Source organism: Microtus oregoni, unplaced genomic scaffold (assembly GCF_018167655.1).
Source record: "Microtus oregoni isolate MIOR12 unplaced genomic scaffold, Mior012 000050F_006, whole genome shotgun sequence".
Classification (NCBI taxonomy): domain Eukaryota; kingdom Metazoa; phylum Chordata; class Mammalia; order Rodentia; family Cricetidae; genus Microtus; species Microtus oregoni.
The window spans coordinates 382,033-454,121 of NW_024543230.1; the positions used below are offsets into that span (position 1 = coordinate 382,033).

General features: G+C 42.2%; 1 protein-coding gene, 1 long non-coding RNA gene and 1 other non-coding gene across 4 annotated transcripts; 2 read left to right on the forward strand and 1 right to left on the reverse strand.

Annotated features, from left to right (window-relative positions):
• The first annotated feature begins 21,074 nt into the window (after positions 1-21,074).
• LOC121436892 lies at positions 21,075-40,862 on the forward strand. The gene is made up of 3 exons (XR_005972853.1): positions 21,075-21,250; positions 30,519-30,600; positions 40,722-40,862. It is a non-coding gene; the product is annotated as an uncharacterized LOC121436892 (long non-coding RNA).
• Positions 40,863-42,942: 2,080 nt separating this feature from the next.
• Plp1 (proteolipid protein 1) lies at positions 42,943-58,229 on the forward strand. Of its 2 annotated transcripts, none has more exons than XM_041636797.1 (7): positions 42,943-43,099; positions 51,452-51,638; positions 52,359-52,620; positions 53,672-53,840; positions 54,300-54,373; positions 55,188-55,253; positions 56,153-58,229. In XM_041636797.1, the coding sequence occupies exons 1-7, from the start codon at positions 43,096-43,098 to the stop codon at positions 56,222-56,224; spliced, it is 834 nt and encodes a 277-aa protein (XP_041492731.1). In that variant the 5' UTR covers positions 42,943-43,095; the 3' UTR covers positions 56,225-58,229. The 2 variants fall into 2 exon arrangements, with proteins under 2 accessions (XP_041492731.1, XP_041492732.1); XM_041636798.1 differs by having other exon boundaries at positions 52,359-52,515.
• A 6,175-nt stretch (positions 58,230-64,404) lies between these two features.
• Positions 64,405-64,511, reverse strand: LOC121436915. The gene has a single exon (XR_005972879.1). It is a non-coding gene; the product is annotated as a U6 spliceosomal RNA (small nuclear RNA).
• Positions 64,512-72,089: the final 7,578 nt, after the last annotated feature.

Sequence of the window (72,089 nt, forward strand, 5' to 3'; positions counted from 1 at the left end):
CTAGGAACATGAATTATAAGCTCACTGTCCTTTATTTATGGCTAGAAACCAAATATGAGTGAGTACATCCCATGTTCCTCTTTTTGGGTCTGGCTTACCTCACTCAGGATAGTGTTTTCTATTTCCATCCATTTGTATGCAAAATTCAAGAAGTCCTTGTTTTTTACTGCTGAGTAATACTCTAATATGTATATATTCCATACTTTCTTCATCCATTCTTCCGTTGAAGGGCATCTAGGTTGTTTCCAGGTTCTGGCTATTACAAACAATGCTGCCATGAACATAGTTGAGCATATACTTTTGTTGTATGATAGGGCCTCTCTTGGGTATATTCCCAAGAGTGGTATTGCTGGATCCAGGGGTAGGTTGATCCCGAATTTCCTGAGAAACCGAAACACTGCTTTCCAGAGTGGTTGCACAAGTTTGCATTCCCACCAGCAATGGGTGAGTGTACCCCTTTCTCCACAACCTCTCCAGCAAAGGCTATCATTGGTGTTTTTTATTTTCGCCATTCTGACAGGTGTAAGGTGGTATCTTAAAGTTGTCTTGATTTGCATTTCCCTGATTGCTAAGGAAGTTGAGCATGACCTTAAGTGTCTTTTGGCCATTTGAAGTTCTTCTGTTGAGAATTCTCTGTTCAGATCAGTGCCCCACTTTATAAGTGGGTTGATTAGCCTTTTACGGTCTAGTTTCTTGAGTTCTTTATATATTTTGGAGATCAAACCTTTGTCAGTAGCAGGGTTGGTGAAGATCTTCTCCCAGTCAGTGGGTTGTCTTTTTGTCTTAGTGACAGTGTCCTTTGCTTTACAGAAGCTTCTCAGCCTCAGGGAGTCCCATTTATTCAATGATGCCCTTAGTGTCTGTGCTGCTGGGGTTATACATAGGAAGTGGTCTCCTGTGCCCATGTGCTGTAGAGTACTTCCCACTTTCTCTTCTATCAGGTTCAGTGTGTTCGGACTGATATTGAGGTCTTTAATCCATTTGGATTTGAGTTTTGTGCATGGTGATAGATATGGATCTATTTTCATTCTTCTACAGATTGACATCCAGTTTTGCCAGCACCATTTGTTGAAGATGCTCTCTTTTTTCCATTGTATACTTTTAGCTCCTTTATCGAAGATCAGGTGTTCATAGGTTTGTGGGTTAATGTCAGGGTCTTCTATTCGATTCCATTGGTCGACTTCTCTGTTTTTATGCCAATACCAAGCTGTTTTCAATACTGTAGCTCTGTAATAGAGTTTGAAGTCAGGGATGGTAATGCCTCCAGACAATCCTTTATTGTATAAGATTGTTTTGGCTATCCTGGGTTTTTTGTTTTTCCATATAAAGTTGATTATTGTCTTCTCCAGATCTGTGAAGAATTTTGATGGGATTTTGATGGGGATTGCATTGAATCTATAGATTGCTTTTGGTAGAATTGCCATTTTTACTATGTTGATCCTCCCAATCCAAGAGCAAGGGAGGTCTTTCCATTTTCTGGTGTCTTCTTCAATTTCTTTCTTCAAAGACTTATAGTTCTTGTCAAGTAGATCTTTCACTTCCTTGGTCAGGGTTACCCCAAGGTATTTTATGCTATTTGTGGCTATCGTGAAAGGTGATGCTTCTCTGATTTCCCTCTCTGCTTCCTTATCCTTAGTGTATAGGAAGGCAACTGATTTTTTGGAGTTGATCTTGTATCCTGCCACATTACTAAAGCTGTTTATCAGCTGTAGGAGTTCTTTGGTAGAATTTTTGGGGTCGCTTATGTACACTATCATATCATCTGCAAATAACGAAAGCTTAACTTCTTCCTTTCCAATACGAATCCCCTTGATCTCCTTATGTTGTCTTATTGCTATTGCTAGAATTTCAAGCACTATATTGAAGAGGTATGGAGAGAGTGGACATCCTTGTCGTGTTCCTGATTTAAGTGGGATGGCTTTGAGTTTTTCTCCGTTTAATTTAATGTTAGCTGTTGGCTTGCTGTAAATAGCTTTTATTATATTTAGGTAGGACCCTTGTATCCCTATTCTCTCCAAGACCTTTATCATAAAGGGGTGTTGAATTTTGTCGAATGCTTTTTCAGCATCTAGTGAAATGATCATATGGTTTTTTTCTTTCAGTTTATTTATATGGTGGATTACATTGATAGATTTGCGTATGTTGAACCAGCCCTGCATCTCTGGGATGAAGCCTACTTGATCATAATGGATAATTTTTCTTATGTGTTCTTGGATTCGGTTTGCCAGTATTTTATTGAAAATTTTTGCGTCGATGTTCATGAGTGAGATCGGTCTGTAATTCTCTTTCTTGGTTGGGTCTTTTTGTGGTTTTGGTATCAGGGTAACTGTAGCTTCATAAAAGGAATTTGGCAATGACTCTTCTGATTCTATATTGTGAAATACATTAAGGAGTATAGGTATTAGTTCTTCTTGGAAGTTCTGGTAGAATTCTGCATTGAAACCATCTGGTCCTGGGCTTTTTTTCGAAGGGAGATTTTTGATAACCATTTCTAATTCTTCGCGAGAAACCGGTCTATTTAGATCATTCACCTGGTCTTGGTTTAGCTTTGGTATGTGGTACTTATTTAAAAAAATGTCCATTTCTTTTGTATTTTCCAGTTTTGTGGCATACAGGCTTTTGTAGTAAGATCTAATGATTCTCTGAATTTCCTCTGTGTCTGTGGTTATGTCCCCCTTTTCATTTCTGATCTTATTTATTTGCGTGTTCTCTCTCTGTCGTTTAATTAGTTTGGATAGGGGTTTGTCGATCTTGTTGATTTTCTCCAAGAACCAGCTTTTTGTTTCATTGATTCTTTGGACTGTTTTCTGTGTTTCTATTTTGTTGATTTCAGCCCTCAGTTTTATTATTTCCAGTCTTCTACTTCTCCTGGGCGCGTCTGCTTCTTTTTTTTCTAGAGCTTTCAGGTGTGTTGTTAAGTCCCCAATGTATGCATTCTCCGTTTTCTTTAAGTGGGCACTTAGTGCTATGAACTTTCCTCTTAGCACTGCTTTCATTGTGTCCCATAGGTTTGAGTATGTTGTCCCTTTATTTTCATTAAATTCAAGGAAGACTTTAATTTCTTTCTTGATTTCTTCCTTGACCCAGGTGTGGTTCAGTAGTTGACTGTTCAGTTTCCATGAGTTTGTCGGTTTTTTGGGGGCAGCGTGGTTGTTGCCTTCTAATTTTAATCCGTGATGATCTGATAAGACACAGGTGGACACTGATATTTTTTTGTATCTGTGGAGGTTTCCTTTGTTTCCGAGTATGTGGTCAATTTTTGAGAAGGTTCCATGAGCTGCAGAGAAGAAGGTATATTCTTTCCTATTTGGGTGGAATGTTCTATAGATGTCTGTTAAGTCCATTTGCTTCATTACCTCCAATAATTCTCTTAATTCTCTATTAGGTTTCTGTCTGATTGACCTGTCCCTTGGAGAGAGAGGTGTGTTGAAGTCTCCTACTACTAGTGTGTGTGGTTTGATGTCTGCCTTGAGTTCTAGTAATATTTCTTTTACATAAGTAGGTGCTTTTATATTGGGGGCGTATATATTCAGGATTGAGACCTCCTCCTGATGAATTGTTCCTGTTATGAGTATAAAGTGACCGTCTCGGTCTCTTCTGATTGATTTTAGTTTGAAGTCAGTTTTGTTAGAAATTAGTATGGCCACACCTGCTTTTTTCTTAGGACCATTTGCTTGAAACACCTTTTCCCAACCCTTTACTCTGAGTAGGTGCCTGTCTTTGCGGTTGAGATGTGTTTCTTGCAAACAGCAGAATGTTGGATCCTGTTTTCGTATCCAATCTTTTAGCCTGTGCCTTTTTATAGGTGAATTGAGCCCATTAATATTAAGTGATATTAATGACCAGTGGTTGTTTACTCCGGTTATTCTTATTGCTTTTGGTAGTAGAGATTGTCTCCCTTCTTTGAGATGTGCTCGTGAAGGGTCATTAGATGCCTGGGTTATTGTAGGCAGTGTTGGCAGTGTTGGATTCCTTGGGTTGCGATTTTCCTTCTATTACTTTCTGTAGGGCTGGATTTGTGGCTACGTATTGTTTAAATTTGTTCTTATCCTGGAATGTTTTGTTTTCTCCATTGATAATGAATGATAGCTTGGCTGGGTATAGTAGTTTGGGTTTGCATCCATGGTCTCTTAGCTTCTGCAGAACCTCTATCCAGGACCTTCTGGCTTTCATAGTTTCCATCGAGAAGTCAGGTGTAAGTCTGATCGGTTTACCTTTATAAGTTACTTGCCCTTTTTCTTTTGCAGCTCTTAATATTTTTTCTTTAACCTGTATATTTTGTGTTTTGATTATTATATGGCGAGGAGATGTTTTTCTTTGATCCAGTCTGTTTGGTGTTCTGTATGCTTCTTGAATATTTAAGTGAATATCTTTCTTTAAGTTGGGAAAGTTTTCTTCCATAATTTTGTTGAAAATATTTTCTGGGCCTTTGAGCTGTGACTCTTCTCCTTCTTCTATTCCTATTATTCTTAGGTTTGGTTTTTTTATTGTGTCCCATAGTTCCTGAATGTTTTGTGTTGAGAATTTGTTGGCTTTGCTGTTTTCTTTGATCTGTTCGTTTATTTTCTCTATGGTGTCCTCAGCATCTGAGAGTCTTTCTTCTAGCTCTTGTATTCTATTGATTATGCTTGTTTCTGTAGACTCTGCTCGTTGGCCTAGATTTTCCATATCCAGCTGGTCCTCAGTTTGTATTTTCTTCTTTGCCTTCATTTCAGTTTTCAATTCTTGAACTGTTTCCATTACCTGATTGATGGTTTTTTCTTGGTTTCCCAGGGTATCATGTACGTATTTACTCATTTCTTCAAACTTTTTGTTATACTTCTCATCCATTTCTATAAGGGCATTTTTTACATGTTGTTTAAGGGACTCTATTATCTTCATAAAGTCGATTTTTTTCCATTTCTTCTGTGTTAGGTTGTTCAAAAACTTCTGTTGTAAGATCATTGGGTTCTGATGTTTTCATGTTGTTTTTCGGATTATTGGGAGAATTCTTGCCTTGACGCCTGCCCATCTCCTCCTATTGATCCTATCCAATGGGTCCTTTAAAAACCGGATCAGGTTTCCCTGCTGGCCAAGGGCTCCGCTTACAAAATGCCCTCACTCTCTTTCGTGGTTCCTGCTGCAGGCCAAGAACCCTCTCACCCCTCTGAAGGATCTTCAGGACAGGACCAGGCTCCCCTTGTGCCAGTGACCTGGCCAACCAAAGGCCTACCTCTTTGATTCGATTGTAGTAGGGCGATCTGCTCTCCTTATTGCACGCCTGTTCCCGCCGCTTGGGTCTGTCTCTGTGCTGGTCCCCGAAAGCCTCTTCCTGTATGCGGCATTGCTCCGCGCCGCCGCCGCTCCGCCTCTGTGCGTCTGGCCGCCGCCGCTCCGCCTCTGTGCGTCTGGCCGCCGCCGCTCCGCCTCTGTGCGTCTGGCCGCCGCCGCTCCGCCTCTCTGTCTGATGATTTGTACGTAAAAGCCTAGGTCATAGTGTTGGTCGCTGATTCTGCCTCTTACCCCATTTCTAGCTTCAGTCTCAATCTCTTGGGGTAAATAGTTAGGTAAGCAGTGAGAATAATACAGCCTATGACATCTCCTTAAAGCAGTGGTTCTCAATCTGTGGATTGTGACTACCATGGAGATCACATATCAGATATTCTGTGTGTCAGGTATTTCCATTACAATTTATAACAGTAGCAAAATTACAGTTATGAAGTAGCAATGAAATAATTTTATGTTTGGGGTCAACACAACGTGAGGAACTGAATTGAAGGGTCACAGCATTAGGAGAGTTGAGATCACTGCCTTAAAAACTGCCTACCATGGCACATGCCTGTCCATCCATGAGGCTCAGGGCCCTGTAATGGTAAGACAGAAGCATTAAGGGTTGTGGCAATGGTGCCTTTGGGAAAGTTGGTGAGGAGAGTTGGGGGTCAGAGAAATGAATTTCCTAAGGACTGTGCTGCTACTTCATTTCTTAGTTTCTTTTACTCTATTTCCTCTGCTTGATCTTGGAGAAAGAAAGAGCAATTGAACATGTGCTGATTGGTCCTCCCACACACTCTGTTTTATCTTAGGCTGTAGAAGCATTTTTGGTGGCTTAGGGAAGAAAATGGTCAGGGTTGGCCTTTACCAAGAGTACTGAATTTTTACACAAGTTGGCATTGGAGACCCTCACCATCCTCCGAAGAGAATTCCTTGGGGGTGCTGTCTAGTAAAAACCTGCAGTTCCTAACCCCACTCTTCCCTTTGTTCTCTGGGGTTTCCCCTTTCAGTTTTCTTTTTTTTTTTTTTTAATTTATTTATTTATTAAGGATTTCTGCCTCGTCCCCACAACCGCTTCCCATTTCCCTCCCCCTCCCCCGATCAAGTCCCCCCCCTCATCTGCTAGAAGAGCAATCAGGGTTCCCTGACCTGTGGGAAGCCCAAGGACTGCCCACCTCTATCCAGGTCTCGTAAGGTGAGCATTCAAACTGCCTAGGCTCCCACAAAGCCAGTACGTGCAGTAGGATCAAAAACCCACTGCAATTGTTCTTGAATTCTCAGTATTCCTCATTGTCCGCTATGTTCAGCTAGTCCGGATTTATCCCATGCTTTTTCAGACCTAGGCCATCTGGCCTTGGTGAGATCCCAATAGAACATCCCCATTGTCTTAGTGTGTGGGTGCACCCCTCGTGGTCCTGAGTTCCTTGCTCGTGCTCCGTCTCCTTCTGCTCCTGATTTGGACCTTGAGATTTCTGTCCGGTGCTCCCGTGTGGGTCTCTGTCTCTGTCTCCTTTCATCGCCTGATGAAGGTTAATATTCCTGAGGATGCCTATGTGTTTGTCTTTGGATTCACCTTATTTAGCTTCTCTAGGAACATGAATTATAGGCTCAATGTCCTTTATTTATGGCTAGAAACCAAATATGAGTGAGTACATCCCATGTTCCTCTTTTTGGGTCTGGCTTACCTCACTCAGGATAGTGTTTTCTATTTCCATCCATTTGTATGCAAAATTCAAGAAGTCCTTGTTTTTTACTGCTGAGTAATACTCTAATATGTATATATTCCATACTTTCTTCATCCATTCTTCCGTTGAAGGGCATCTAGGTTGTTTCCAGGTTCTGGCTATTACAAACAATGCTGCCATGAACATAGTTGAGCATATACTTTTGTTGTATGATAGGGCCTCTCTTGGGTATATTCCCAAGAGTGGTATTGCTGGATCCAGGGGTAGGTTGATCCCGAATTTCCTGAGAAACCGAAACACTGCTTTCCAGAGTGGTTGCACAAGTTTGCATTCCCACCAGCAATGGGTGAGTGTACCCCTTTCTCCACAACCTCTCCAGCAAAGGCTATCATTGGTGTTTTTTATTTTAGCCATTCTGACAGGTGTAAGGTGGTATCTTAAAGTTGTCTTGATTTGCATTTCCCCGCCGCTGCGCCTCTGTGCCCCCTTTCAGTTTTCATATAGCCCCAGAACTGGCTTAATTTACCAGCTATTGAAATCATCCCAGGCAAGGCAAAGCAGTCAGCCTCTGTTCTTCACTATTGGCTGGGTTGAAGTCAACATACTGGTTGCCATGGCGAAGAGTAGACCCTGAGAGTGTTAAGAAGCTGGAAGCTTGAGCTTTCCTGTTTGTTGATTTTGATGAGTTCTGCTTGCTTTGTCTCCCCCCCACACACACACATCTCCTTCTCTTCTGCTCCCCTTCTGCCTACTCCTCCAGAGCCTCAAATCACTAAAGCAGTAGGTGCTTACTAGGAGTAAAAGCAGGTCCCAATGCAAGTTATACTAAATACAGGCTGCCCTGCTGAGGATAATTGGGGTGTATTTGACAATGCAGACTCCCGGGAGGGCCAGGTTTGGAATACAAGTTGTTATACCTTTGTGGCATGGTGCAGCATCCTGAGATAAGTAAAGACACCTATGGAGAAAGGGAGACAGCTTAGTCCTGGAACTTTTGGCCCGCGTCTTCATACCCTGAGGGATTTGGGGTTTGGTTTGGTTTTGACAGGTTCAGGCATCCAGTCCTCACAATTTTCCCCAATTAGTTATATTCTCTCCCACTGCTGACCTGGGTAGAACATATCTGTAGAGAAGGTGTGGGTTCTGCAAGGACCATGTGCATATTATGTAATAATTATTGTTATCCCTATTATTATTATTTTATAAATAATTCCCTTCAGTTCCATCCATGCATCTGAAAAAAAAAGGGAGACAGCTGACTCAGGAAGATTTTGTGAACTGGACTGCAGTGAAAACTGACCTCGCTTCCTATTTAATTGGTACCCTGGGGCTGAAGGAGGAGCAATCTGAAGGGAAGGAAACCCTGAGCACACCAGCAAAGGCAGATCATGGCATATATAGGAGTTTCAGTGTTTGCTCTCTCTTGCACTTTCTGCTAATTGCATAATGCTACCTGAAATGGATGTGTGTAGCAGAGTAAAAGTTTCAAGCATTAGCCTCATACCCTTAGTCCAGCCCTTTTAACCATCCCAGCCTAGGAATAATGGTGTTTCTTTTTGTCTCTCCAAATATGTATTCTCAGTTTCCAAGCTCTTTTTTTATCCTTACATAGTTGTGAATTGATAACTATATATTCTTGAATCCTTTTCTCGCATCCGTGATTATTTTTCCCAATAGATGGCCTGTTTCCTGGAGGCAGGTTCTGTACCGTAAAATCCACCAGAAATGCTCTTGAGAGATGTACATGCCGTAGGAGCTCATGGAATGGATGTTAACTTTCTGCTTATGATCTGAGAGTCACAGGGAAGGTTTGTGCTACATGTAATGTATGGTACTGGGAAAATTGATTTGTTGCATACATAAAATGAGATTAAATTCTTGTTACTTGCTCGATATAAAATCATCTCAAAATATTGAAGACTTTAGCATGAAAGGCAGAATTGTGCAATTATTAGTAGAAAATGGAAGGGGATTTCTTTATTTTGTTAAAGTTCAGAGGTTTTCTTAAAGTGTAGAAAGCACAACCCATAAAGGAAAAGTAGATGGCTTTTGACTGTAGCCCATTAAAAGTGAAGATCTTTGTTCCACCGAGGAAATAAATGGGCAAGATAAAGGAAACCAGATAGAGAAAACAACATATGTACAGACAGACAACAGAAAAGGGAAGTTCAGGTAAGAAGTCCCTCAGTTTCATAATCAGGGAGAGACAAATCAGTATAGCTATAAGGTGTTATTTTGTACACATCAGACTGGTGAAATAGTTAAAAAGAATAATGTAGTAAAGGTTGGCAACAAAATAGGGGGATCGGGATACTCATATTCCCTTAAGGATTATGCAAAGAAGCACAACCATTTTGGAGTGGAACTTGGAAACTTGGGAGGAAGGATTTGAATTTTTTTTAAATATTTATTTATTTATTATGCATACAATATTCTGTCTCTGTGTATGTCTGCTGGCCAGAAGAGGGCACCAGACCTCATTACAGATGATTGTGAGCCACCATGTGGTTGCCGGGAATTGAACTCAGGACCTCTGGAAGAGCAGGCAATGCTCTTAACCACTGAGCCATCTCTCCAGCCCAAGGATTTGAATTTTTATCTAACCTGTGACAAACCAAATCTATTTCTAGCTGTACACACCAAGAACTACACTCAGATTACACTAAGTGATTTGCATGAAAATATTTCTTAAAGTGTTGTAATGAGGTAGTTTGGAATCTACCTAAATGTAGGAGGAGGCTGCTTGTTTGTTCCCGGCCGCTTAGCCCTGAAATAATCACACGGAAACTGTATTATTGAAATCACTGCTTGTCCCATTAGCTCTAGCTCTTTTTGGCTAACTCTTACATCTTAATTTAACCCATTTCTATTAATCTGTGTATTGCCATGCAGCTGTGGCTTACTGGCTAAAGTTCCATCTGTCTCCAGCAGGGCTACATGGCTTCTCTCTGACTCTGCCTTCCTTCTCCCAGCATTCAGTTTACTTTCCCCCACCTAGCTCTGTTCCCCTATAGCTCTGCTATAGACCCAAAGCAGTTTCTTTACTCATTAACCAATAAAAGCAACACATAGACAGAAGGACCTCCCACATCACCTAAATATCCACACATGAGAATGGATGAGAATAAAATGTATAAAACATGTACAAAGCATGGTATCCTGTGCAGCAATTCAAACAAACACATTAAATCCTTAGCAAACAGTACAATTAGTTCAGTAGTGATTGTATTACATGAAATGAACAGCAAAAGATATACAGAATACTATGTATGTAATCCAGATAGATAAGAGTACTTACCATAAAGTCAATGTGGCTAGGACTGATGATAAAGAGAGAAATAAATGAAATAAACTTAATTGAAAACTAACCAGAAATCAAATTCAGTGAAATGGACCATCAGTGAGCTAATAGTAATAGTGACTCTACCAGAATTTCAGTAACATTGCAACCCTTTGCCCCTGAGCAACAACCCCAGTCCTGAAAAAAGGCAGGAGAGAAAGGAGGAAGGAAGGAAAAGATAAGCTTTAGTCTGGAAAAGTATTCAAAAACAGTATCTGCCTCCAGGCATTTGCTCAACAAGTGTTTCCTTTCTTCTCCTGCATTTCTTTCTTCTTACAGCAGGAAGTGTTAGTGAACAGGGAACCCAAAGGGCCATGATGCCAAACACCTGGTGGCTTAGTATATTTTCTGCTGCTCTAACAGGATACCACAAACTGGAAAAGTAAAACAAAACAAAAACCCAGAAATTTCTCACTGTTTTCAAGACTAGGAAATTCAAGTTACGGTGGTGCAGATGGTTCAGTCTTCAGCTCCCCAGGTGTCTCCTTGCTGTTGCTTCCTCCATAAAAGATAACTTTTACTTCCTTCCTCATATAGAAGAAAGAAGAAGGGCAAGAAATGATGAATTCGCCCCAACAATATATATATATATATATATATATATATATATATATATATATATATATATATATAAATACCACTATATATATATATATATATATATAGTGGTATTTATCCACACATGAACACCATCTCCAAACATTGTTTCTTAGGCACCTAAGTTTCTAACACATGTGTTTGAGGAGGGCACAGTCAGGCTAAAGAACCTGGGTATATGGACATGTCCTTGGATCCATTTGGTCTTCCTGGTGGAAGTGTCTCTGCTCAAGGGTCCCTAAGTGAAATAAGGAAGATGCCTCAGCTAGAGACCTTTCAGGATGCTCCAAATCCTCTCTGTGTCCCATTAGAAAGTGAGTTTTGGCTTTTCAGGTTCCAGTCTCCATTTTCAGTCTGAGAACTTGAGTCAAGGAGCCTAGCCTATAGTGCTGTCTGTCCGACAGAACTAAGCCAGTCTTGTACAAACTAGGAAAACAGTGTTGACAGAAAAGGAGCAGGTAAGTGTACATAGCGACATAAAAAGGGAAGCTTCTGGAAAGAGCAATTGCTGTTCTTTTCATTTCTTCTGAGTCAAGTCGTCTGGTTAGGATTCCCACTAAACCAATGCATGGACTGAACGTTGACCTTGATTTTAGTGGTACTAAGAGAAATGGGAGTCCTGGCCCGCAAAGCTAGTCATATGTCTTTCTGCAGGAAAGCAGACGCCATCATGTGATAAGCCCCCACATTTGTGTGCGCCTAGCTCCTTGCCGTCACTTTTCTCTCCAGCTCCTCCCCCACTCCCAAGCTGGGGGCCCTCAGTCCTCCTGGCTCTACATCTGTTGTCTTTCTGTCTCTCTTTGCCTCCAAGGTCAAACAATTGGGATTTGCTGATTTTTAAAAATTTGTAAATATTTTGTAGGCTGCCTGCCCAGGAACACAAATGGCACAGGGAGTACCTGTCCACTTTGTAAACTCTTGCCCAGTGTCCTTGGCAGATTAAGGGAGGAGGGAAGGGGGCTAGCACCAGATGATAAGGGAAACCTACCAGTTGTGAGTTGCAAAGTTCCTCTTCCTCAGCTTTTGTTATCAACTTCTCCTCGTCCTCCTCCTCACATTGGATTCCTCCTGGAGGGAAGCACCAAGGATAGGAGAGTGCAGAGAGAAAAATGCCTATTGTGTAGAGTAACTACAATGTTTCTATAACTATGATAGGAACTTTATATCTGTTTTGCTTGATGCTCACCATGGCTCTAAGACGCCAATGGTATTATCTTTCCTTGGGTTCAGTAAAGAAAGCTAAGCCTCATAGAGAATAAGTTACCTCCTCCGGGTTTCATGTGGAGCTGCGATTCAAACCTAGCTGACTTTAGCTACATTGCTTTTAATCACAGAGTTGCCACATTAGGAGCATTAACTTATGCTTGTGGCCATGTCACAATGGCTAGTAATGGAACAGTTTTCCTGGGCCTCAGTTTCTTCTGCATAAAGTAGGAAAAACAACCTTTGCCTTCCCAAACTTGGGGTCAGTTTTAGCTAGTGAATATGGAATAATAGTAATTCCTTAGGGTGGGAATGAGGGAGGAAAGTGAACACTGGTCCTAGATCTGATCTAGCTGCCTGAATTTTAGTGATGGCATTGCCCTTCACTATTTCTGTGTTGTTTGATGAGTCACCACAGTTTTCTGGGCCTCAGCATAAAGTCAAGAAAGGGACATTGAATGTACCGTCCAGTTCTGTGGCTTTCTGATCATTTCCCTTATTTTTTGTTTTTTTTTTTTTTTTGGATTTTTCGAGACAGGGTTTCTCTATAGCTTTTGGTTCCTGTCCTGGAACTAGCTCTTGTAGACCAGGCTGGGCTCGAACTCACAGAGATCCGCCTGCCTCTGCCTCCTGAGTGCTGGGATTAGAGGCGTGCGCCACCACCGCCCAGCCATTTCCCTTATTTTGATCAGCCTCTTTCTTTGGTATGCTTGTAATGACCGAGCCTCAAATGGTTTAGAATGAACAGGAAAGACTAAACATGCCCTGTATTTGCTATTGTCCCTCTTATTACCCTCGCCTATCAGTCTTGATCTTAAGAATTACTCATCCTCTCACCTCCTTGTTATTAACCAGGGAGAAAAACTGTGCCTTCGCTCAATTTTATAATTTAGTACCATTCCATTTGTCTCTACTCCCTATATTAGAATGAGTGTCATTGTCTTCATTCTGTGTCATCCGATAGTGATCTTAGGGAGATGGGAAAGACCTAGTCCAAGGCTTGGGTTGTAAAATAGAGGCTCGACAGTCCTGTACAGTCCCAGTAAAATCTTTATGTCATGCATCATGGTTCTGTGGCAGATCTACTCTGTACAGAGTACTCAGTATTTGGCAGTAAGAAGGGAATCACCAGACAGGTGAGAATGTATCGGCGTAAATAAATGCAAGGCAGATATTAAAGAATATATACAACTTTAATGTTTAAATAAACTTACAAAACCGAGGTTCCCACGTAGCCATTTCACAGGAGGCAGGAAAAAGGGACGAGCCGCCTCCCATGCGCCCGATTTATCAGTACGCATTCGCCCAAGGCAAACCCGCCCCCTAAAGGGGCTGGCTTAACCCTACATCTCCCCCTTTTGTCTAAATAAGACAGAACTAAACCAAATATAACTATAAACAATAATAACAAATGATAAATATAACAAACAATATTGAGAACAAAAGTTTTGCTAGACATTCTATCTCAAGGAGTCTAAATAATGTAGAGAGTAACTACAATTAAATAATCTTCAATTCCATCAAAGATCTGAGAAGGGAATAAATATTACTTAACAAATGAGAGATATCCAAAATGTGCAACAAATGACAGAGACAACTGACTACCTGGGCAATCACCCAAAGTCTCGTTTGAATGGATAGGTAGTTATAGTTTTCCATTGTTATGATAAAAGATAAAATAGATATAAATATTGTAACTGTAATTCTTGCTTGATAACTGTTTTGTTATATGTAATTTTGCTATGTTAAAGTTAAAGCCTTCCTTTTTTTGTTTAAACAGAAAAAGGGGAAGTGATGTGGGAGTGTCATATATCAATCTGTTGATTTCATTGGTTAAGCAATAAAGAAACTGCTTGGCCCTCATAGGTTAAAACATAGGTGGGCAGAGAAAACAGAACAGAAGGCTGGGAGAAAGAAGCTGAGTCAGTGAGTCGCCATGATTCTCCCACTCCAGACAGACACAGGTTAAAATCTTCTCTGGTAAGCCAGCTCGTGGTCTACACAGATTATAAGAAATGGGCTAGTCCAGGTGTGAGAGTTAGCCGAGAAAAAGCTAGATGTAATGGGCCAAGCGGTGTTTAAAAGAATACAGTTTCCGTGTAATTATTTCGGGTAAAGCTAGCCGGGTGGCGGGACGCAGCCCCGCTGCTCCTATTACAACAAGAGAAGCTTGGTAGCTGGGGTGAAACAAGTGAGTCTCTTAGCACAGTGTAGCACCCTGCGACCAGGCCCTTCAGAATTCCTCCTCATCTCCTTCTCAAAACCTTTTTTGGAAATAGAAGAGTGTCATCTTCGTTTCTCAGATGAGGAAACCAAACTTTAAGTATAATCCACGTGGAACTGTTTGCCTATGAAAGTAAGAGGGGAGCTTCAAAAAGTGTCAGTTGCAAAGAGGTTTAATAGTACATGATCCACAGATTCCAGACCCAAAATGGTGCTCTGCTGAAAGAGAAACATGGTGACAGTTTACTGTTAAGCTATCTTATTCTTCTGGAACTGGGGGATCGCTCACACACTGTGTGTGAGCACACACACAAGGAATGAAAGCTTGGAGAACTGATGGGGAGTGAGCAGGATGAGCAGAGTGAAGAAGGACTGGCACTTCTGGAACTATCCATTGAGCCTGACTTAGGGGACAATAGAAATGCACCAGGCTTTCTACAAACTTCTGCTCCCAGTGTCTTAAATGAACCAGTCATGCTGAGCAGCTGATGGTTTCCTCAGCATCTCTTCACAGGAGGTGTCCTCTCAGCCTCAGGAGTTCTGCAGGTCACCCAGCCCCCAACACCCAGGCCTCTTTCAAAAACATGGATGGAGGGCGCATGTGCCAAGTTCCCTGGCTAACACGCAGTCTCTTCTCTGGTAGGTCTTATGCTGGAGGAGAGCAGCTTGTGCATGCATTGTGCATGTCCTTGTGTGTGGGCAAAGTGGGCTCAGCAGCTGCCTGCCTGCGGTGACGTGAGGCTTCTTCCTACTTTCCAGTTACCTCGCAAGCTGCTTCCTTCTCTAGATACTTGATTTTGCTCCTTTCCATTCTTTCATTTCCTGGTCCTCCTCATGTTCTTGATAGGGGTTCCCTGAACCCCTAAGGGCACACTGTCTCAGAACCTTACCAGGGTAAACTCTAGGACTTTCTCTGAAATGGATGATGCTTCCAGGAAATGGGAAAAGATCCTAAGTAAAGAAGACTAAGACTAACTCAGGAGGTACAGGGCACCGAAAGGACATTCTAGTCCGGTGATGTGCCTAGTAGGGATGTAGGATTTAGAGGTAAATTGTTTAAGAAAAAATGTTTTATGTCCTTCTGGCTGTGTAACCTTATACAGCCTCAATTATCTCTGCCTTTAAACTGTATCTTCCTTATACAGCTTTCAGTGAATTTAAATAGGTTGGGTCTGCTTTCTAGGGGCAAGATTCAGGAGAATATATTCCCAACTTGCAAGCTCCAGGAGCTCTCATTAGACACATTCCTGCCTAGGTGAAGAGCCATGACAACTTCTAAAGGTTTCTGTCTAAGGATCAGATGCTAGCTGCAACCCAGTGTAAGCAGCATTGAAGCTCTGGGGATCTCTAGGAAGTACTTCCTGGGCCGATTCCACTGCTGTCATTGTCTGAGGGACACACAGAACAGAATAGTCTCAATTATGGAAGGGTCTGTAAGCCTTATAGTCGGCAGCAGCAGGGGGCAGGGTGGGGAGGTGGCCCTTGACTGTAGGAGCTGAGGAGAGGTTGTCTCTTTCCCCAGTAAGAGCAAGCTCTGCAGCACCACCTACCAATGGAGTTCACATGAAGTGGTTACCTCGGGCCTGGGGCCTAAGGGAATGCCAGAGCCTCTAATCAAGGCTAACTCCAGTATAGAGGGAAGAAGAAAAGATGAGAGATCCAGGCCAACTTCGAGAAACAGAATTTAAAATAGCTGAGCTCTGTGTGTGTGTGTGTGTGAGAGAGAGAGGGGGGGGGGGGGGGAGGGAGGGAAGGAGAGAGAGAGAGAGAGAGAGAGAGAGAGAGAGAGAGAGAGAGAGAGAGAGAGAGAGAGAGAGATTAGGAAAAGGAAAGCATTGGGGACTAAAGCTAGACAGTCACAGAACTTTTTCAGGTTGTAGCCTAATATGTAAGTAAGGCACCTTAGAGTTGATCTCTGTCACCATAACAAATGTCATGCTCCCGTAGATGGCCAGTTATCCACATACTGGCAACACTAAGTGAACGGAGTGGGGTTTTTAAAAAGAGAGAGAAGAATGGTAGGGGGATCAGGAGGATTTGGAGGGGGAGAGAATGGGGGGATAGGAATAAATTTAATAGCTTGTCTTTTAAAACATAAAACTTTAAAAATTCTTACAAGACAAGAAAATAAACATTCATCGTGCTTTCTCTAGGAAAAGGTAGATGAGTATGAATTCAACCTTTTTTTCTTAACCACTGCACACAGCTGTCATGCTGCACCCTTGACGAGTGCTCCCCTTGTTACCAGAATTGTTTTGCAGTAACCAGTCTCCTTCGGGCTCTCTGACTGCAGTAGTCATATAAGTTGTGTCTTTCTGCTCCACTCAGTGGCATTGTGTTGGCTGACACTCCGTCCACAGCTGATCCCCGAGCAGTGATGCGAGCGTGAGACTGAACAACACTCTCAGTGTTCAGAGCCCGAAGAAAAAAAGGGGAGCAACAGAGCCTATTCCAGCCGTAGGGGTCAGCTCAGAGCATGCCAGGGAAGCCAACAGCCTGTGTCTAGAAGAGACACAATTAACCCTGCCAGGCCTTCTAAGGAGGCAGGTACTCAGTAGAGTGTAGCTTCACTTGGGTTTTTGTATTGGTCTGGAACAAGAAGAGGATGGAACATTGAGCATCAACTAGTTTCTAAGGATGAGGTAAAGGAAGATGCTGCTTTAAAGACACTACCCAGGAGGGATCTGGAAAGGCGGTAATTGAGGCAAGTGCATGCCAAGTCTAATCACTTTGTTATCAGGATTTTGGAAGGAACTACAGAACTATTATTTTTATTAGGCATCACTTAGCATGTCAGGGCTTCCTAGAAATGATAATCGTTACTCTTCCAATGAGCAGCTGCTGTGTGCCAGGCACTTTCTGCACACAGTCTCATTCAGTCTTTCCACCAGCTCACTCAGCTGGTCATTAACACCTTCACTTTTAAATCAAACAACACAAACACAGTCGATTGCCTTCACAGCTGGGTGCATTGGGATTTGAATACAATTCTGTCTAACTTATATTTGGTACTCATTGTACTACACTGCCATTCCTCAGGGAGGATAAACACTTCAAAAAGCTTTTTCCTAGGGGAAGCCACAGGAAAAAAAATATAGTGTCCTGATTGCATTGGTCATAGGTGAATAAGATATCGGTAGTGACTTTATAGTCTAGTCGCAATCCAGTGCTGCCTAGAAAGGGAAGAGATGGGTGACATGGTAGGCCTTAATCTTTACATAATTCTGGGACCAAGGTCTTTCCATAGTATTGCTTGGCTACATTTTATATCTTTGGGGTTCTTTGCTGTGTACTCTAAATTCTCACAGCTGATGAGAAAGAATTCAGAGGAGGCATACTGTTCTACTTTCAACTCTGTGGCTGTGACAAACACCACTACTAAAAAGCAACTTAGGAGTGGAAAGGATTTTTTTTTTTGGCTTAGTTTTCAGTCACAGTCTTGTCATTGAGGGAAATCAAAACAGGAGTCCAGCATTAACCTGAAGGCAGGCCTTCTTGCTATTCCATACATCACTACCTACCTCTAATGGGGAATGCAGAGTCAAGGAAGCACAGCACAGATCATGGAGGACTGCCACTTGATGGCTCGTTCACATACCCACCTTAGCTGGCTTTCTCTTGCAGCCCTTGCTCCATTGTCCCACAGTGGGCTGGGTCCTCCTAGAGCAATTACCGATCAAGACAGTCCCCCACACCAGGCCCACAAGTCAGATGATCTGGGAAATACGTCAGTTGAGAGTATCTTCTAGGGTGTGACTCAAGGCTGTGTCAAGTTAACAGTTAAAGGTAACCAAGATAGGCATGCACTCTTTATTTCCTTGGGCTGGACAGGACTGAAAGAAGTCTACTCAGATTCTGAAGATAAGCCAGCCATCTCCTTAACAAGGGGGTCTCACCTTTTCCCCATTCTATGGAAATGTCTGTTCTCTGAAACAGACTTTGGGAATTCTTCTCCCTCCAGTGAGGAGCTCTGATAAAACTTATCAATGCTTTGGGAATATTCTCACTGGGTTTTTATTGACAATTTTTTTTTCATTTTTTTAAAACAGGGTCTCATTGTGTAACTCTGGTCATACTGGGCCAGGCTGGCCTTGAACTTACAGAGATCCACCTTTCTTTGCCTCCCCAGTATTGGGATTAAAGGCCTGTCCCAATATGCCCTACCTAGGTTCCTTTTAAAATGCAAACTATCTTCATAAGAGCAAGCCAGCCAAATCCAGTATGGATGGGGGAGGGTCTCATGAGTCCCCAGGCCTAGCTGAGAAGCTATTGATAAATGAATGGTTGCTGAAGGGGAAAGTCACCTTTCTTTGGCAATGTGAACCTTGAAGTTACTGTTCTCCAGTAGATGACCCCAGACTCATATACATATAGGCAGCACTACATGAATTCAATGGGTATTAAGTTTTATTTTTAAAAAAAAAAAGCATCTGAGGTCGGAAGGGAAAAGTGGTAGAAGGGATAGGATAGGAATTAAAGGGAATGGAATTGGAGATGGATGGATCAAAACACATTATATACATATGTGAATATCAAATAGAACATTGAAAAATAAATGCAAACTGCATAGGCTGGGCTGCTGGAGAAAGACAATGAAGAATTGTGTCTTTGTTGAGGTTGGAGCTTTCCACCGGTAGGAGCAGAATCCACATTGGTAGCTGCATGTGGTGGCTCAGAGATAAACAATAGACTACTAGTCCAGATGGACAAAGTCAGCCCTCCACTCCAAACTTTGTGACTGAAGTCCGGAGGGTGAAATCTCTGGAACACATGGGTCATCCTAGCTATCCCATGCCTCTCATTATCTGTGGTGCTCTCCGATTCTTTAATAAAAGAGCCATGCCAAGGAACGTACTAGTCTATGACCTTAAGAGGAGAGGATCTCCTATTAGAGCCTCTGCATGTGCGATTGGCCTAGCCCAGCCCCTGGCCTTACGACCACAGTGCCTTTATGGGAAGGTCTTGAGTATGGTCTTAGGGAGTCCACAACAACCACTCTCCCACCTGAGTCTCAAGACTGTATCTGAAATAATTCGGTCCCCAATGGCTCCCTCGTAACACCTGAAAGCATGGGTGGCTGGGGGCATCAGTTCTACCCTAGTGTAAGTGACCACCTGCTTACCAAGCCAAACCAAACCAAAGAATCCAAATAAGGGAGATGGAGATAAAAGCAGCCTCTAGGCAGCCTGCCCTCCCTCTCCTAATGCACATTTCAGATTACTGTCCCTGAGGCTTGCTGAATAGACTGTTCCTCTCCCCGTATTCCTCCCTGACTGTGGAAACTTTTGTGCACGGCAGTTACCCTAGGTCACTGAATCCTGACACCTAAGTAGGAACCCCATGCCTGGGCTTCATGCCTAGTCAGCCCGTACACCTTCCCTCCCTCTTACCAGGAGAGCTTCTTTCAGCATTTCAATACTCTTCCCAGTTGGGGAGGAGAGACGAGAAAGTCTTTTCCCTGGGGCAGGCAGGAGTCTAAGGTAAGCTGCACAGAGCAGAAGTCATGTCTTACACTTCTTCCTAACCCCCCCCCCCGCCCCCTGTCCCCGTGTCTATCACAAAGTGACCAGCAGCCTGCCAGCAGAGGATTCACTCAGTCCTTGTTGCAAGCCTAGCTGTAATTCTCCTCCATCAGCACCAAATAGACCTTCTGCAGTGGTAGCTCTGGCCCCTCCCTTCCTTCTCCCTGGAAAGTCCTGTGCTGAGCTAGCAGCAGCCTTACCACGGCCTGCAGAGCTCCTAACCTCTCTCAGCACCAGCCCCGAAGAGACCTGAAGAAAAGAGCTTTTCCTGTTTATGTACTGTGCAGACATGCTCACAGTAACTCTGTTAGCCAGATGAAATTCCCAAAGAAATCAGGCAACACATCAGTATGAATCTCAGACCATAACACACAGAACATGAATGCGTGTATGTACACACACATGCATATATGTATACACACAAGCCACTTTCCAGTTTTTTGATTAGAAAAAAACACCAGGTTTATTGTAACATTTTCCTGATAAATGTTACTGTGGTTTTTTTTTTTCTTTTTCTTTTTGGTTTTCTGAGATAGGGTTTCTCTGTAGCTTTGGAGCCTGTCCTGGAACTAGTTCTGTAGACCAGGCTGGCCTCGAACTCAGAGAGATCCGCCTGCCTCTGCCCCCCCCCATCCCCCAGTGCTGGGATTAAAGGCATGCGCCACCACCACCCGGCCTGTGTTTTTTCTTACTTGCCCCCTTTGCCCTTCCCACCTGTCTACCCCTTTGCTGGTCCCTTCCTCTCACAAGGTCCTCCCCTTGCGCTTTAATGTTCCATTCATTCCATTGCCTCCTCTTGTCTTCCTCTTCCTCATTTAGTTTTCTTTCTCCCCTCTCATAGTTCCCTTTCAGTTTCCATGTCCTAAACACACATGTTTGGAGGGGCTGGAAGGAGGTGCCTTTTTAAAAAATACAGACTGTGTCCGTAATATAGATTTAACCCTTAATTCTACATATGGAGAACTCGTGCAGCATTTGTCTTTTTACATCCTGTTTGTTTCATTTCCTATGTTCTCCAGTTCCCTACATTTTCCTTCCTATGTCATAACTTCATTTTTATTCACTGCTGAATAAAATTTCATTGTGTTTATGTACCACATTTTCTGCATATGGCTATATAAATATATCTCACTACTATGACCCACTACTATGATCAAGGCTAATTTGAGCTTTTAAATTGCTGAGGACAATCTTTTTTAAAGATTTTTTTTTTCTTATTTAATTAAAAAAATAGGTGGCGGTGCATATGGGAACAGAGCAGGTACCCACAGACGACAAAAGAATGTGGCAGATTCTCTACAGTAGAGTTACAGGAAGTTGGGAGCCATCTGATATAAGTGCTGAGGATTGAGCTTGAGTCCTCTGGAAGAGCAGTATGCACTCAATCACAAAGACATCTTTCCAGCCCCTGGCAAGGCCATTCATTGAAGGTATAGTAGAAGCTTGCGATGTAACTTGTCAGAAGGTGAAACTGTCTTTTGAGGAGCTGCCAGGAACATAATAGAACTTCTATTTATACAGTCTTCTAAAGGCTATGTAACCTAGTGCAAAGAGCAAATCCTGAGTTTTTGCATGGGTTTCTTTATTTATTTGCTTAATAATTTGAAGAAGAGATTTAAATTTAGGGTCTTGTGTTAATTATCTGTAAAATGAGAAGCAGTAAAAGTGAAGTAATAGATGTGTTACTCATTGCAGCAAGGGAGAATTAGGTTATACCCTAGTGAGATAGCATTAGGGATGTCATATAGGATTTGGGTTTGTCTTAATATAATGGTGAGGAGGGCCTCTGGGCAGGAACAGGACTTTTCTCTAGGTTGATTGCTTTCAGGAAGCAGAGTCTCAAAGCATGTCTATTCTCTTTCACCTCCCTCCCTTCTTCTCCCATCCCCCTGTGAATGTGTGCACTTTATGTTTGTCTATGTATGCATGGATGCATATGTGTATGCATGGGTATACAGATCGCAACCCACTTTATCTGTGCATTTGTGTATGCCTCTGTATGTGTGTCTTATGTTTCCACAATGCATGCATGTGCATATATGTTGTATATGCATGTGCATTGGGTGTGCTCACTCATGTGTATGGAGGCCAGCAGCTGATGTCAGGATATCTTCTTCAATTGCTTTCACACCTTAATCTTTGGGACAGGTTCTCTCACTGAACCTGCAGCTGACCATTTTGTCTAGGGTGGCTGGTTAGTAAGCCTGTCTGTTCCCTAGTTCTGGGGTTGCATGCATGTCTTACCATGCCCAACTTTTCCTTGGGTGCTGAGGATCCAAACAGTGTTCTTTGCATTTGCACAGAAGCACTTTACCTACTGAGCCAACTCCCCAGACTTTAGTTTTTGAGACAGGGTTTCTGTAGGGATAAGTCCCGCCCCTTAGGGGGCGTGTTCGCCTCGGGCTAATGTCTGCCTATAAATTTGGCGAGCAAGCTCCGAGCGCTTGCTTCTGCTTTCCTGGTCTCCGCGGGAACGGTGGTTCTGTAAGTCTATTTCTACATTAAAGCTATATATATATTTTTACACTCTGTCTGCATTCATTTACGCCGTTACATTTTGGCGTCCAACTTCGGGCTATTTTGCCCCCGACTCAAGCGGGTAGCCCGCTAGCTAACACAGCACCCTCCCCGGTGCTGTTTTTCAGTTCGTGACTCCGGCCCCAGTGCCCAGTCCGAGACACACTCGCGACACAGGCCCATTCTGCCTGCCTTGGCTAAGTTTTGCAGCGGAACCCCACTGCCTGAATTAGCAGAAGCTCAAGTACTTGCGGTTTTGCAACAAAAGCTGCCACAGCGTCAGATTTGGTCTGTTACAAAGTGACTTGGCCGGTTGTGGTGGCGCACGCCGGTAGGATTTGCTGAAGGAGGCAGAGGCAGGAGGATCACGAGTTCGAGGCCAGCCTGGTCTACAAGAGCTAGTTCTAGGACAGGCTCCAAAAACACAGAGACCACCACTGGCAGGAACCGATCTTTGCAGGTAAAAAAATTTTCTTTTATAAATAAAATGTCTGAACACATTACTATTCAAGAATTTAATGATTTTTTTAATTGTACCATGTGGGAGATTTTACAAGAGGTGTCTATCACCCCACATATATGGATCCTTCTGGGATTCGTAGTTTTCATTGGCACCAAATGGTTTGATAATAGAAATATGATAAAGTCTTTACGAGACGAATCCAGGATTCTTAAGGTAGAGATTGAACGCTTAAAAACAATTGAGAATGATAACAATCTTCTCAAGAATCAGGTTGAAGTTCTCCAGACTGATAACAATCTTTTCGAGAATCGGTTTGAAGTTCTCCAGGCTGATAACAATCTTCTCAAGAATCAGGTTGAAGTTCTTCAGGCTGATGTTAAGGAGAAATTCATTACTATGGAAGAGGGAACAGCTGATCTGGACCATAAGATTCAGTCCCTTTCTGTAGGAAATGAAACATTAACTGAGAGAATCAAAACTGCTGAATGTGACAATCGGATTTTGTCTAAAGCTTATGACAGATTGACGGAAAGATTGTCAATACAAGAAGGCACGGTTTATGCCATAAAAATTATGTCCAAAGATGAGATGTTATCTCTAACGGACAAACTTCATATTTTAGAATCCTCAATGAAGGCTTTGGAACATAATTCTGGACAGGAGATTCAGACATTGCAGAAAGCAATGGTGAATAGAATTGAAAAGATTGAGGAATTTCTAAATTCTGATGAGGAAGAGCAAAGGGTAGAAAGGAAAATTTTAACTACATCTGTGGGTAAGTCTCTCCGGGACAATTTCCACAAAGCTCTACCTACAGCTCTACCTGCCTTTCCAGTAATAACAACAGAGAAGGTGATTGGTTCCAAAAACCCTAGGGTCATCAAGGAGGATACATGGGAACCTGTGCGTATGAATGATCTCAAGGAAATAAAACAGGCTGTCATGACTTTTGGGATGCAAGCCTCTTTTGTTAAGGAGATGCTAAGATCTTGGGCCACGACAAGCAGAGCAACCCCCTCAGACTGGCTCCAGCTGAGCTCTGCGGTACTGGAGAGTGGACCACAATTGAAATGGAAATGCTTATTCAGGCAAGAGGCTAGACTCTTAGAACAGCAGGAAAAAGCGAAGGGAATTGACATTTCCCTAGATCAAATTCTAGGTGAAGGGCTCTTTTCTGATCCTCAGGAACAAGCTAATTTGGATGAAAACACACTCTCCATGTGTACTACAGCAGCCTTAAGGGCTTGGGACAGGGTACAAGACCCAGGACAGAGAATGGAATCATTTGTCAGAGTTAAACAGGGTCAGAGAGAACCCTTTAGTGACTTTTTACAAAGATTAACTAAGGCTGTACAAATAGGAATATCTGACCCAGAAGCAAGACGTATAATGATTGAGTCTTTGGCTTATGAAAATGCAAATGTGGAATGCAAAAGGATTTTGGGTCCTTTAAAGCTCAGATCAGCACCGTTGGAAGAATGGGTCTTGCATACACTCAATGTTGATACATTTGATTATGGCACTGAAGCATGGGTAGAAGAAGCAATTTCCAATGGTAAAAGGAGACACCAGAATACCAAATGTTTTAATTGTGGAAAAATGGGTCATATTAAAAGGAATTGTAAACAACGGATTTTCAGAAATAATAATAATAATAATGCATCTTTCAGAAATAATAATAATAATAATGCATCTTCTAGAAATAACAGAAATAGGAGGACTCAGCCTTCAGGTTTATGTAGAAGATGTGGAAAGGGCAGACATTGGACGAATGAATGCAGGTCTACAAGAGATAGACAAGGCAACCTGATACAGCCGGGAAACGTGAGAGGGGGGGCCTCACAGGCCCCCATGGCAAACATGGTTCAGTCATATCCAGTTTCTGCAGAGAACGTGCCTCATCAGGACAATTAGGAAGCCCCATGCCTACTGTTACAAGCAATAATGATCAGAAAGATAAGTTACGTGTGTTTTGGCAAACTTCTATAAATGATCAAAGACCTAAACTGAGAGTGTGTGTAAATGGCATTTTTATTACTGGCCTGCTGGACACAGGTGCTGATGTAAGTATCATTACCCCAGAATCTTGGCATCCGTATTGGCCTCTTCAGAATGTAAATGTTCAGCTCCTGGGAATTGGAACCCTATCTCGAGTAAGGCAGAGCACGAGATGGGTTGAATGTATAGGGCCAGAGGGACAAATAGGAAAATTAAAGCCATATGTAGCCAATATTGCAATGAATTTATGGGGTCGTGACCTATTACAACAATGGAATACTGAAATTAACATTCCTGCTAAATCTAGAGCCTATATTTCTGAGAATAATATTAAAAGATATTACAAACTGAGAAAACCGGCCATTCGGGCTGTAAAAGAACAAGCAATTGATGTCCCTTCAGAGATACCAACAGCCTTGCCTCTAAAATGGTTGACTGAGAAACCAATATGGACAAAGCAATGGCCTTTAGCTGAGGAAAAGTTACAGGCTTTAGAACAGCTGGTACAAGAACAATTAGATGCTGGACATATAGAAGAATCTACCAGCCCTTGGAATTCTCCTGTATTTGTGGTTAAGAAAAAATCAGGTAAATGGAGAATGGTGACAGATCTCAGGGCCATCAACAAGGTTATTCAACCTATGGGCCCTCTGCAATCTGGAATTCCTTTGCCCTCTTTATTACCAAAAGGATGGCCTCTCATAGTTATTGATTTAAAGGATTGTTTTTTCACTATACCTTTGCAAAAAGAAGATAGAGAAAAATTTGCCTTCACAGTGCCTACTTATAACAATTCTCAACCTTCGAGGAGGTACCACTGGACCGTTCTCCCCCAGGGTATGTTAAATAGCCCCTCCCTGTGCCAATATTTTGTGAACCAACCATTACAAATAATACGCAAGAAATTTCCCAAATCTATAGTATACCATTACATGGACGACATCTTGTTATCCGATTCAAACATGGATACCTTGAACAGACTGTTTGAAGAAATAAAGATACTTTTACCTAAATGGGGATTGCAATTAGCTCCTGAAAAGATTCAGAAGGGAGATTCTGTTAATTATTTAGGTTATAAAATAGGTTTGCAAAAAATTAAGACACAAAAAGCACAAATTAGGAGAGATCGCCTACGGACTCTTAATGACTTTCAAAGACTGTTAGGAGACATTTCCAGTCTACGACCAGCTATTGGAATAACACCTGATTTAATAATTCATTTGAACAAAACCTTGGATGGTGATAAGGATTTAAACAGTCCCAGAGAATTAACAGCTGAAGCAGAAAAGGAACTGACAATGATTGAGGAAAAATTACAACAGGCACATGTGGACAGGGTGAATCCAGAGCTCGATTGTATTCTCGTCATACTACCATCAAAAATTTCTCCTACAGGAATTTTAATGCAGAGAGATGATATTATTTTGGAATGGATCTTTTTACCACATAAACCAAGTAAGAAACTGAAAACTTATGTGGAAAAAGTCTCTGAGTTAATTATAAAAGGCAAGCTGAGACTTCGTCAACTAGCAGGCATAGACCCAGCAGAAATTATAGTGCCTTTCACTGCTGATGAACTAAAGAAATTATGGGAAGATAATGAACCATGGCAAAGAGCTTGTGCTAATTTTTTGGGAGACATTAATAACAACTATCCAAAAAGCAAGCGGCTTAACTTCATAAAGAGAACTTCTTGGATTCTTCCTCGAATCGTCCGTGATGCTCCAATAACTGGAGCCCGTACATTCTATACTGATGCCAATAAATCAGGGAAGGCAGGTTACAAATCAGAAGACTTGGATAAGGTGGAACAAAGTCCGTATACTTCTGTCCAGAAGGCGGAATTATATGCCATTCTTATGGTGCTAAGGGATTTTAAAGAACCTATTAATATAGTTACAGATTCACAATACGCAGAAAGAGTTATTTTACATATTGAAACTGCTGAATTTATACCTGATGATACTGAACTAACCTCATTGTTCCTCCAGGTTCAAGATTTGATCAGGAACAGGCTTTGCCCTATGTACATAACACACATCCGATCCCATACGGGTCTGCCAGGTCCTCTAGCACAAGGTAATGCAGAAATTGATCAATTATTGATTGGTAGTGTGCTACAAGCCTCTGAATTTCATAAAAGACATCATGTTAATAGCAAAGGTTTGAAGAAAGAGTTCTCAATTACATGGCAACAAGCTAAGGAGATTGTAAAGAAATGCCCTACTTGCTCTTTCTATAACCAAACGCCACTGCCTGCAGGGGCTAATCCAAAGGGCACCCAAAGGAATGAAATCTGGCAGATGGATGTGTTCCACTTTGCAGAATTTGGCAAATTAAAATATGTACACCACACCATAGACACGTATTCAGGTTTTCAATGGGCTACTGCCCTGAGCTCAGAAAAGGCTGATTCAGTAATCACACATTTATTGGAAGTTATGGCCATCATGGGTATACCTGCGCAAATAAAGACAGATAATGGTCCAGCATATGTATCTAAGAAAATGAAACGCTTTTTTGAATATTATAATATAAAACACATTACAGGTATACCAAATAATCCTACAGGTCAGGCAGTTATAGAAAGATCAAATCGTACTATAAAGGATATGCTGAACAAACAGAAAGGGACTGAAAATACCCCCAGAAATAGATTACATAATGCTTTATTAACCTTGAATTTTCTTAACGCTAATGAGAAAGGAACGACAGCAGCAGAAAGACATTGGATAATGGAAAAGTCTGCTGAACTAAATCAACCAATTTATTTCAAAGATGTGCTGACCTCTCAGTGGAAGCCAGGAGATGTGCTACGTTGGGGAAGGGGTTTTGCTCTTGTTTCCACAGGAGAAGAAAAATTGTGGATACCATCAAAATTAATAAAGTTTCGATTTGAAGATGAGAAACCTCTTGGAAAGGAGAAATGACAACTCATCCACAACGATGATATTCATACAGGTGGTAAGAAAAACATATAAAATGGGGGCAGGGTTCTGTTTCTTATCTCCACAGGAAAACACTCATCTTTGAGAAATTCAAGGGACCCTGGATGTTTGGATACTGACAGATGGAAAAATACCTGCCCAATAGGAAATATCAAGACAACTGAATGGGTTGTGTAAGTAATATTAAACCATATTTCTAAATTTATAAAGCTGGTTTTGAAGTTGGACTCTGGCTCAGTCCCTCTCCAATTCCAAGCCTGTTAGTAAGAGAAAAACCCAGAGTTTCTGGAGTTTCTGTCTCATGTCAAGAGCCATGATATGGGACAGAAAGAAATATGAGTTTAGAAAACATCTTTGCTTCTCTTCATATCTATCATACTTTTCATTGAATATATCTATCATGTCTTTCATTGAATATATATATATATATATATATATATGTCTATATGATTAATGTTTAAGTTTTTCATAATGAACAATGAGTTTTTCCTGAAGTGACATTTGAAGTTTCCAGGAAGAAGATGGGGCCCCATAACAACAACTCCACCTGGTTGATATGACGTCATGATACTGATAGCGCTACTACAAGACCTGCTTTTGGTACCAGCTGCACAAGACAGTTCCAACTTGGTTAGCTGAAATGGTGCACATCTTATACAACATTTTGGCCAGACCTGCACGAAAATACTCAGAGACTATTTGCAATTTTAAAAGACATTATCTTGAAATTTAACCATCATTTTACTTTCACAGGATCCCCCAGAAAGAACGTCGCCCCTATGACAGCTGGAAGTAATTCTAGAGAACGACGTCCCCTCTCCCAGTAAAGTTTGCCCTTGGGTTTAGGGACATCATTTAGGGGTTGATTATAATTAGTATATGATTGAGGGTTGGGAGAGGAATTTTATAAGCTCAAGGATCATTTTGAAAAAAAAAAAAGAGGGAATGATGGGATAATAGATTTATAATTGTGAGTTACTGCTTTTAGACAAATATATTGGTATCAATTCTTGTATAATGAAACAAAGTTAAATTATATGGACTATTGTACGCATGCATGTTTCTACCTCTGTTTAAAACATTTTTATGTATTGACATATATTGTATTGATATATATATATATTGTATATATTTACCATATTGCAGTGTACATTTCTACCTCTGATTAAGATACTTATATAATATTTGTGTATTGATATATATTTACCTACTGCAATGTATATTTGTACATTGTTTATATTTGGAGGTCATTGTCCTCATTTGTTTCACAGTCGTTTATTGTCTTAGTCTTTAAGTTAGATAGATATTGAGAATTATATAGACTAATTGTCATCTAAGTTTGTCATTTATAATTAGACTAATCAGGTTCTTTAGATATATAGAGATTATACTCAGTATAGATAGATAATCTTCAACCTCTTCAAAGAGCTGTAGAATATGGCCTTTAATCTAACTCAGAGTTTCGTTATAGTGAGACACAATTGCTCCTGGCAACACCGCTCTATTCCCGAGAGAATGTTGAGCACCAAAAACACTCCACCTGGAGCCTTTCTATTTTGGCAGAACTGGCCTTTGGGCAAAGAAATGCCCATACCTCAACCACTGACACAGATACAGAGCATGCATCAATGGATAAAACAGGACTGTCATATCCTGCCAAGACAGGGTAAGATAGTTTTGAAAAGTTCCTTGCCTTTAATAATGGTATGTCAGTTATGTTAGGCCTTAGCCAAAATTGGTTGACTCAACGTTGCAAACGAGACTTTGGGTGATTGCCCAGGTAGTCAGTTGTCTCTGTCAATTGTTGCACATTTTGGATATATCTCGTTTGTTGAGTAGTGTTTATTCCCTTCTCAGATCTTTGACTGAGTTGAAGATTATATAATTGTAGTTACTCTTTACATTATTTGGACTCCTTGAGATAGAATGTTTAGCAAAGCTTTTGTTCTCAATATTGTTTGTTATATTTATTATTTGTTGTTATTGTATGTAGTTGTATTTGGTTTAGTTCTGTCTTATTTAGACAAAAAGGGGAGATGTAGGGATAAGTCCCGCCCCTTAGGGGGCGTGTTCGCCTCGGGCTAATGTCTGCCTATAAATTTGGCGAGCAAGCTCCGAGCGCTTGCTTCTGCTTTCCTGGTCTCCGCGGGAACGGTGGTTCTGTAAGTCTATTTCTACATTAAAGCTATATATATATTTTTACACTCTGTCTGCATTCATTTACGCCGTTACAGGTTTCTCAGTGAACCTGGAGCTTATTGATTCAGTTAGGCTGGCAGGCTGATGAGCTGAAGGAATCCCCCGTCTCTACTCAGGAAGCAAGCATTTCCACTATAAGACATCTTGGTAATGTTCTGCTATGAGGAGAAATATGAAAGCCAAGATAAAGGAGCACTCATTCCTATTAGCAAAGTTAGCAGTTAGTTCAGTCATGTCTGTGCTTTAAATGTTGCTCATATTTGTCTGTGCTCAGAACTAGTTACACCATAGTCTTGATCTTTTATACACACTGAATGGCCTTATTTGATGTTGACATTCTGTGACTTTGTTTAGCAGGGGACAGCGAAAGCTAACTGGTATGGCTAGGGAAGTTCTAGCGTTAGGGGCTGCTGCTTTTCTGTCCTAGTTCCTCACTTATGGCCTAGGGTAAACATAGGCAGTCTGCAGGACCAGAATTAGTGATAGACAAGCTTCAACACCACTGAGATCTTGTTTCCAGAACATAGTCTGTAGTTAGAATGACCTTAGTCTCTTCTGTTCCTTATGTTGCAGGATGAGATATTGAGCCCCTTCATAAAACAGTGGGTATACAACAGCATTTGAAAGTGGACAGAATATGTTAGTTCATCCCTGCGTAAGTTTTCAAAACTTTCAATTGTTTTGTTTATCTCTTAGCATCTATGAATGGCAAGAATTATTTGTTACGACATATAATTCCCTTGACTAGTTAAGATGTTAAGTGAGGACAATATGACTGCTCATACAAAGCATAGATTCTGAATTTAGAATAGTTTGCTGTGCTTTCAGAGTAGAATGTTATTTATGACTTTTACTAGGGGACAGAAGTAACCATTCCTGTGGGTTCCATGAGATTCACAGCTCGTGTAGTGGGCATGAAGAGGAAATCGGGCTTCCCTTGTGGGAGTTCTGAAAAGAATCCCATGTGTGCCTCACTTTGCAAGTAATTGGATATTTGGGGTAATTTTTTAAAAGAAATAGATATCCAGGTGTGGTGACATATGTCTTTAATCCCAGCACTTGGGAAGCAGAGGCAGGCGGACCTCCATGTACTCGAGGTACCCTGCTCTACACAGAGTTCCCTGTGAGACTTCATAGTGAGACCCTGTCTCAAGTAGCAGCAAAGGTTTTCTGAGACACTGTCCTCTGAAGGACTGAGTTTTTAAAAATATCTAATAGTCTCTAAAAAGTATTCAGAACCTACAGGATGAAGTAGGATGTAGTATGTCTGATGAATACATAAGGAAAGACATCGACTGTATTGGAAGTAAAAAATAACATCTATAACAAATTGAGTGAGCCCTCAAAAATATTGTACTTTCCGTGCTGGGAATGGAAGCCACCGTTTTGTATTTGGAACATAAGTGCTCTGCCTCCCCCAGTTAGTTAGTTCTTAGTAAAGTTAAGCTGTTCCCGTAAAGCAAGCTGAAGTGTCTCCGAGGATCTGCACAAGCTCATATAGTGACTACGATGAGGACGCACTCATGTTTAGAGCAGAGCAGAAAGTGTGGAAGGAGCACTGTGGAGTTTCATAAGTGTGGCAACAAGCTGAGGAGTGATGAGGGTCAGGAGCACTGAATTTGTACAGTGTAGAGAACCCGTAGTTGAGTGGAAAGCTAGCCCTAAGCCAGTTCAAGATTTTACACAGTTTGCTGTTGCTCTTATGGCTCTGAGACAAAAGGAACTGTGTCTTTTCTCCTGCATCTGTTGAAAGCCTGAAATATGCGATGACTTCTGACCATTTTTATCAAATAAATACTCTTAGCACATATGCAGAAACTGTATAAATAGAAATGGAATAGAGGTTTTGATCTAAAATCCCAAGAAAGATTTTGGCACCCACGTATTTTACAGTCTTTGTGTTTACATTCTCAGTAAGGTTTTGTACGGTGTGCAGTCGCTGAAATCTGTTTCTATTTGCATACTTATAACTGCTTGATGAATTCTTCTAATTCGTCAGATTATTTTGAAACTAAATATGACAGACAGAATTCTTTTAATAGTTGTACTTAACTCAAAGAGAAGCTTAGATAACCCTAATTATCTTTCTACTCTTTCTTTAATAGGGTAAAGTTTTAAATCATTTAGTCATCTCAATGGCCACGTTAGAAAACCCAAAGAAAGCTAAGGCATGAAAAATACTGTAGTGATCGTATTATTCTTCAGTCAGGAAGGTGAATTAGCAACTTTCTGTTGCTGTGATAAAACACCATGATCAAACGCAATTTACAGAAGAAAGAGTTGATTTTGGCTCCTGGTTCAAGCAGGCTAGAATCCATAGAATGGAGGGGAAGGGATGGCATGCTGACAGGAGCTACCCAATGTTTTTGTCCACACACAGGAAGCAGTGAGAACAAACAGTAAGTGAGGCGAGGCTCTAAACCATCAAAATCTCCCTCTGCTGATGTTCTTTCTCCAACAAGGAAGGGTCCACTTCCCAAGGTTCACTAGCCTCTCTCCAGCAGTGCCGCCAATAGCCGACCAGCTGTTCAAATACAGGACCTATCAGGGACATTGTCCCCGCAAACCACTTGAGGGATGTCAAATTAGGACTCGTTATTAGTAAGAGACAAGATATATGACATAAATACTATAAGAAAGATTTATAGTCAACATTGGAAAGCCATTCAGCAATAAACAGTGCTACCTTTGTATCAATTTTTGGTTTACTGATCTGGATGTCAAATAATTCATTTACTTTGTGTCAAAGTGACACATGTTGAAATTTTACTTTCTATACTTTATTCTTGTAAAATTTATGGGAAATTAATACTTACTATACCTTTATTCGTATAAACTTATGCATACACAAATATGTAAGCAAAATAGGTTATAATCTTAAGGTTTTAACTATGTTTGAATATTAATGATGTTAATTGAAAATATTAGCCACATGAAGAACTTCAATGGGACATCAGTTCAATTCACTGTGGACAGTCTTCCAATACATGTGGCATGTGACAGACTGTCATCTCAAAGAGGCAGATAGAAGGAATTTCAAGTGTGATCATTATTAGCTAGTGTTATGTTATAATGGCTATGAAAGATATTTACTGTTGTTCTTTAACTGGGCGCTTACTGATTATCCCAGCAGTGGCCAATTTCAGAGTGAAAAGGAAAACTTCAGTTTACTCCATGCCCCACTTCCAGACCCCTACTCCACCGTGCAGGGCTGAGCGCTCCCCAGAGTCACGCCATGCTTCTGTCTGTCTATAGCATTTCCATTGCTTCTAATAAATCTCTAATAAAAAGATCAGTCTACCTGACCTCAGTGTCCTTCTTAAACTTTCAACATGAAACCTTTTGGTCACGAAATGGAAGATGTGGGTCCAAGGTAGAGATAGTTCAGGTGAATGTTGCCCAGCCTCCATTTCTGTCCATGGTTTCCAGCCAAAGATCACTAGTAGTACATTTGTGCTTGGTACAGTTAGTTTGTTGCTCACTACTTGAGGGGAAATGCAGACAGTGGATGAGAATAGGATGTGTCCCTTTGCTGCAGTGAACGACAAACCTAGCTTTATCAACTCCAGATGTATTCTTCGTCATCTTTGACTGATGCTCACTGACAGCACATGCATATGAAACCAGCCAGCCTCTTACTTCTGCCTCTTACTAGATGGGAAACATCACATTGAGTCTCTGGTGCTCAGATTTCTTCTGTTCAGTATATATAGGAACAACATCCACTTTAGACTGCTGGGAGACCTCAAAACAAAATTGGTTTCCAAACAATACAAAAGTGGCTCACTAGAACTACAAAGTGGCATCTCCATGAAACAGCTCAGGAATGCTGTGACATAGTAGCTTTGTGTAGGGGTGGGATTTTGCTCTTCACAGAGAGTTTTGCAGTGCAAACTCTGGAAACTGGCCAGAGGAAGAGGCTGTAGACCACAGCAGGTAGACTCCTTTCCCTCACAAAGAGCTCTTCTACCAGGGAGCAGCTCTCCTCCTACCATCTCTGGTGTGTTAAATATATATGTGTGTGTGTGTGTGTGTGTGTGTGTGTGTGTGTGTGTGTGTGTGTGTGTGTGTGTTTCTCTAGTTGTCCTTAATACATAATTTAGTACTTTCTGAAATATTTTCTCCCAGCAACATCTTTGGGTAATGGAAAGAACACTAGACTTAAAAGAACCAGGGTTGAATTTTATTTAGGTCTCCCAGGGTTACTTTAGAAGCTTAGCTTCAGGTTACTCGTGTGTGAAATAGGTATAGCAACCCTGTCTTATATGTTGATGGATCGATACTGATTGTTCATACCAGGGAAATGTAATAAAAACATGATTATTTCCTCAGCTCACATCAAGCCTTTGCTTAAGGAATTTCTTTCCTGTGGTATGATAGTGCATGTCTGTGTCTGTAGCACTTGGGGAACTGAAACAGAAAGATCTCAAGTTCAAGGCCAACCCCTGAAAAACCAAGATACTCGGTCTGAAAACAGTGGGAGGAGGAATCTGGTGAAAACGTGTGGAATATAGCAGAGATGGAGCTAAGATGCTATTCGTTAAGAACGAGCATGGATTAGTGGTGAGCCAGAAAAAAACCAAGAAATGAGAGATAAGAGGGAGGAGCAGGAATAAATCTAGACATAGCCATTGGAGTTCACAGAGAAATTTCAAGTGACAATGGAACATCTGGTAATCAATTTTAATTGTTTTTATTGGTATAACATATGCCTCCATTTGTGTAAACCTTGATACATTATGTAAGTTACAAAGGCCTTCATATGAATGAGTTTTTAAAAGTCATGAATCAGGGAACAATGATGTTCCTGATGGTTCCTGTCATCTTCCAAACCAAAATAAAAAAAAGAATGAATAGATAAGTTGTGAATTCTGAAGTTTATTAGAAGTCCTAAACTGAACCACATAGGATTCTGAGCCCTTAAGATTTCCAAGAATATCTAAGGGAAACACTTAACTTTCCTGACATAGGTTAGGGTGGAGACTTAACCCAACTTTATTTGAAATCGAAAGGACAGGCTGCTGCTGTGCTTACTTCTGCTCCAGTATTCACCTAACACAGGGCCCAGCACAGGCTCATCCTCTGGTAGCTGTATCTGGTTAAGTGTTTCTAATAGGGTTTCCAGATGAGGCCCTAAGCTCTCTATTGACAAAGCCTACATTTGTAGACCATTCCATTTTTCTACACTTGACTCAGTGGCTGAGCAAATGACAAGTACAAGCCAAGAAGGGGCAAGAAAAGAGTAATGGTAGAAGATTGTAAGTGGAGACCGCTCATTGGTTTCCCAGCTGCCCAGACCTAAGTAATCACGTAGAAACTATATTAATAATTACAACACTATTTGGCCAATGGCTCAAGCATGTTCCTAGCTAGCCCTTCCATCTTAAATTAACCCAATTCTATTAATCTATGGATCACTGTGAGGCTGTGGTCTACCAGTGAGGTTCCAGCGTTCTTCTCCTTCAGCAGCTACATGGTGTCTCTCTGACTCCACCTACTTTCTATATCTCTTCCAGCCTGGCTGTATTCTGCCCAGCTATAGGCCAAAGCAGCGTCTTTATTAACCAATGGTAATAAAACATATTCACAGAACACAAGGGAGAATCTCACATCAGAAGATCAGTATTAGCAATAATTGCCGCTTACTGTGCTATTGCCTAAGCTGGAGTGGGTTAGGAGCCCAGCTTGATTGATGACAAAGTCCAGTGTCCCAAGCATTGTGCGGCCTGTCTCTGGGCCCATCTCGACTTCTCTTACCCTGGAAGAGCTCTCCTAGATGAGAGTAGGGCTGAGAGGCCAAAGGCAGGCCCATCAGATGAAGGAAATGGGGCTGAAATTCAGAGTAGAGCATCTGTCTATAGGAAACGATTTTTTTGTTTGAGGTTCCCTTAGCAGCATTTCTGGCACTTTCCCCAGAAGCCAGCTTGGCTTGCCATTGCCAGCTGACTGCCCTGACATGTAGAATTGCCAGATTAACAAATCAAAGAACACCCAGTTAACATTGGACTTTTGGATAAACGATGGCTTTTACAAATGTGAGCACGTTCCATCCCACATTTAGGACACACATATTAAACACTAATTCAGTTGATCTGGAATACCAATCCAGTTGTGCCTCATGCATTTCATCTGGCAGCCCTGCTTTGTCTGGACATAATGTTGGCTGGCAACTCTTGAGATAGCTGCTGAAAGTGTAGAGTTCGGGTAGTTCTCTGGCATTGGTGGAAGCTAACCAACCTGTCTTGGGTTCCCCACAAGGTGCACCCAGTTTTCACAGTGAAAACCCTGCATCTTGGGAAATGGTTTTCTTGCTGGAAAATCGGCGGCTGGTGATGGCGTTTAGCTTAGAGGAGTTGGAGTCTTCGGAAAACAACCAGTGAATGATGAAGCTGGCCAGTGGGTCCCGAGGTATTTCACTGTTGCTACCAAGCACAGTTGCTAATTGCCTCTTTTCAAGAGAGGCAAGTTCTGGGGATCTTTAGAAGGCCTAGATCTGAAAGGTGTTGGTGCCAGAGATCACTAAATTCAGCCTCTGCCTGTTGTTTAGGAAGCATTTGCAGGGTCAGTCCTCTGACCTGGTTGTTGCTACTGTTGCTTTTGTACCATAGCAGAGGCAGTGAACTAAGAATTTCATGTCCGTTAGCTTGTATGAATCCTGGTGGTCCCTGCACCCTATAATAACAACAATAGAAGGACAATCCACTGTGAAATCTGAAGTTAGTAAGCATATCAGCACCACTGTTATATCTTTTTTAGGAATGAGAAAGCAAAGACTTAAGAGTTCAATCGTTGCTTAGTGTCACAGAGCTGATGTGCTGGTCCTAGCAGGTCTGATTGTTTCGAAGGAAGGAAGCTGGGGTTTGGAGTTGTTTCTAGTGATAGGTTCTGAACCAGGATCCTTGCTATGCTTGACAGTGGTCACTGCGCCCCACCTTCCACCCCTCAACCTATGTTTTAAATCACTATCCTGTCTGTTCGTATAGATCCCTGAGCATGTGAAGGGCCACTTGATGGCTAGCTACAATCCTGAATGTTGCCATGAAAAGACCTTTCTTTTTGCTCAGTTATCGTGGACAGAGAGATGACTACTAGGGAACCAAGAAAAGTCAATTTCTCCAAGTGCAATTTTTGGGGAACGATCCCGTCCCCCTGAAGCCTCTCCCAGCCATCTCTCTGTTGTCCCTTTTATGAATATTTAAGACTGAACAGCTTCTAACCCCAAGATGGGTTTCTTTAAACTTAGGTCTGATGCCTCTTTGTAAGGCCATGACTGTAGAGGGATCGATCTCTAAAGCAGTGTGTTGAATAGACTTTCTTAGGACAGGCCAAGATGGTAGACCCAGTAAAAGTACATCGTGGTGAAGATTTTCATGTCTTTCTAATGGTTCAGCTTCAGGCAGGCCTGAGGGGCTGCAGGAAACTACTGGAACTGTACTCTTTCTGAAAGGTCCTTCTGAAAATTTACTGGATTCAGTCTGTAGAAGTAATTGCAATCCTTCCAACATTCTGAAGGATGTTGAAGGATCACCTAAGGAACCCTTTTTGGGGTCCTCCAAGAGGAATGCTTCTTAGACTCTACAGTTTTTGACAGTTACACTTTTGAAACAAAAGCATTTTCCCTCGAGGGCCAGGGTGCCCACAACCTCAAAAGTTAAGCCAGGGTAGAGGTTATATTAGCATTAGCACCTCCTGATTCAGGGGCTGGCCATCCACCTGGCATGTGTCCCTGAGGTGACTTCAGCTCCAGGGGCCAGAGCCCCTCATCTTACTCCTGGTCTCGAAGAAACCCAGCATCAGTGACGTCTCTGAGCAGCAGTAGTTTGAGAGTGGGGGAGCTCAACACAAACGAAAGCCCGCCCCGTCCTACCTAGACACAGAGGAGTTCTTGTCTTTCCCTGTACCAGCTCCAAGGCTGTCACTTCAGCCCAGGCGGCTGGGCAGAGCAGCTGTCCAGGCATGGCTTAGCTGAGGCATAGAGGGATCTAGGAAAGCAAGGACTTTGCGGCGGGTGGGGGGGGGGGGGCACTTGTCCTAAGCTCCAGCAGCATGGCATGCACTTACCTGAGGCATTTAGTTCTCAGCAGGGAAGACTGAGGTTTCCCCTGTTTCATTCTGGCTATTGACCTGGTTTCCCGGGAAAGGTCCATTAGCTTCAAGGTTGGACAGTCTGCTCTGTAGCACCCCAACTTGGAGCTGCAGCGTCACAGCTCAGACCCTTCAGCTGGCACTGCAGATGGGTTTGACCACGTTCCTCTCTGAAAGGTCCAGAACATTTTCTTATTGCTTTTGTTGTAACCGGAAGGGGTTGACTCATCTCTGTAGAGACTGTCCAGGGATGTTGTAGCTAGAAGAGGTCTAGGCAGCTGCTAGATCCCATCCCTCGGGGGACGGATGCAGCCTTTAGTGCAACCCGGAGGGAGGCAGAAGGCTTTGTGCTTCTGGCAGGCTACCTCCTGGGTAAAGGGCTTCTTGGTTAGCATGGGCACATGTTTTCCCCAATGGAAAGCAGACCTAGGCAGCCACTCCTAACCCCTGCCCTAAGAGGGTTTCCTGAAGACCTCAACTCACCCTGCCATCCTCGTAAGCTGTGTATCAGAATCCAGCAGGCAGAAGGGTGTAGGCAGGGTGAATGTCAAGTGGGACAGTGGAGGGCCAGCCGTACCACTGTGCTAAGGGCTCCTGAAAGCAGCAGAGGACACCTGAATGGCCTATGGACTGTTGTCTGACGGAGTTTGCAGATGAAAATTTCAATAAAGTAGACATAAAATGTACATAATTATCAACTACAGCCATGATAAAGCACATGGAATAAAAAGGCTTCTCTTCAGCTCCAGATTTCCACCCCTTTCTCAAGGCTAGGTATACCCTTCCAGAAATAGACATCCCTATTGGGAATGGTTTCCTTTTTGTTTCTGGCTTAGTCTGAATTTTAACAGTAATGACTCTTCTTTTTCCGACTTCATATTTTAGTCATACCCAGAGTAGCAAAAATAATAAGATAAACATGCATGTTTTTATGCAGGTGTAATAGTTTCAAGTTTTGGCTGATGTTATTTTATCGAATGTTGCTACTACACTTTTCTGGAGTGGGCACAGCTCGGGGATTGTGACATTTGGCCATGAAGATTTCTAAAATAAAGACTCTTTAAAAAGCATCCCTGCACTTTAATCCCAGCATTTGGGAGGCAGAGGCAGGCGGATCTCTGTGAGTTCAAGACCAGCCTGGTCTACAAGAACTAGTTTCAGGACAGGCTCCAAAGCCACAGAGAAACCCTGTCTTGAAAAAAACAAACAAACAAAAAAAGCATCCCTACAGCTGGGGATGCAACTTGGTAGTGTTTGCCTAGAATCCCAAGGCTCTGAATCAACCCTGAAGCAACACACACACACTCACACTCAGTCCTGCTGTTACAGCCACACCTAACAAGCACCCAACAGTCTTTCTGTCATATGGCCCCTCCTGACTCCCACTTACTTCAAATCCAACAAGATATATAAAAACCACTGCATTTCGAACCTTCTCTTTGTACGTTGCTTTGAGGAGTATGAAGGTTAGAAGCTTGGGCCATAGCAGCTAGAAGCCCGCCCATCCTCCCCCTTGCTATTCTCGTTCAGGAAAGAGGCTCTGTATTCAAACATTCTGGATAGAGGTATCTTCTAAAGGTAGTTTTGTCTCTTGCCTATTAGGGGGCTCTGGGAAAGCTGCTTCTGTGTCCCCCCATTACTCAACTGGAAAAAAATAAAATATGTTCCTTAGAGTTCGGTGAGCATTGATAACTACAGAAATAATTTTAATTCTGCTGCTGTTATAACTCTGTGCATCTTCTTTATAGGGGCTGCCCCAGTAAAGATGGCCAAGTTTTCAGGATTCTAAGTGGGTCATGTGGACAGCTGCTTTTTCCACACTGCTACTGGCTTCTTGGCATTCTTCGGGTGCTCTTTTCCTGAGTTTGTCTGAATATTTTGGCCTTTAAGCTGCTTTCTTTACCCTATCCCAAGCTATTAGCATCTCTCCCTTGTAAATACCCACACAATTTACCAGTCACTCCTGTCTGTCCTTGCATTGCTCTTTGAATTACCAGAAAAAAAGAGTAGCATCCTCCACCCCTGCCCCCTGTCTCCCACACCCTGCATGATCAAAGAATGTGACATCTCTGGTCCTCAGCCCTCACTTCTCTTGGCCAGAAAGGCATAGCCAAGCCAATTGGCATAAAGTTGGGTGTGGAAAGTTCTATCTGCATATGCACAGGACTTGATACATTGCCTGCCATTCTGCTAGATTTCTGTGCCAGGACTGGGGTGGGGGGGGGGGACGGTTAAAAGCGGCCACTCATCTTCCAAATGTGGCCTATAATGACATGGTCTTGGGTAGGACAAGAAAAGACTCAGCTCTAGATTCTCAAATAGCACCAGATGAGATCAGGAACTCTCTGGTACTGTGCCTTCTCTGTTTTCTTTTCCGTCTTCTCGGTGGACACAGAGAAGTATCCCACCAGATTAGGTACTTGTGTGCTTATAAGGTTTTCAGGGAGAATGCCTTAGCTCAGCAGAGCAAAGAAAAATTGCCTTCTTTCTGACCTTCAAGATCTGGTACTATGTGACAATACAGGAGAGAATGGAGGTAGTAGCCAAATATTTTATAGATAATTGAAGACAGTCACACAATTAAACCAAGCTATGATCAAGGAGGGCCAGATTCTCTAGTGGCACTACAAGAACAGTGTGAAACACGGTGTTTACTAGTTTAATACAATCCTGCTTTGTTCTTCCTCACAGGTCCCCAAAGCTGGCCGCCGACTACGACCATGAAGGCTGCTGGTGCCCTCTGGAGGAATTTTTGTGCATTGCAGAAGCCTAGCTGGAATGGAGAACATCCACTTACTTAGAAGACCCAGTAAAAGCAGAACCGCAGGAATAGGTAGGGTAGATGGAGTTTATGGGGTTGGGAGCTTCTTTGAGACCTGAAAGAAATCCTCTAAGGATTGTATGGAGGACTTAGAACAAGGATGCAGAGGGAGTGTCCAAGCTGAGTGTCAGATGGACAGAGCCACTACAACACACTAGATCTGAGGGAACTGGGAACCTTAGGGCACTGGGAAGGAGTGTGACATAATCACCTGGCTGAGTGCCTTTCCTTGCCATTGGCATAAGAGCAAGGCAGAGACAGGAAGATCTGCCCCTGGGAAGGAGGTAGAGAAGGGGTGACAAGAGAAAGAGATGAACTGAACTGTAAGACAGTAGAGATGGTAGATGAAGAAAAGAGGCCTCAGGAGAATATAATGGATAAGGTGGTGTCTGGGAGTTTACTGGGGAATTACTTTCTTCTGAGGATATAGTCAGTCCCCGAGATGCTGTTGAGAATAGATAGGTGTAGAAGAGGACTCAGACTGAGCGATTTCCCCTGTACATATATCTGCCTTGGCTATTTGAGCTACAAAGAATTTTGTTTCTTATGCCTTACATCAGAATGCCCAAGTTTAGGGTCAGGTACTTTTGCTATCATTCCCCTCCTCCAGGGCCATTACTACAACTGCACTGCCGTGGCAGGCAGAGTCTTTGTCTGGACGGCATGCCTCGAAAGGCATGGGCTTGAGACCCTCAACAATCAGCCATGGCCTTGGTCTGGTCTGCCCTGGGAAGCCGCTACTTTACTGTTCTGCAAGAGGAATATACAAGGCATATACAAGCATCCCTTCACATCGGGGCTTGTGTAAGAGCAAAAGATTTGTTCTGGAGCCAATATTGTATTCTGTGTGGTTCTGGACTCCAGTGTAACTAGCCAGAAACACGGAAAATCACAACCACAAAAGACGTTCATAACACACAATATTTGATCTCTTTCTCCCAAGAAAATTTTAGGTTCTGCATGGCTTTCCCTCTCTGCTGTCTCTTAGGACAAGACAGAAGACCAGGTTCAGGAGGACATCCTTATTTCTTAGGAGGATAGAGAGGACAGTCTCTGCTCTTGTTATAGCCCGACGACTTGCCCTGGAACCACTCAGGAAAAGACCCTTGCTTCTAGATCAAGAGGGTTGTGACTGGCTGAGGCTTCTGAACTGAGAGAGAAAATTGACAAAGAACCCACATCAGCACTTAAAGCTCACCTTTTCTAGAAAGTTTTCTCTAACTTTCTATTTGGCAGTCGGGTCCCTTCACAGTCTCCAGAGACCACTCTTACCAGTGTGGATGTTTCATATATTACTCCTGTTTTCACTATTTGATCTTTTTTATATAGACGTTTCTCTGAGGCAAGGACTGTATTTTTTTCTCCACCCCCCACACCCAATTGCTGCACCCCTTGCCTCCCTGTGCCTTGTCTTCACTTCCATACGAGAACGCTACATTTCCTGGGCAGAATTTTGACTAGCAGATTCCCAGGTTACGATAGCGTCTTGTTAGTTCTCCTTAGAAATCACCTACAACTTCAGTCCGACCTTTTTCTTTCTGAGAACTTGGTACAGATCTTGCCCTCTCCTTTGTGTCTCTGTTATCAAGCTATATAATCATTATAATTCTAGGAGGAGGAAGAATGCTTTCTGCTAACAAACAGAGGGACTGGAAAGGTTCTGGGGTCAAGGGCAGCTAGGAGTAAGGATTGTTTGGGGCATATTTGGTCTCGGAGCATGTAGGTCTTTCATCCAGACCACATTGTCAGGGCTACTATTTCACACAGCTTCAGCGTGCTCGATTGAGGTCTGGCACATCAGACAGACCCAAGGATCAGTTGGAGTATTGCAGGACCCCTCCATTTAATTCCCATCTCCAATTCACATTTCCAGATGTCTTTGTAGCAAACTGAAATTCTAGAGAATCTTTAGAAAAAAAGAAAAAAAATATGAAACAACTGGAAGTAAAAGGCAGAAAGAGAAAATGGAGCCCTTAAAGAAGGGAGTATCCCAAAGGAGGAGGGGACAAGGGGAGGAGAAGGGGAGGAGGAGAGGAGGAGGAAAGCAAGCCTGTCTCTTTAAGGGGCTTGGCTGTCAATCAGAGAGCCCTTTTCATTTCAGGAGGAGAGGACAAAGATACTCAGAGAGAAAGAGTAAAGGACAGAAGAAGGAGACTGGAGAGACCAGGATCCTTCCAGCTGAACAAAGTCAGTCGCAAAGCAGACTAGCCAGCAGGCTACAATTGGAGTCGGAGTGCCAAAGACATGGGTGAGTCTCAAAAACTTTAGTAGCAAAGATGCAGGCACGGGAATTCAAAAGAGAATTTTCAACTTTGGGGCTCTGGGTTTCTAGTGGTTTAAATAAGTTGTGTTTTGGCACTTGTTTTCTGTTTTAATTCTTTAACATTTAATTGTATTAATTCCTTCTCTGCTGTACTGAGCATAATGCTTTATTGTCAACAAATTCCATCAGTACACATGAAGTCCCACAGATCCTTGGAGAGAATGCCCAGCAGGATGGATGCGACCATGTGGCTTCTTACCCTTTCACTTCCCTTCTGCTTTCTCCTTTCCACTGATCTTAAGGACCTGGTTATGGTGGGGTTATCTGGAACCCCTGGTTCCACTGGAGGCAACTTGAACATTGACTAATCCTCAGATGTATCAAATACACACATCCACTATACAAACTTCAGAGCCTGTTTGGCATCAATGGAACGGAGGAATAGGGAAAATTGAACTCAGGCATGGCAGTGCCTATGGTGGGCATTCCAGGTTCAGAAAATGAAAATACAGTCCACAATAGTTTTACCATTGTCAATATATATGGATTAACTGTTGTCTATGTCTAATCTATATCTATCAGGAATAGATATGGATTGTATGTGTATGTGTGTGTGTGTGTGTGTGTGTGTGTGTGTGTGTGTGTGTGCACACGTGTGAGTGTGTGTGTATTTTCATGCAGCTCAACATTTCTAGTAAGTATCATGGACTTAGCCTGAATCCCTGCTGTAACAAGATGGTTTCTGTCTCAGGGCTCTTGTTGGCTGAGCCTGGAGGGCTTTTCTATGTTCCATAAGTATGGAAGCTGTGAAGTTCTGGTGTCCAGCAGTGTCTATTCAGAGAAAGGTGTGTGCAACATAAGGGTCTTTGCCTAGGCAAGATGCTGCAGATAATGTACATTTTGCTCATGCTTGGGAAAGATAAAAGTAGCATCTTGAACACATCCTGAATGAAAAGAGGTTCAATTGCCCAGTGTAGTCAGCATGCAACATAGTAGCCAGTAAATTGATAGGATCCACAGACGTAGTTTTTCAGTTAGACTGAACTGTTGTTAACCTTGGTTTTTTCCCATCTCAAGTCACTGAGGGAGCTGTTAGCAGCGTATATGTTGGTAGAATAGTTAAAGAGGGTGGCATACTAGACTAGAAGTCCAAATAGCTCAGTCTCTAATGAACTCCACAAAATTGGGCATGTCACCATGAATCACCACCTCATCATCTGGAAGACAGGGGCAGCAATAACTGTTTTGTCTGCTTGCAGGGTGGAAGATGGAGTAAGAATGCTATGGCAGTCCCGTCGATTAGACAAGTTCTGTATCCATTGTAAATTCTCATGACACCACCTCTTATGTAACAATGCATATCTAGGCTGGTGCTTCCTCTTTCCAAGGTTGTTGGGCTTTCTTTGTGCACACCCTGTATGTTTGCATAAGAACCATTTGATCACCCGAATGCAGCAAGGTGAAAAGAATTGTGGGAAGAAGTCAATTTCTGCTCTGGACCAGCAACCCTATCTGTTGTGAGTGCAGCTGATTGAGTAAGTTGTTCCCTCCAAATAGAGAGGTAGTGCAAGTTGAATCTTAATTCCTTGGGAGATAAAGCCTTGAAGAAAAGACAAGAAGAAAGAAAATGACAGAAGCCAGATGATTTCCTCCAGAGGAAGGTCAGCACGCATGCGCGCGCGCACACACACACACACACACACACACACACACACACACACACACACACAGGTGTCACTAAGGATATATATTTAGGTAAACAATACATGTACTAGGGATACATGATGGGGTAGCAATTGCCTCCACAGTCACTCAATAACACAGTATCTGAGGCAGTGTGACTATTCAACCATATCTGACAAGACAGTGACGTGCTATTGCTTCGGCTGTGGAGTGCACTGCTGTTTAACTATTGCAGTAGGCAAGTCAAATCATAGAATCTGGAATTGAAAGGAACATTGGAACTTATCTGAGGTAAAGCCATACCTATAACACCCTAGGAAGCTGAGGCAGGAGGATCACTAGAAATGGCCAGCTAGACAACATAGTGAAACTCATTCAGAAAAGTTATGTGAGCCAGCCCTCAATGCAGAATTTATTTCTTTGACAATAAATTAAACATATATAAGTCTCTGCTTAATCACCACCAGAAACAGGCAGCTTATTACCTCAACCACAAAATTTCTTAGGATTGGAAATGACAAGGACTGAATTCAGTGGTGTCTGAACAAAAGGTTTACAGACAGTGTAGCGGCTTATTAAAACCTTGTTCAGACTTGGCAGGGAGATGCTTCAGATGAGTCTTTGGAATAACTATGGAAATGAGAAAGAGCCATAGTGGATATTTTCTGCTCAATAACAATGCCATCACTGAGCAGCAAAACATCCACTTCCTCAAGCTTGCTGTCATCCGAGAACAGTGGCTGTTACCCTGGCAACCAGACTGCAATGCTTCCTTCCCTCCAAGAGTAGCTTGGAAGTACAAAATGTGGAGGAGGCAGAGCAGAGGCTGAGTTCTGCCAGGTACTTGAAGACTATCTGAATCCCATGAAGGCATCACAGAGTGCCCGCAGATTTTGACTGGCATGCTAACTGACTCCTCCTAGAGACTGAAATGATAAAGGGTAGCTAGCCTTCACCGCACCGCTTCTTATCTGGCTCTGCCTAGCCAGGAGCTCTTGAAAAGCTACAGAGATTAAGCCATTGCCCTGCTTTGAAGGGCTTCACCTTGGCCCTCAGCCAGGACACCAAGAAATCTAGTTCACATCCTGACAATAGTGTTCTCTTGGAGCTCTCAGTAGTAACATCTTTAACCTAGGGAGGGGGTAGGAACATCTTCAGGCCCCACCCAAACCAGTGACGCATTTTTCCCTGTCCTTTGGTGTGTGTGTCTGTGTGTATGTATGTATGTGTGTGTGTGTGTGTGTGTGTGTGCGCGCGCGAGAGAGAGAGAGAGAGAGAGAGAGAGAGAGAGAGAGAGAGAGAGAGAGAGAGAGAGAGAGATTGATTGATTGATTATATAGCTTTGAAAGTCATCCCTTGGTTACAGTTCTTTAGTCTTAAAAGAAAAAGACAAATACCATCTCTGCCCATGGAACTTTAGGTTTAGAAAAGCTCATGTCAGGGCCATAAGCTGATAAGGAAAGGTCATACGCCATGGTCACTGAACAGAACTTTCTCATCTTTTCCCATTCACAGACCCAATGTCAAAGTTACATCAAAGGTTCAGCAAGCAAGTCTTTCCTTAGCCTTTGCCAAATACTTAAGAGTAATCTGTCAATGACCTCAGAACTCTTTGCTGTGCAAAGCTTTGAAAAAGAGCCAATGGCATCCCAAAGAAGAGGGTGAGGTTCTGCAGGTCAGCTTCACACTTTAACCAAGGAAAGCGGGAGATCTGGTAGCATACGGTATGGCTACATTTGTCTCTAGTGACAGATCGTTCTTCATTTCCCCACAACTGGACAAGGTAGAGACTCTCTCTCTCTCTCTCTCTCTCTCTCTCTCTCTCTCTCTCTCTCTCTCTCTCTCTCTCTCTGTGTGTGTGTGTGTGTGTGTGTGTTAGTCAGTTTCTGAAAAAGAACATTAGAAGTAAGGTGGACCAAATGCGGTTCCTGGTGGTTGTAGCGGTAGTTTCCACTAGTAGAAGCAGCAGTGATAATAATACCTGTTCCATAAGGAGGTTGGAGTTCTTTTTTTTTTTATTTAACTTTGTCTGTATGACTTGACTATCAAGCAGGCTTGCAGTCTCATGTCCCAGTGCCTATTGAGCTTTTGACTGTGCTATAAATGCTAATATCATGCAGGAAAGACAAAGTCATAAGCAAGGCGTTGTCCTAACAAGATGAGACCAGAAGCAGAAGTCTTTTCTCTGTCGCCTCCTAATAATTGTTGTTTTACTTCTAGAACCAAAAGCAAAAGTCTTTGTCTCTGTCGTCTCCTAATAATTGTTGTTTTACTTCTAGAACCCTACCCACTGATCGCCATCTATCCCTAGTACCAGTCACAGCTGTTCTAGCATCTTGGCCATGTTAATGGCTATAGGCTCTGATCAAGGAAGCCTCTGTTTGTGGGTTGAAGTTAAGGGGTGGATTCTGGGAGGAGGGGAAGACTGCAGTGCAGATTAGAGACTTAGGGAGATGGGACCAGTTTCTCACTCAAAGAGCTTGCCTGTTGTTTAAGCTGTATTGTACAGGGTTCTTCTATCTCTCCCTTTGTCAGCTGGATTCAAGAGACAAGCTGGGAATTGTGCAGGCTACAATTGGTCTCTTTCTACCATTCCTTTCTATGAAAGCCCTTCCTCTCCTCCCTTTGATGAGTTCCCAGATTCACACTGAATTTCCGTCATGGAGCTAGTCCTTGAGGTGTGCCTGGGGCATGGGAAAGGAGGGAGTGCTTTAGAGCACTTGGCTCCTACTTAAAGAATCAGAATAAGGACAGTCACTGGGATGGGCCTTAATCTGAGAGTCACAATAGTACTGTTGATCTCTGACAGAGAACATTGATGAAAAGGGATGTTCTATTACAGATTGCTCATGCTTGCTTGTTTGGGGGATTTGGAGATGAATATAACCCATTATTAACTAATGTCTTTACTTATATTTTCTCCACAGGATTTGGTTACATTCATTTTAACACTAGATAATAGGTAGCTTTGGTTTTCATTTAAGAAATTAATTTGATCTCCCAAACAAGAGTGGAAGCTTTCTGAGAAAAGGGACTTGGACTCTTAGTTTCTTCCTATTTCTTGAAGCATCTGTGTTACTAGTAATGCATTTAATGTTAGTGTCCTCAAGCCGCCCCAACACAAAGGAAAAGAAAGCATCATTAATTTTCTCCGTGATCAGTCATCAAAATGAGACGTTTAAATCTCATTGAGTAGCAGTTGTATTATGTAATTCTTTGATACTGACTCCACTACATCACAATTTATACTTAGCTGGGAAATGACAGGATGCCTTTTAACATTCAAAACTCTCTTAACCCTGAGGTATTCTGAAACAGAGAGCTTATGGTTTTAGGCTATTGCTCACATGTTCCCAAGTTCATTTCTTGGATTGTGAAAAATGGAAATGAACCCAGTGGACTTTTATTCAGAACGCTTTGATGAAAAGACAGTCTCTTATATGTTCTGAGTTTTTTCTTGTTGGAATTCAAATTTTGACTTTTGCTTGGGCAGATTAGCTGAGATTCTTCACTTCCGCTGAACTTGAATGCCCTTAGAACAAATATTTCATCTGAATTTTGAGGACTTTAACATCTGATGCTTGTTTTGATGTTGTGAACTATTTTATAACCTAACAGCAGTACATCTATCTCAGGGCATTTGTGTTGGATTCCACATTAGAGAGAGACTTTGCTAAAGTCTATATCCTTGTTTCCTGCTTTGAACATCAGTAGAGCAGAAAGGGGGTGTTACATTATTATCTGAGATCTAAGAAAATAAAGAAAAATGGGTGTAAAAAGATACAGTATCAGGTGGTGATTTCGAGTAGCTCCCAAAGTTTTCTCACCCAGTAAAAACATGGAATGTGACATTTTCTGGTTATTTTGATGACCACCAAATGATCAGGATGAGAAATCATTCTTTGTTTCATCACTTGATGATAAGAGGGGGAAACAATCCTAGTGTAGAGGATATAGAGGGGCATGGGCTAAAGCATTGAGTACATTTCTCTGTTTGCCTGGCAAGAGCTTGTATTCCCGATCACACCTGCCTCACCATTAGGCCATGCCCTGGTGAAAAAGCTGGGGTGAGTGAATGGGCACAGGATGACCACTTGCCAGGGTAGATAGCTCTCCTTACCCTGGGCTAAATAAACAGTCCTGCCATTGTTTACTGGATCTGACCCCCCTCCCCACCCCCAGACATGCAGGGCCTTGCAGAATACCAATGAGGCTCCTGAGATCTCAGGAGGAAACAAGGCTTCATTGTTTAGGGAAGTGATGGAGGGCTGTGTCCAAGGCTTGACCCTTTGCTGGAGAGAGAGGGAACAGTAGGGTCACTGACCTCCCCTCCCCCACCTCAGGCTTTAGAGACCTTTACTAGAAGAGTCTAAGAGTCTGAGGGTGGAGAGGAGTTCAGAGGGCAGAGAATGAAAATGTTGGGGCTGTTTACTTCCAAGTGCTTTTCTTAACTTACTGGATACATGTAGTATCTTAACCTAATGATAAAAAGAAGATTCAATTTCTGGAATGTCTCCCCCAAGACAGTGGTGGGTTTCAGCTGTTTTGCTTTTCTTTGGCGTACTCACTCATGCATTGTACACACCTGTGCAAGTGTGCACGTGCACACATATCATAAGCCAGTAGTGCACATCCTCTCTTGCAAAGTTCACATTGAGTAAACTCAGCATCTCCTCACAGCGGCAGAGCTACAAATCGATTGTCTCTCATAGAGGGCTTGAGATTGGAGAAAGCAAAAGGAACCCAGTTCAGCTACATATTTTGGCTTGGGCTTCTGAGCCTTACCTCTTTGAAGTCCAGGATAGGCTGTCTTTTCAGTGAATGGTGGGTAATAGGGCTCACTTATTCTGTGATTCTGATAAAAGGGACAAATGCCTCCCTCCCAGCTTTTTCATGATACACATAATTTGATCTTTCAACATCTGTTGACATTATTCAACTTAGCTGTGGAAATAACAGCATTTTTAAGTATTTTTAATAAAAACTGAGCTCATATTAAGGGAATCAGGCAGTGAACTTTTATTTCCCCTGGTACCCTGTTGTAGATAATTGAACTTGGTGTGGAGAAATACATGAATATAAAAGTTCAAACTTTAGAAAATTATTTTCATTCTATAATGGGGTAAGAAGTTACAACATACTTATCACAGACTAGTACTTTCTCGGACACATGTCCTGATTGTATGTACACTTAATATAGGAATAGATGCATAAAAATCAACTGACCTATATATGTGTATATGCACACATTATTAAATATATGTATGTATGTATATTTTATATATCATACACATATGCATATATTGAATTTATACTATGTCTGCACACACTATCAATTAAAGACCTTAATTTTCATTTTTCTACTTCTTGCATATCTGGTCAAGAGGCCAGAGGGAACCACACGTCCCTCTGTCTAGTCAGTCATCTGCTTTGCACTTGGTCAGTTTTATTTCATAGAACACCAGAACTTGGAACATAGCTACTTCCAGAGTCTGTGACTACTTTATGTACCTTTCTTGTTTCTCAGCAGCACTGGCAAGGGCTGAGAGCTCCCTGGTCTGGGATCTCAGGTATTCTTACCACCTTAAGACACCTGTGTTCCCAGGCCCTGTGTGTTCCCGTGGCCCAAGTTCCATGCCAGAAAGCTTCTGCGGCTATTACAGAAAGTCTCTTTGTGGCCTTACCAACAGAATCTCAGTGTGATCTTGAGGGTACAGGAACTGGACAAGCTGTAGTGGAGCAAACAGGCAAAGCATTGAAAAATAATCAAGCCTTTATTAAAATATATTTTTGTAGAATAGGGCATCAAATACTCCAAAACTGAAGTTACAGGCAGTTGTGAGCTGTCTGACATGGATTCTGTAGAAGAACACCAAGCACTCTTAACCACCAAGCCATCTTTCCAGCCCCAAGTCTGCAATCTTATTGTTATTATTTTCATTATTATTGTGTGCAAAAGCACCCTTCCCTGTCAGTTTCTTTCTTCTCTGGGTTACTCCCTTCTATCTAGACTAAGAAAAATACATGTGTGGGAACATCCAGAAACATGCACTTTTCATTCTGCCATCCACCTGGAATGCTCTTGCGGTTCAGATTGTGTCTGAAAATACTGACATCTATGGTTGGCACTCTTTCTTTTCAAATTCTAGATATATTTACTCTCAGGAGCCATTTACTTGGTTTCCTGGAATTGTTGGTGGAAAATATTACACCTATTTCATTCATTTTTCTTCAGTAAAGTGGGGATTCCAATCTGGCAGTTTGTACCTTTCTGTTTTCATATCCCATGGACAGCGCTGCACACATTTATTCCATAGTTGGTGACTAATGAAGCAAAGTCAACAGACTCCAAAAGAAAGAAAAGAGGGGTCAATCTTTTCACCTCCCTGGACTGTTACTTGAATTATTTGATTTCCTTTAAAAGCCCATATGGTCTGTGTTCTGAAGGTAAGGGTTCATTTTTAAGAATGAGACAAAATAATGATTCTGGGTCAGTCTCACATTCCAAAAGCTGAAAGCTGTAGGTTCACCTTTAGAACTCCCCAGATAAGCACTCTGTGTGCTTGGCAGCATGGGCTGCTCGGCCCAGGGCTGGGTGTGAGTGCATGAGTTACCTGTTATGCATACCTGACTCCGCCTCTCCTTCTTCCCTAGGCTTGTTAGAGTGCTGTGCAAGATGTCTGGTGGGGGCCCCCTTTGCTTCCCTGGTGGCCACTGGATTGTGTTTCTTTGGAGTGGCACTGTTCTGTGGATGTGGACATGAAGCTCTCACTGGTACAGAGAAGCTAATTGAGACCTATTTCTCCAAAAACTACCAGGACTATGAGTATCTCATTAATGTGTAAGTACTTTCTCACTCCCAGACCCATGTCTTTTCTTCCCCTCACCCTGTCTTGGAGGTACCAAACTCATCAGCATCTTAGTAACTAGGAGGGCACCAATGTAGAGCCAGCTGGAATTCCTGACCATCCCTCTGCATACAGATTCTCCCACGCCATGTTGGAAGCTTGTAGTGAGGGGACAATGTCAGGTTCAGAAAAGAGGTCTGCCTCCTCTCGCTCCCCTGTGTTTGCTCACGCAGGGTCCTGTTTCTGCTCGGTATGTTTAGTGTTGCTGGAATCATCTCCACAGTGGCAGGTGGAGGTCCAGTGATGGGGCAGAGTGGAGCCCTGGTCTTGGTCGGACACTGTTTTCATGCACTCAGGCTTAGTGATGTCACCCCTACTCCTAGAGTTCTTCATGCATCTCCCGGCTTGTCTAGCTTATCTTTCCTTTGCAGTAGCACTTGCGGGGGGGCGGGGGGGGTCGGCGCGGAGGGGCAAACATGGTTCTCTAGGATGCAGGCTAACAAGGAATAGAAAAGGGGAAGAGAAGCACGCGCTTTTGCCCACCTACTCTCTGGCTCCATTTACTTCAACGAGGAAAAGGTGAAGGAACACAAGTGAAACCTAGTGGTTTCTCTCAAAAATGTCCAGCTACCTAGGCATCTACCTTACTAATGGACAAGAAGACCTGTGCCCTCTGAATACAGTTGTCTGGCCTTTTCTGTCTGTCAATGCAGGATTCATGCTTTCCAGTATGTCATCTATGGAACTGCCTCTTTCTTCTTCCTTTATGGGGCCCTCCTGCTGGCTGAGGGCTTCTACACCACCGGCGCAGTCAGGCAGATCTTTGGCGACTACAAGACCACCATCTGCGGCAAGGGCCTGAGCGCAACGGTAACAGGGGGCCAGAAGGGGAGGGGTTCCAGAGGCCAACATCAAGCTCATTCTTTGGAGCGGGTGTGTCATTGTTTGGGAAAATGGCTAGGACATCCCGACAAGGTGATCATCCTCAGGATTTTGTGGCAATAACAAGGGGCGGGAGACAATTGGGCGTGAGTCTGTGGCCTCATCCTCACCCAAGGTTGGGTCCTCTCCAGAGGCCTGGCTTTTGAGTGAGGAAGCGATGGCTACAGCCGAACGATACGGTCAGGAAGAACGTGGTGCCTGGCCGGCTTAGCCTCACCTTTCAAAGGTTCCCTAGAAAATTTTATCTCAAACTGAAAAGCATGAATTTTGTAGGATGCTTTATACAATAAGACCATTTCTAACCAATCTGTTGGTATCCCTTTATTTTGTTCCTAGCAGGGACTACAAGAGTGGACCGGATATATAAGAATCTAAAATGCTAGACTTGGAATTGAGACTTAGACATGTAACCTGAAATGGAGGGTGAACCATAGAAATGAAAGAATTGACTTCAAGTCACAGTGTTCTGGGATCCTATACTATTGAGGGTCCCAGAGAGGGTTAGGCTCCATCAGGATATTTCACACTTACTTTTGGCCTAGCCATGTTTTAGAAAGACATGCCTTGTTTTTTTCAAGAGTTAAAGATCTTTTGGGGTCTGAACATGTGTGTGGTATGCTGATGACCTTTTGTGACCAGCAGCTAGCTTAGAATGGTTTTAGCTCTGAAATTTAAATCTCCCATTGGCATTGTTCCGTGACTAGGGAACAAAACTCTTGTGGCAAAGAATGTCTTGTAAGCTCAGCCTAAGGCACAAAATGGCACAACTTTCTTTCAGGACTTTTTTATTTTTACTTCTTTACACCTTCTCTGCCCTCCAAATTCCTTGAAGCCCCTCTAACCCAGGGATCCGCCTCACTCCAACTCCCACCCACTCCCCCTACCCATCGTTACACTCTGGGCCAGTTCTCTAAGAGACACTGCCAATGACACTTGGCAGAACTGCCCTGCTCACTAATTTCATTTGAGGGGGATGCCTGGAATCTGACTTTGTTGGCACATGCCACGCCAGGATCTCCCAGTTTGTGTTTCAGGATCTGCAAGCTGGTGCTGATTTGTAACTACCCTATGTCGATTGTTTTAGTTTGTGGGCATCACCTATGCCCTGACTGTTGTGTGGCTCCTGGTGTTTGCCTGCTCTGCTGTGCCTGTGTACATTTACTTCAACACCTGGACCACCTGCCAGTCTATTGCCTTCCCTAGCAAGACTTCTGCCAGTATAGGCACTCTCTGCGCTGATGCCAGAATGTACGGTGAGTTGGATGGGGAACTTTAGATTCCCTGGCATCTATAGAAGTACTTGTTTTGTGCTCAGGTGAGGAGGATGGTGATTCTGGAAATCTCCTGAGATGATAAATAAATGCATCTTAGTTTATTAATCTCTTTCCACTGAAACTGAGGTTCCCCCACCCCAGAAAGGGAACATGGAAGCTTTGGCAGTGTTCATTCGTTCATTTGTTTCTTGGGTGTCCTTACTCCTTTTCTCTGACTGATTGCTGCTACCAACCCCCAAAGCAGCACATTACAATCCTATAAGATTTCAGCATTATCAATACCACCTTTGCCTTTATGGAAATTTTAGGGAGCAGGACCACACTTACTGTCGATATCAGGCTTACTGCCAGGATAGGGAAGTCAGAGAGGCTCTGGAGCAGGCCTTCTCATGGCCTCTAGCCCTGTGAAGTTCACTCTGGTTCATCTTTGCGCCTTAGGTGTTCTCCCATGGAATGCTTTCCCTGGCAAGGTTTGTGGCTCCAACCTTCTGTCCATCTGCAAAACAGCTGAGGTAAGTGAATGATTCAGGTTATTTTGAAATAGATTGGCTAATAACACAGAATTTCTGGCCTATAACAGAAGTTTCTCCACATGACCATCAATTTCAAGGATTATAATATCTCCTTGTTGAACTTTGAATAAGCAGATTTCCCATCTACAAAATAAAGGCTAAGTATGCCTGAGTCAGTGAGCATACAGATTAAAAGTAAAAGTACCTATTTTCCCAAGAACTGCATTAGAAATCTTACTTTCTCAGACTCCCCTCATTAAAAGAAAAATATATGGCTTTAGTAAAATTTCCCAAATGAAAATCTTCATTTTGGTTAAAAACTTAACAAGAGAATGGGTCATGCATAAAGACATACATAGGCTCTATAAAATACGTTCAGTGTGGAACTCCTTAATCTCCATTGAGAGGTGAAATCAGTACAGTTGAAGAAGAGAAAATGCTCCATCGAGAACAGATATATGCCGTGGAGGCAAGGGAATGAGAGCAAATCCTGGGGAAGAAGTCAGAAAAACAACATCTTTGAAAAGGAAGTACTGACTTTAGGATGTGGGATCCTGGGCACAACTGTAGGAAATGCATTACTTCTGTGGGATCATTAATCTCGTTTCTGAGTCTTTGGGATGCTGCAGGTGTGAGATGCGCTGACAGACAGGCAAATGGGAGGTTGATGCTTAGGGAAGTGAAAACTTAGAGACACAAAATAACATACAGGCAAGATGTCAACCCGTCCAGAAGACTTCATTCACTATTATAGTGGATCACGCTTTTATTTTCTGATATAAGAAATAATTCTCTCACACTCATTTTCCCGCAGTTCCAAATGACCTTCCACCTGTTTATTGCTGCATTTGTGGGTGCTGCAGCCACACTGGTTTCCCTGGTAAGTTGTTTTAAAATAATATTAGAAAATAAGTGCTCCAGGGAGAGCTTGAGTGCTCTTAGGCTGAGGCTAGAAGAGATACTCCTTCCAACTTTGAAATTGGAGGGAAGCTCTGAGAAGGGACAGCAAGGCGTGGGGCTCCATATTTCTACCACGGGTTGTCCAGACACTGGCAGAGGATGGAACCATCTCTCAAAGGATTTGCTGTATCCCAGGATCCTGTATAGTCTAAACATCTTCTGTAGTCGCTAGTGGATTTAATTACTTGGGGAAACTGGAAGGACCTCCTCACGTTAGAATTGTTATGACTTGCTGCAGTCCTGTGCCCCGGGTCCTGCAGGTAGTGTCGACTACAGTGCCAATGAAGTCTGCTCATTGCTAAGGCACTAAAGGGCAAGGTGATTTACCTCGAGTCTCTGAGGTAGCAGTTAGCTACAAGGAGGATCTCCCAGAATTCTCCTCAGTACCTGGAGGATTTCACTTCTAGTCTGTAAAATCAGTTGATGCATAAAACACAGGACGGCTCTGCTGCACGAAGTAGCTGTGTGTGGATAGCGAACACTATGGCTCCAAGTCCCTTAGACATGCTGATGTGACAGCATAGGCCCAGCTAGGGTCCTTAAGGAAAGGTCAGTGGTTAGCAGAACTGAGCTGTGGAATACGTCTTTATTGATTAGGTTATCTGCGAATGGGCTATTGTTTAAGTGTCTAATAGAAGACTTCTATTCACACATGTAGAAAAAGCCAAGGATATGGTTTTGAGGGGCTTTTTTTTCAGACCATATCCTTTGATTTAGTTGTGGTTTTACTTCCACTCCCTCCCTCGTTCACAAAAGGTTTTGAGTAGGGAGACTTCCTCTTTCTGCTCTCACTCGTCTTCTCTCTTCTGTTCCCCACAGCTCACCTTCATGATTGCTGCCACTTACAACTTCGCCGTCCTTAAACTCATGGGCCGAGGCACCAAGTTCTGAGCTCCTGTAGAAACTCCCCTGTCTAATTGCGAGGCTCTAACCACACAGCCTACAGTGTTGTGTCTCCTGTCTTAACTCTGCCTTTGCCACTGATTGGCCCTCTTCTTACTTGATGAGTATAACAAGAAAGGAGAGTCTTGCAGTGATGAATCTCTCTCTGGACTCTCCCTTTTCTGTACCTCTTTTGCTCATTTTGCTCCACAGCTGCTTCCTGCTAGAAGTGGAGAGCGCCTGAGAAGGCGCTTCTCCAGCTGCAAGTCACAGAGGAACGAAAGCTCTAATTCAATTTGGGAGCATCTCCTAAAGCCCAAGATGTACTTCCTTCACAAAGGGCATTTCCGTTGAGAAAAACAAAGCGGAAAGAAAGATTCTCAGGGAGAGAGCAGGAATGCCCTTGGTCTCCTTGCCATCAATAGGAGCCAGCTATATTCTCCTTGATGCCCCAAACCAAGAACTCACCCTTATCTTCCTATTTCCATTGAAGACAGAAGCAAAGGAAAGAATGCTAGCAAAGCAATAGCACTTGCCCAAATCTGCCTCCTGCAGCTGGGAGACAGGGGTCAAAGCAAGGATCTTTCACCCTTAGAAAGAGAGCTCCGACCCCAATGGCAGTGGACTATGTAAGCCCTAATTCAACCAACCTTACGGCATCAGGGAGCCCAGTGTAGACAAAGGGGCAAAGTCTGTCCTTACACCGCATTAGGAAGAGAAACAGTGCTGTCAGGCTCTGCTCACTCCCTTCTCCTTGATAACAGCTACCATGACAACCCTGTGGTTTCCAAGGAGCTGAGAACAGAAGGAAACTAGCTTTCATGAAATAAGACTGTGACCTAAAGAGCAGCAGTTGGCGGAGGCTAAAGGTGTAGCTTAAGATGGCTCTCGGCTAGATGCAAGATAGTTAACTCTTTGGATAGAATATCTTTTTTTTCTCTGTCGGTTAATTGTGTCCTCTGGCCTCTGGCATATCTTCACAATGGTGCTCTTTTCCTGGGGTTTTAGCTATTCACTAGAGCAGGTGATTTGAAGATCTTGATTAGTCAGAAGGATTCATGTCGTACCTTTTCCAATTCTTTAGCTCTTGTTGGGAGTTAGATCAGAAAGATCTGGAGAATGAGTTTTGATTGCAGTTCTTTTTGAAAAAAGAAACCTGGACAGTAAGCATCACAAAAAAATATTTCAAATTGTCTAGTCCCATGAATTTATTTGGATTTTCCACAAGCATTATGCCATTTGTAGAAATCGGCTTGGTAAATTTGAATCTCAATTTGAATAAGCTGTCTAGTATTTTCTTTTCTAACAAATGACAAATGACTTTACTTGCTAATGGCATCTTGGCATTTTGAGAATTAGGCTTAGCGTAGAAGTTATTGTTTCTTGGTGTATATATAGGTCACATAATAGATTGTACTAGCTGCCAGCCGTTCATTTGGTAAGCTTCCATGGAGATCTGGAGACATGGAGAGGACAGACAGAAAGAACTAGAAACCTCAACTCCCAGATTTCAAGTATCTGGGATTTGTTAACTTTGGGATTAAAATTAAAAAAAAAAACTCCGATCTATTTTCATTGAAGGAAAGGTTATTATAGATCTTTCATTACAGGCTTCTGTCGTCCTTATTCCCCAAAGTGGTTTCTGCCATGTTGAAGGACTTGATAAGAAGACAGTGAAGACTTGTTCTTGGGCCAGTATGTAAGATAACTAGGGTATACAAGAGTGAGGAGAGGGGAAAGGATCTGTGAGAAACCAATCAAGATCAAGGAAAGTGGAATGATCTCTATCTTTTATTTTGTTTTGATTTAATAACATAACCAGCTGTTCCCTACAAACCTCACATGCATGCACACACACACGTACAAAGAGAGTTAATCAACTGCAAGTGTTTCCTTCAATTCTGATAGAGAATTTTGATTTTAACAACATAAAGAATAAACTTTTAGAAACTCATCTTACAAAATGTATTTTATAAAATTAAAGAAAATAAAATTAAGAATGTTCTCAATCAAACATGTTGTCCTTTGAATTGTTCTGTTTGACCGCGCTAACAAGGAACTTCGTTATAGCTAAGGTGCTCGTGTATACCTCAGGCCACATGGGTTGTTCTCGCACTACTTCTATGAAAAATGTAAGTTACTTCTTTTTATACCTAAAGACTCTAAGAAATGGATGCAAACAGTTTGCCCAAAGAAACCCAATAAATGCTTGTCTGAACTTGAATATTGTTCTTTGAGACAGGGTTTCACTATGATCCATCTGTTCCTGTCCTGGAACTCTCCGTGCAGACCAGGCTGGCCTTGAACTCATAGAGATCTGCCTGCCTTAAGTGCTAGGATTAAGGCGTGTACTACCCTACTGGACTGAATTCAGGTCTCTATAACAGTTCACTTTGTTTTGCTTGTTTGTTTAACGCTTTATTTTTCTCTTGGGTTTCAGAGTGTTCTGCTTATGCGGCGTCAGTAAGATTTACTTTCCCAGTGTCATTGTGGTGCCCCAACACCTGGTGTATTTAGTGTTAAATTATTTTTTATCTTATCTCAAAATTGTTTAGCTATTCCAATAGAGATACCGTGGTGCTTCCCACATGAGTAACACATAGTTTCACTTGGGAACTACTAAATGAAAGGTTTGAAGTTGAATGTTTATAGAGCTGGGGAGATAAAACGAGGACAATATCAATTAAATGCGCTGTAGCAGTTGAGAATTCAAACAAATTAATGGTACCCACTACCCTGGGGAGCTTAGGCCATAGCTCACCTAACATAACATGGACAGCACTCTGATGACCAGCCGGAAGAAACCTAACTTAAAATTCGCTGTAGGTTTGTCTTGTACATGTGGCCGATAAGGAACATGAGAAAGAAGACTTTGGCTGGAGGCAACATGTTAGTCATCCGTTAAGGAGCTCTATTCAAAAGTAGTTCAATTGCAGCCCCTGATTTCTGCTTCGGCACAATTAATATTCTCCAAGTAAGTCTGGTTGAATGAATTTAAGACAAAGAATAAAAAAATACGTGATTTATTTTTAGACACTAGAAACAAGGGCACAGCGCCACGTTTGGGAGAACCAACTGAGGGTGCTACGGAGTGAATGTATTTTTGCCTCAGAGGAGCAAAAGCCAGTTCCCAAGAAAGCTGTGTTTTCCATCTGTCCTTATTTAGTTCTGCCCTCTGGGATGGATCTATAGATGGAGTTTGCAGGCTCTCAGAAGCTGAGAGCATCTCTAGTTTATCAATTGAGCCCATTGTTCTTAGCTGCTCTCCCACACACCATAGACCTTCATTCTCTGAAATGAAAGAGCTCTCTTTGTACTCAGATCAGCTAAAAATTAAAATACAGCAGTATAAACAAGAAACATTTTCTTACAACACCGGGGTCAGTATTGAGTGCATTCTTACTGTGTGTGGAAGCCGCCCCTTTCTTTCAAAGAGACATGCTTTCATTCTCTATACATTCATTGAGAAAACAACTTTTTGCTAAACCCTGGGAAGTTCATGTTTGGGGGCTTTGTGGGTAGAAGGATCATACCGACATGGTCTTACACTCAAGGATCCCTCTCACCTTCATGCATAGCAGAAGGGTCTCCCAGAGTGGAGGAAGGGAGCATGAAAAATCAATCTGGTTGGTTGACTGCGATGAGTATCTGATTCCCGCCTTCACTATGTGGGAGAGGCAGTGGTTAAGGGTCATGACTTCATGTGGCTTCGGTTTTCTGGGACCTTGATAAAAAACAAAACTTCAATTTAGAGTTCTTGACAACTTGTGACTTGCTTTATGTCACCCTGCTTCTTGCCTTACATGTGACAGCATTTATGCATACACTGGCACAATGCCTGTTCTTCCTCCCCCTCACTTAGTCGTTTGAGGAGTCAGAGGGCACGTGGATCAGTATTTATGTGAACACGAGCTATTCAGCCTGCCTCATTCTCTCAGTCAAGGCTAAATATGAGAAGCCAAGGAAGAAAGGGGTCACATAAAATAAGGTAGAAATGCCAGTACATGTGTAGAGAAAAGGTTTGGTATGATACTCAGCATTGAAAGCTGTTTAATAGCCTTGAACTGTTTTTCTCACCAGTATGAAAAGTGTCCAGCTTAATTGACTGTGTATGTATTATGGGAAGCACTGTCTTGAAAACACCAGAAAAGAAAACCACAAAGTTGTAGTCTAAGGGCTGCAGTATTGAAAACAATCTAATCCATACATGAAAATTCACAGCTTGTTTGAGTCCTAATACATGAATGAACTCACATGCAGAACAACTTTTTAAAATGAAGGGCAATATGACTGGTCCACATTAACACAAAATGAGAATGTCACATAAGTATCATCTTATATCAAGAACTAATGACGGGGCTGGAGAGATGGCTCAGTGGTTAAGAGCATTGCCTGCTCCTCCAAAGGTCCTGAGTTCAATTTCCGGCAACCACATGGTGGCTCACAACCATCTGGAATGAGGTCTGGTGCCCTCTTCTGGCCTGCAGACATACACACAGACAGAATATTGTATACATAATAAATAAACAAATAAAAAAAAGAACTAATGAACAAACGTTGTCCTCTAACCTCCATAGGCATGCTGTGCCACCTGCATATACCCACATGCACACATTATTCACATAAGCATGTGAATAATTATATTCACATGTAATATGAAAATAATACAATTATTAATTTTTATAATAATATAAATTATTAGGAATGTAAAATGCAATATTGTAATGTAAAAATTGAAAAGAAAACAAAAAAGTTAAAAGGGGCTCAGAACAATAACTTGGCAAGTGAAAGCATTAAGTGAACAAGCCAAATGATCCCAGTTTGATCCCTGGTTCCCACATTAGGTGGAAGACAACAGACAACTGACCCCACGAAGTTGCCCTCTGACTTACCCGTGTGCACCATGTCACATAAATGTGCATACTCTGACATACATCATGCGTGCATGTGTGCGCTCACATGCACGCACCACACACACACACACCACACACAATAATAGCAAAGTTTAAAACTAAGAATTGCCGGGTGGTGGTGGCTCATGCCTTTAATCCCAGCACTCAGGAAACAAAGGCAGGTGGATCTCTGTGAGTTTGAGGCCAGCCTGGTCTACAAGAGCGAGTTCTAGGACAGGCTGCAAAGCTACAGAGAAACTGTCTCGAAAAAAAAAAAAATAAACAAAACAAAACAAAAAACCCAAAGAATTTCTACTTATAGGAAGACCACATTGCCAGATACAAGTGGCTCTGCTAATTATTGATAGAAAGGATCTTACATATTATTTTTTAAACAAGTTTGTCATTTCAGTGTTCTCTATTTCTTGCGTGAAAACATAAATCATTCTGTAGAGCAAGTCCCTCATGATCTTTTTCTTCATCTCGCTTACTTGGGAAAACACGAGTAATGATAAATCTCAAAGGAAGCTGTTGGACGGGTGCTTACTGAATTTGTGTGTATGTATGTGTGTTTGTTTTAATAGCTGCAGTGATTTTAGACAGTTTTGATATTTTTCTCAGCCTAAACAATTTTAGTCATACTCTGACATAGTAATATTTTGATGGTTATTTGTCTCCGTGTCAAAGAAAACACAAAGTAACTGTCTAAAGATAATTATAACCCAGTCCATAGGCAACCAGTTCCAAGTCTAAGAACTGTCCTTGACCAAGTACTCGGTAAGATTCCATGCACAGTGTATCACACCTTAGTAAGGCAGAAGCGAGTTCTTGCTGGACTGTGTGTTTGTTTCAGTTATTTCTACTCCCATACAGGGATGGTGCTCTTATCCCAGCTCAACCTACTAATAACTTCTCCCTAGAACAGAGAACAGCTATATCAGGCATTTGTCAGTGTGTTACTTTTCTCTGGCTGGGTTAAAACACCCTGACCAAGGCGACTTACAGAAGGGGAGGGGGGGAGGTATTTGGGGCTTAGGTTCCAGAGGTTTAAAGTTTGTAATGATGGGGATGGTGTGGCAATAGGCAGCGAGCATGGCAAGCGAAACAGAAAGCTGAGAGCTCAGATCGTTGGCCACAAGCATGGAGCAGAGGAGTGGTCTGGAAGTAGAGCGAGGCCATAGAATCTCAAAGCTCCTTATTGGTGACCTTCTCAAGCAAGGCTGCGGCACCCACGGCTCCCCAAACAGCACGGCCAGCTGGAAACCAAATGTGCAAGTACCGGAGCCTGTGGGGGACATTACTCATCCAAACCACGGCAGTTATAAAGTAGAAAAGCAGTGACTGTAGCTCAGTTCCTTCCAAAACTACTGAGAGAAGCAAAGAACTGCTGTCGGCTCATTTTTCTCAGCAATCTTCAAACATCCTTTTAACTGTGCCACCCTACTAAACATGACTTTGCTGCTTTACAGTGTGCTGTGTGGATAAGCAGCTGAACAGAAACCAAATTTTAGCAATATATATACCAGGATGACTTACATATACATTAAAATTTTGGGTTTTCTGGGTGTAATCTTATAAGATGCATTGAAATAATATCTCACTAATCTTTCCGATAGTAACAGCATATCCATATACTGCTATACTAACATTTAATATATACTATTTTAAAGTGTGAGATAAATGTGAAATTGTTTATTAAATATGTTCTCTTTGGTGGTTATAGCATGTACTCTTAAACATATTATTAGTATTTTAGTGAGGTCAGTATGACTGATTATGCTTCATTAACTATGAAACAATGCTTTATTATTCAAGAAGGCTGAGTTCATTTTAAACTGACATTTATCTTGAATGGTGTTATAGCTGAAAATGAAACCTTATAAAAATTCATGTATCTAAATAGATGCATGTTCTCAGAAAATTGTGTCACTGAATTTTCAGTCATACAGCACATTTTAAAGATATTTTGCTGAACTTTGATTTATTAAATTTCATTCTCACCGGGCGGTGGTGGTGCATGCCTTTAACCCTAGCACTCAGGAGGCAGAGGCAGGCGGATCTCTGTGAGTTTGAGGCCAGCCTGATCTACGAGAACTAGTTCCAGGACAGGCTCCAAAGCTACTGAGAAACCCTATCTCGAAAAACTAATAATAATAATAATAATAATAATAATAATAATAATAATAATAATAAGATGATGATGATGATGATGATGATGATAATGATGGTGATGATGATGACAATGATGATGATTCATTCTCCCTAACATCTAATCAGTGAAAGACCCTCAGAGTGGTCCTTCCCTTAGGAGGAGACCCCTAACCCAAGGAACAGTCGAAACCACTGGCTGCAATTAGCAAGAGGTTTATTGGGTGGGCACAGGTACCTGTGGGCGGCAAAGTCCTTTCGGAGGACTTGCGTGCCTGCAGGCTGGGAGAAGGTCTTTTTAAAGGACAAGGGTGGCAAAAGCAGGCATACAGAAGCAATGCATGGTTACAGGGATCTCATTGGTCAGTTCGAATGAGGCGATGGGTTCATTTAGGGGACAAGTTTCCCAGAGACATGAAGGTCTGATAATAATAGCAGACTTGGCCCTATCTAGGGTACATGTAGTTTTTCCCAGAACTGTTCGTTCCCCTCCTAGGCCTGGTGTCTGACCACAGATATCCTGTTTTGGCCGCCTAGGAGTACCAACTTTACCTTGAACTTACATTTGTTTGTGTGAAAGCCTTGCAAAATGGCATTACAGCAGCTAAGCTGGGGTCTTTCATCAGTGACTCATAAAATAAAAAAGTAATAGTTTACTTCTCATATTCCTTGTGCTTCTAGAAAACTTTTTTTTCCATTTTTTTATTGAGAAAAGGAGAAAAAAAAACAAGTTTCCACCTCCTCCCAGCCTCCCATTTCCCTCCCCCTCCTCCCACCCTTCTCCCCCTCCTCCCACCCTTCTCCCCCTCCCCCCACTCCTCTCCCCCTCCCTCTCCAGTCCAAAGAGCAGTCAGGGTTCCCTGCCCTGTGGTAAGTCCTAGGTCCTCCCCTCTCCGTCCATTTCTAGGAAGGTGAACATCCAAACTGGCTAGGCTCCCACAAAGCCAGCACATTATGTAGGTTCAAAACCCCGTGCCATTGTCCTTGGCTTCTCATCAGCCCTCATTGTTCGCCATGCTCAGAGAGTCCAGTTTTATCCCATGCTTTTTCAGTCACAGTCCAGCTGGCCTTGGTGAGCTCCCAATAGATTTTGAAATTAATATACAAAGTATTAGATACCATTATGGCATTTTCAAGCAAAATCTTTTTAGAAAACTGTCAAACACTATGAATTTGCATGTCATTCTTGGGCAGGGACCATTTTAATCTTCTCTGTATTATTCCAGTTTTAGTATATGTGCTGTCAAAGTGAGCACCAGAGTAAAATATTTATACAAATAAGTTTAAACTGTTGTTATGGCTAAGTTTTAGGCATGTAACTGGGAATCAGTCTACCAGAAGACCCAGAGCTATACCACCCTTGGGCATATACCCAAAGGATGCTCAATCCTACCACAAGGATACCTGCTCAGCTATGCTCATAGATACTTTATTCATAATAGCCAGAACCTGAAAACAACCTCGATGCCCCTCAACTGAGAAATAGATAAAGACAATGTGGTACATTTACACAATGGAGTACTACTCAGGTGTTAAAAACAAGAACACCAGGAAATTTGAAGGCAAATGGATGGAACTAGAAAAAATCATCCTGAGTGAGGTAGGACAAACATGGCATCCACTCACTCATAAGAGAATATTAACTGTAAAGTAAATTAACTATACTACCATCCATAGACCCAAAGCACTAGGTAACAAGGAGGGTTCATGGTGAGGGGGACGCAGATTTCCCTGGGAAGAGGAAATAGAAGGCATTTTGTGAGTGGACTTAGGGTAGGTGGGGATGGAAACATGAGTGATCAGGTTGGGGGGGGGATGATGAGGGAGACTGCTGGGGGGACATTTCAGGGTCAGGTGCAGGGGAATCTCCCAGGAGTCTACAAGGAGGACCCCAGCTTAGACTCTTAGCAATAGCGAATAAGTAGCCTGACCTGTCTATCTCCTGGGACTAGACTGGTGCCAAGCCCAAATTGTCACCAGAGAGGCATCATCTAGCAACTGATGGAAACATGCAAACCACAGCCAAACATTAGTCAGAGTTTGGGAATCCTGCAGAGGAGGAGAAAGGATTGTAGGAGCCAAAGCGGTCAAGAACACTATGGGAAGGCTCACACTATCAACTAACCTGGGCTCACAGGGGCTCACAGCAACTGAACTGATAACCAGGGAGCCTGCATGGGGCTCTGCTAGGAACTCTTTGCACATTTGTTACCACTGTGTAGCTTGGTCCTCTTGTGGGAATCCTAAAAGTGAGAACAGGTGCTATCTCTGACTCTTGTACGGGTTTTGAGGACACTACTCATACTGGGTCACCTTGTCCAGCCTTAATAAATGGGGAGGTGCTTAGTCTTAACTGCAACTTGATATGCCATGTTTTATTGATACTCAGGGAGACCAGCTCTTTCTTGGATGGAGACAGAAGTGGGGGAATTAAGGAGAGAGGAAACGGGGAGAAGGAATGGGGTGAAAGCTATTGAGGAAGGGAAAGGCTGTGGCTGGAATGTAAAAATCAATAGATGAATAAAAATAAATAAAAATAAAATTCACACACTTAGCAAAGAAATGCTCTATTACTTTTTTTTAAGTTAGGACAAATAGGGGATAGAGAGAGGGCTTGGTGGTTAAAAGCACCAGTTATTCTTTTTTTTTAAATTTATTTATTTATTAAGGATTTCTGCCTCCTCCCCGCAACCGCTTCCCATTTCCCTCCCCCTCCCCCGATCAAGTCCCCCTCCCTCATCTGCTCAAAGAGCAATCAGGGTTCCCTGACCTGTGGGAAGCCCAGGGACCGCCCGCCTCTATCCAAGTCTCGTAAGGTGAGCATCCAAACTGCCTAGGCTCACACAAAGCCAGTACGTGCAGTAGGATCAAAAACCCATTGCTATTGTTCTTGAGCTCTCAGTAGTCCTCATTGTCCGCTATGTTCAGCAAGTCCGGATTTCTAGCCATAAATAAAGGACATTGAGCTTATAATTCATGTTCCTAGAGAAGCTAAATAAGAAGGTGAATCCAAAGACAAACACATAGGCATCCTCATGAATATTAACCTTCATCAGGCGATGAAAGGAGACAGAGACAGAGACCCACATTGGAGCACCGGACAGAAATCTCAAGGTCCAAATCAGGAGCAGAAGGAGACGGAGCACGAGCAAGGAACTCAGGACCACGACGGGTGCACCCACACACTGAGACAATGGGGATGTTCTATCGGGAACTCACCAAGGCCAGCTGGCCTAGGTCTGAAAAAGCATGGGATAAATCAGCACCAGTTATTCTTTTTTTTTCTTTTTTTTTAATTTATTTATTTATTAAGGATTTCTGCCTCCTCCCCACAACCGCTTCCCATTTCCCTCCCCCTCCCCCGATCAAGTCCCCCCCCCTCATCTGCTCGAAGAGCAATCAGGGTTCCCTGACCTGTGGGAAGCCCAAGGACTGCCCACCTCTATCCAGGTCTCGTAAGGTGAGCATTCAAACTGCCTAGGCTCCCACAAAGCCAGTACGTGCAGTAGGATCAAAAACCCACTGCAATTGTTCTTGAATTCTCAGTATTCCTCATTGTCCGCTATGTTCAGCTAGTCCGGATTTATCCCATGTTTTTTCAGACCTAGGCCAGCTGGCCTTGGTGAGATCCCAATAGAACATCCCCATTGTCTTAGTGTGTGGGTGCACCCCTCATGGTCCTGAGTTCCTTGCTCGTGCTCTGTCTCCTTCTGCTCCTGATTTGGACCTTGAGATTTCTGTCCGGTGCTCCCGTGTGGGTCTCTGTCTCTGTCTCCTTTCATCGCCTGATGAAGGTTAATATTCCTGAGGATGCCTATGTGTTTGTCTTTGGATTCACCTTATTTAGCTTCTCTAGGAACATGAATTATAGGCTCAATGTCCTTTATTTATGGCTAGAAACCAAATATGAGTGAGTACATCCCATGTTCCTCTTTTTGGGTCTGGCTTACCTCACTCAGGATAGTGTTTTCTATTTCCATCCATTTGTATGCAAAATTCAAGAAGTCCTTGTTTTTTACTGCTGAGTAATACTCTAATATGTATCAACAGAAGAACTTCAAATGGCCAAAAGACACTTAAGGTCATGCTCAACTTCCTTAGCGATCAGGGAAATGCAAATCAAGACAACTTTAAGATACCACCTTACACCTGTCAGAATGGCTAAAATAAAAAACACCAATGATAGCCTTTGCTGGAGAGGTTGTGGAGAAAGGGGTACACTCACCCATTGCTGGTGGGAATGCAAACTTGTGCAACCACTCTGGAAAGCAGTGTTTCGGTTTCTCAGGAAATTCGGGATCAACCTACCCCTGGATCCAGCAATACCACTCTTGGGAATATACCCAAGAGAGGCCCTATCATACAACAAAAGTATATGCTCAACTATGTTCATGGCAGCATTGTTTGTAATAGCCAGAACCTGGAAACAACCTAGATGCCCTTCAACGGAAGAATGGATGAAGAAAGTATGGAATATATACATATTAGAGTATTACTCAGCACCAGTTATTCTTAAAGATAGCCTGGGTTCAGTTTCCAGCACCCACGTGATAGCTTACTACAGCCCTTAACTACAGTTCCAGGAGATCTGGTTCCCTCTTCTGGCCTCCTTGGCACCAGGCACGCAGATAGTGTACAGATATACATGCAAGACAAAACATTCATACACATAAACACACAAAATAAAAATAAAAAAGTCTCTTTTAAAAAGTTGGGCAAATAGGTAACTCAGTTTTCAGCAACACACTTAAAGTTAGTTAAAAACTTTTCAAATAGCCATTTTTTGTTTTATGTTTAAAACATTAATTTTTTACTTGTATTTGTGAGTGCTTGCTTGTATGTTTGCATACCATATGCATGCCTGGTGCCAGCAGAAGCCAGAAGAGGGCATCAGATTCCTTGGAACTGGAGTTAGAGATGTAAGCCACCATGCAGATGCTGGGAACCATACCTAAATCATTTATAAGAACAGTAAGTACTCCTAACTGCTGAGCTATCTCTCTAGACCCAAAGTATCTGGTTTCTTTAAAGTTATTTATTTTTATTTTCTGTGTATGGGTGTTTTGACTGCACATATATATGTGCTGTGTGTAGGAGGAGGGCCTGCTTGTTTGTCCTGGCTGCCCGGCTAGCTTAGCCCCAAAATAACCACACAGAAATTGTATTCATTAAAACATTGCTTGGCCCATTAGCTCTAACTTCTTATTGGCTAACTCTTTTATTAATTTAACCCATTTCTATTAATCTATACATCGTCACGTGACTGTGACTTACTGGGTAAAATTCCCAGCGTCTGTCTCCTGTGGCTACATGGCTTCTTCCTGACTTCTCCCTTCTTCCTCCCAGAATTCAGTTCTGTCCTCCCTGCCTACCTACATTCTGCCCCACCAACAGGCCAAGGCGGTTTCTTTATTCATTAATGGATATTCATCAGCTGTGTGTGCCTGGTGGCCACCGAGGGCATCTGATTTTCTGGAACTGGAGTTACAGACAGTTTTGAGGCAACATGTGGGTATTGGGAATTGAACCTGGGTCCTCTGGAAGAGCAGACAGTGCTCTTAACTATATTTCTCCAGCCCTAATATCTGCTTTTAAATACTCTATTTATGACATATGTCTATTGAAAAGAATTTATCTTTTCCCTTACTAAAAATCATCTTACCTTGATGACTGGAGTGAAAATACCAGTCTTTATAGTTGATATTAATAAAACAATTTTCGGATCATCTAAAACTAATATAAATACTACTTATAATGTATCACTGTTACAACTTCTGTAGAGTGCACACATCTCACATGAGGAACCACAATGTATCAAAACATTTGAACCGTTTCAAGTATGAAAAATACCTTTCTAGCCAAGTACGCAAGCACACATATGTAATTACAGCACTCTAAAAGCAGAAGTAGGAGTATCTCAAGTTAAAGATAATCTTGGTCTATTTAGCAAGTTCCAGACCAGCCTGGAATACATAGCAAAACCTATGTTTAAGGAAAGAAACTAGGAAGAAATGAACAAAAGAACAAACGAACGGAAGAAAAGAATTCCACCTCTTTCCAACATCACTACTGCAATGCTTATAATTCTAATCCACTGGTTGAGACCACATTTTAAAACTTCACTGAGTTTAATAACACACTTAAAAATTTTTACTTTAAACATTCACAAAAGAGAATCATGCAGCAAGCCTAGTGTTACCCTTACTTAGCTTCAGTAACCATCAACATTCAGTAGCACTTTAAAATGAATTTGTATTTTAATATTGTCTGTGCACTCAGATATGCGTTACCTATTCAGTCTACTAATGGTCTTAGATTTTCAAATGGACCCAGAGACTCATCTTCATTTTATTTTCCCAGCCTCCAAAGGACTGGGGAGCAAAGCTTAGAGCCTTAGATACCTTCCTGGTTTAAGCCAGACTAACAAGTATCATCGTACTATAATGGGTCCACAGTGACTCTTATGCAATTTCTCTGTTTCGTGATATCAGTGACTTACAGGAAGGGTTATTTTCAGATGTAACCGTACACTCCAGAGGCTTTGCGCACTGTGGTTTTGCAGATCACTCATACTCACCAAGGGGCAGCACAGGGGATGCTACTCTCCAGTCTCCATAACAAAAAGGCTGTGCTTTGAATGGTAGGGTTCACTATGCACGCATCACACCTGCTGACAGAGTTGTGCTTTGGAAATTGAGAGAGGGCACATTCATTGCTTTAGTAACATTCTGTTTCTGAGCATGGTTCAGGCTAATTTTAACCAGGCTATTTTGTCAGGTTCTTTTTCATTCTATTTCTCTTATCCTTTCTGTGATGGTGCTCAGGATGGTCAGAAGTGAAAGAAGACAGTTACAGATCCCTTCTTCCTTAGCCTTGATTCAAGCTCTGTAGTTCAGGACCCCTGAAAGTATTGGGCTTAGATGTGGTTGCCTGTGAGTTAATAAATGGACTCAAGCTTTGTGAATCAATTTCTGTCAACCAGATGAGTGTGATTGATATTCCAGCCCTAATAAAGAACTTCAGGAATTTTGTTCACTTTATTATATCAACATGGAAGGAATTCTGTCTGGGAAACATGTCTGAAATATTTGCAAAATGGAGTTTAAAGACTAGATACCCCATATCTTTACTTATGACTGACAAAGGCTTTTAGTATTGTTCATACCATTCTGCTTAGAGTAAAAGTTAAGCTAATTCCCAAAGCTATTTTCAACATCTCGGACAACTTGAATTGTTTTAGGGAATATCAGGAAACATGATACATATTAGATTTTAATACAATTCTATTTTAAAGTCATACAGTTTAGATAAAATAAAACAAGTGATGATGTTCAATTTTAAAATATTTACATATTATAGTTTTAAAATATTTGCATATTGCAGTTACCACAAGCATGGATCCATTGTAGGCTCTGTCTCAGGTTTTCTACCTCTGCTTTTCTGAGCTTACACATGAGTATAATGTCCACGAGACTCAGTTGTACCATTATTTTTCATAGGCATGACCCCTCCACCATTATGTTTGGGATCCTATTCTCCCAGCCTGAATTAGTACTAGGATTGTCCTTATTCCAACTAACATTCATATATATTTCTCTAGTCTCCGTGTTGTATGGTTCAGACTTGTTGATGGGGGCTGCTCGTTGTTTCCCAGCCACTTAGACCTGAAATAATCACTCAGAAATTATATTATTTGCAATACTGTTTGGCCAATAGCTTAAGCGTATTTCTAGCTAGTTCTTACATCCTAAATCAACCCATTTCTATTAATCTGTGTATGGTCACCTGGCTGTGGCTTATCCGGTAAAGTTCCATCTGGTGTCTATCTCTGGCGGGGCTGCATGGCTTCTCCCTGACTCCGCCTACTCTCTCCTCCTCTATCTGCTTGGAACTCCTGCCTTGCTCTATTCTGCTAAGCCACTGGCCGAAACAGATTTATTCATTAACCAATAAAAGCAAAACATAGACAGAAGGACCTCCCACACCACAGACTAGTCCTTACCCACTGCTCTTACCACTTTTCCAAATATTTTATTCCTCTTAAGGGCTTCCCAATGACCCCTGCTAACCTGCCTGAAAGTATAAATTTGGGTTATGGTTGGACCTGGCTCCTGCCATCTATCCATATGACTGGATGTGACTGAAGCTGTTTTGCCAGATAATCCTGGGATATGACTGATAACCCAGCATAAATAACAGCAAATGCTTTATGACCTCTACTATATACTGTTATTATTCTTATGACTTTGCAGATTTTCCTCATGATAAGCCAGGGGTGAGTATTATTATTATCATCATCATTCTGATTTTAAAAATAAGCAAAGCATATTGCCTCAAATTGAAAAAAATGACACAACTATAACATAAACTAGGTAACTAGGTACTCAGGAGAGAGAGAGAGAGAGAGAGAGAGAGAGAGAGAGAGAGAGAGAGAGAGATTATTCTTTTTTTACTACACAACTTCTTAATGATTTTTCACAACATAAGGAAACACCATGGGGCACAGGGTGTTAAAATGAAATGGGGCTGGAAGGATTGCTTCTTTGGTAAAATGTTTGCCACACAAGTTCAAGCCTCAGAACCCACACTAAAAGAAAGATAGGAGCCAAGCTGGTCTGTAATCTCAGTACTGGAAAAACAGAGACAGGGGAATTACGGGAACTCACCTCCCAGCCAATTTAGTCGAGTCAGCAAACTTCGGGTTCATAAAGAGACTTTGTTTGAAAAAAAAATAAGTTGAAATGACTGAGGAAGACATCTGATGCTGGCATCTGGCTTGCACGTACATGTGTGCAACTGTGCATGCACACCTGCATATGTGCACACAGAGAGAC

Coding starts and splice junctions, on each gene's coding strand:
- Plp1 (XM_041636797.1), top strand. Junction 51,639..52,358: donor TATGAGTATCTCATTAATGT/GTAAGTACTTTC, acceptor CTGTCAATGCAG/GATTCATGCTTTCCAGTATG. Junction 55,254..56,152: donor CAGCCACACTGGTTTCCCTG/GTAAGTTGTTTT, acceptor TGTTCCCCACAG/CTCACCTTCATGATTGCTGC.